This window comes from Aedes albopictus, chromosome 2, assembly GCF_035046485.1.
Source record: "Aedes albopictus strain Foshan chromosome 2, AalbF5, whole genome shotgun sequence".
NCBI classification, from domain to species: Eukaryota; Metazoa; Arthropoda; class Insecta; order Diptera; family Culicidae; genus Aedes; species Aedes albopictus.
In genome coordinates this window covers 282,153,833-282,225,921 of record NC_085137.1, presented here as the reverse complement: position 1 = coordinate 282,225,921, position 72,089 = coordinate 282,153,833, and the positions used below count along the sequence as shown (strand labels likewise).

The 72,089-nt window shown below is 38.6% G+C and overlaps 2 protein-coding genes across 5 annotated transcripts; both read left to right on the top strand.

The window, feature by feature from the left end:
- Positions 1–1,270: 1,270 nt before the first annotated feature.
- LOC134288144 (nuclear factor related to kappa-B-binding protein) lies at positions 1,271–25,703 on the top strand. 3 transcript variants are annotated; one of them, XM_062851937.1, is made up of 10 exons: positions 1,271–1,509; positions 1,583–2,353; positions 4,124–4,294; positions 4,475–7,345; positions 12,826–13,825; positions 14,432–14,660; positions 16,253–16,463; positions 16,525–16,797; positions 25,146–25,314; positions 25,371–25,703. In XM_062851937.1, the coding sequence occupies exons 2-10, from the start codon at positions 1,592–1,594 to the stop codon at positions 25,571–25,573; spliced, it is 5,889 nt and encodes a 1,962-aa protein (XP_062707921.1). In that variant the 5' UTR covers positions 1,271–1,509; positions 1,583–1,591; the 3' UTR covers positions 25,574–25,703. The 3 variants fall into 3 exon arrangements, with proteins under 3 accessions (XP_062707921.1, XP_062707919.1, XP_062707920.1); XM_062851935.1 differs by having other exon boundaries at positions 25,368–25,703; XM_062851936.1 differs by having other exon boundaries at positions 1,566–2,353; positions 25,368–25,703.
- Positions 25,704–38,534: 12,831 nt separating this feature from the next.
- Positions 38,535–71,599, top strand: LOC109415149 (homeobox protein H2.0). 2 transcript variants are annotated; one of them, XM_062851934.1, is made up of 3 exons: positions 38,535–39,008; positions 68,257–68,567; positions 71,368–71,599. In XM_062851934.1, exons 1-3 carry the CDS (start codon positions 38,738–38,740, stop codon positions 71,524–71,526), a joined length of 741 nt encoding a protein of 246 aa, XP_062707918.1. In that variant the 5' UTR covers positions 38,535–38,737; the 3' UTR covers positions 71,527–71,599. The 2 variants fall into 2 exon arrangements, with proteins under 2 accessions (XP_062707918.1, XP_029729047.1); XM_029873187.2 differs by lacking the exon at positions 38,535–39,008 and adding an exon at positions 48,476–49,377.
- The last annotated feature ends 490 nt before the right edge of the window (positions 71,600–72,089 follow it).

Genomic DNA, 72,089 nt, shown 5'->3' with positions numbered 1-72,089 from the left:
ACCCAAATTGATTGACACACGACTGAGATATTTAGTATGATACACTTTGTTAAAAATCTGAAAAAGTTTAGTTGTATAACTCCTAAGTACTCTTCGAAAGATATCTCAGTAACCAAATGTCCAATCGAAATAAAATTTCAGAGCGTTCTACTAGGATATTGTAGCTTTCATTTGCTGCCAAGAGAACTCAAATCGGTTTACAGACGGCTGAGATATTCTTCAATATGCTAAATGTCAAAAATCTCTCAAAAAGCTAACCTATATTACCAATGGATCAATGAAGCCTAGCTTTCTATCGTTCACCGCATGTAAACAGAGGCGCCACTGTATATGGACATTAACATTGTGACAGCAGTGGAGTTATGTTAAACACACAAGGCTACGGTGGCGCTATCTGTACATTCCATAGCGGCTGTTTTAGTTATTTTATTGATCCATTACTTCAAAGTACTCTTCGAACAAGAATCACAATTATTGGTGCCACAATATGTAACTTTATTTTATACTATATAAGGTATAGTTTCAGCACTTTTGTATGCTGCTGAATGCCATTAAACACAATTAAAATGTTCAACAATTTATTTTTGTTGATAGGTTGTGTGCATACTTTTTAAAGTGTGTAGCAGTTTGACGTTTGCGGAATGAGCCATTTTACGAAGTGACAACAATGTTGATGATGATATTGATTTTTACGGGTTATTTGACGCTACCTCCTGTCAAAATTCATTCATAAAATCGGCTCGTAAAATGGACTATAGGTCTTCTTTGTCTTCTTCACTCCGCCAAGGTTGGAAGATTTCTCTGGATAAGCAATGAGCCATTTTACGAGACGTTTCGGATCAGCTGATCGCTCATTTCATGAATGGAAATTTGACAGAAGGTTGCGCCCAAGCCCGTGAGTGTTAATATTGTCGTCGCGGTTGAAACCCGAAGTTTCCCCACACCCGACAATCGAATTATCTCAAAATTCAAACGTTAAACCTAACGTCGGACGTAGTGCGCTGGACAGCGGCCCTGGCCCTCTATCCAGCGCACTGTGCCCGACGTACGGCCGACACACGGTTCAGGAGAAAAATCGATTTTCGCGTGTCACAAATTCCGATTTTCAACTGCACGAACAATATCAATATCAACACTGTTGTCGTTGCGTAAAATAGACTATAAGTACTTTTTATATGTTCGACCATGTAATTTTTCAACAAAATATGCTTGTTTTTCGATCAACGTGTAAGACACCACCTTTGGCTCTTTTATCTTGATGTTTGAAATTTGAAGTTTTCCGAGAAAAAAATAAATAAAAGTTTCTTCGCTTTACGCATTTTTATCAAGTGTGGACTAATTTTGCAAGTTTTTCAATATTTGTGGCAAGTAATAATAGAAATGAAGACTTGTATGACTCGAAATGATTGATATGTTTCATTTTTGAATACGGTGAAGTAATTTCCTGTTGGGATAACCAGTGGATTTGACAAAAATTAGTTAGACTTGGGTGCTTCAGCTGTTCTGCAAGTAAATACCTATTAAGTGATGAAATTATATGATTATTTTTGAATGTTTTAATCAAGGTCACTCTTATTGTAAGGTTTAAACCATGGATCAGAGCACCGTCGACGACGACGAATTTTCGGACTGCTCCGGCGACTCGTCGTCTTCGCAAATGTCAACAAGTTCCGACTCCAGTGCATCGGTCAAAGAATCCGCCCGGAAGCAGTTTGAGTCGACCAAGATAACAACCGAAATCATCAATCTCCCGAAGGAACTGTGCGAGGACAAAAATGTATTTAATGAATTTTTCTCATTGGAAACGTGGCACAGCCTATCGGATCCGATACGGAAGCACTTGGGAATGTTTTTGCCTGCTTTCACGGACAATGTTGAGTTCGAGAAAAGAAGCACTATCGAATCTTTGTTCAGTAATCGTATTACTCGATTCGGATCTTGCCCGTTGGAACGGCTCCAGAGAATGCTAGAAGATGGAAACTGTAGGCCAGAGATATCTACTCTAAACAAAAGCATTGCTAAAGCGGAACGGCGAGAGCAACGCTTCCAGGAATGCGAACGATTGACGGATCTGGCCCGAAAGGTGTCGATATCCCGGGAGAGAACCCTTCGGGCAGTATGCCATGGGGCACGTCTCAAAGGATTGTCCGGCCGGCAGTGCGTTTACCCCTCGAAATCGCCACTGTTCTCATCGGCGAATGCCCTTCGGGCGAAGAAAAGGTACCTGCAGGAAGTTAGCTCCATTGCCGAACAATTGAATCTTCCCGACATACTTTCGGACGACGAAAAGTGTCCTGACGGGACGATGAACTATATACCACGGAAGCAGCGACGACTTTTCGGCACGGTACAGGTACGTTCGTTATTGGTTCTACAGTTCACTTTTCCCTTGTATCGAAATTTCGGATCCCGTGCGATCGAACGATTTTGCACTTGAAGAAAAGAAACCGTATAGGGTCTTGTACCGTATAGGCAGTTGTACCTATTTTGCGCACTTGGTGCTATAACTAAGTCAATTTCAAACCAATTGATTTTAATTTTTTGGATAGAGATAGATACTGTACGTGACTAACTCTATACAAAAATTCAAATCAATCGGTTTGAAATTGACTTAGTTATAGCAGCAAGTATCCAAAATAGGTACACCTGCCCAAATGGTACAAGACCCTATATATACCTTTATTGCATATTATGGTATGTACGATAACATTTTGTTTACTGATTAGTCTTGAAGAGGTTTTGAGAACCGCCATAAAGCCTAATATCTTTTATTTTGGTTTTGTCATGGTTTTTAGAACCTCTTCAAGCCTGTTTGACTAAAAAATGTTACTTGGGTAGAGACGAATCAGCCAAGGGCTGAAAGTCTCTAATAAAGATAAATCAATCAATTATCGTACATAGCATCTTAAGTGCCATACCATCTTAATTTAAACATTTGTTATCCGGAACGTACTATTTAATACAATTCAACAATGGTTTGTTGCGATTGGTACACCTCTCGTAGCCACTCACACTAATGCCGTTTTTCTTTATTATCCCAGTTCCAACCTGGGTTGGAACTGGATCAGATCACAGTTTCAACCCCAACCCGATTTCGGTTTCGCTTGTACTAAAGTTTGTTTGACGTTGTTTGTTTACACATTTTCCGCCAATCCAGTTCCAACCCAGGTTCAAAAAGAAAAACGGCATAAGAGAGCAAAAACGACGACGAGAGTGGATAGGAGATAACAAAGCAGATCAAAGTGAGCGTTCTTATGTGTAACAACGCGGTAAATTCGGAGATCTAATAAATCGTATTTTGTTAAGTAGGTATTAACGTCCGTTTATTGGCTTCTTATATCCGGCCGTCTACGTCCACCACAGGTTTTTCTTTGCTGCCTACTGACACGACCAATCCCTAAATCGATTCTGTTCAATTCTCTTGATATGTAGTTTGATAATCTAAACAAACCAGAAGCACAAAATGATTATTGTGCTCTTGTTTGTGCTTCTTACTCCCGGAGCAAGGTATTGCCCCTATAGATTTAAACCAAACAATCTTTGGAGAAATCATGACATTTTCTGCGCACTAAGAAAAAATCGACGAAGTGAAATCAATATTCCAGTTGGGCCCTAATAGATAATCATTGTCATTGTTTGCATTTCAACTATCACAAAGGCACGGTAAATATGTAAATGCAAAAACATCTATACGTATTTTGCGTGGAAGCAGTGTCGATTCTCTAAGTAGACTTCACAAGATAGAACAATATCCTCGAACTGCTTGCATTGTATAGAAATAGGACAAAATGTGAAAAATTATATTAAAAAACAGCACACATGGTTGCGATTTTAAACAAAGCGAAGCAAGGAAACACCACCGACTTACGTGAAAATTGGCTGCCAACTGAATGCTATCAGTTAATAAGTTTGATAGTACCACTGCACATAAACTGAGTAATTGAAGTATTATCACCGTATTATTGCTTCCATATGTTTTAAAGAAGTCCTTTAGTTGTTTTTGCAAACTAATGTATTTCAATTGGGTCTTTGTGAATGAGTTTGAAATGAGAAAAGAAAAACATTTTGAAAATCATTTGTGGTCACAATTAGCACTCTACTTTTTTTTCTTTTACTGATATAGGGTGGTGCAGCAAGCCCTGGCGCCGACGTTCGAATCGTTAATACGTTGGGTTTCAAAGACGAACAAACGACCACCGGTTATCTGGTTGGCCCGAACGGCAAAGTTTCCATCTCTGACAATCACTATCGGGACCTTCTCGTTCATCATAAGCGTCGTAAAATTACAGAACCGGTAAGTAACTATTATTATTGTTCATAGAAAGTTTCACTGCAGTTCTTAGAGTTTAAAACCCTAGTCAGTTTCATGTAAGATCAGTTTTTAAAAAGCATGTAATAAGTATAATAAATTAACTTTATCAAATTTGTAGTTGTCACTACTTCACGTAACAGCTCTAAAATATTTTCATTTCAGGATCACCCGGAATTGGATTGTCAAGAAATAAAACTAAAGGATGTGGTGTCTAGAACACAGGCTTCGTCTGGTTATCGACGTATAATGCCATTGCCGAAAGTAAACGTAGCCGAAGATATCCCAATGCCGGAAGAAAAGTTGAAGTCCCAGTTAAATGTATCAATTCCATCTGCGTATCCTGAGAGTTGTTCTTCGAGTGATATAAAAACACCAATATTGACACCTTTACCGCAGGATACGGTGAAAAGCGCAGAGCGGATTCCATTGGATGTGGCCAATTCTGACGAATCGCTTTCGTTGAATAATACAGCTGACTCGTCTCGGGCTGCCAGCGAAACCGAAGTTTATATTAAAACTATTCGACTTGATTCAGAGAAAGAAAATGACGAAAATAGTATGGACGCTGGGTTGACAGCAACCCAAGAAACCGAAGACAATAACATTGCAGTTCAGCCCGTAATCGTCGCGGCTGATGATATGGATGGTAATAAAGAAGTTTCTTTTGAATCGTCGAATACTTTCCAACCAATCTCAGACACACCAGTGCAAGAGAAGATTGAATGTGTAGCAGACGATCCAATTGGGCGTTCAACTCCGCATCCAGAGAATATATCAATAACGGAAGAGGAAAACAGCCAGACCACATTGATGAAGTCGTCACTGTCAAAACTGAATGAGGATGCAGTTGATCACGCAGTCGAACAAACCAATGCACTGCTACAGCCAGTACTGCCTAGCGTTGAGAAGACATCCTACGAAAAATCGATGCCAGAACTAATGCAGGGAACACATAAGTGCTTCCTATCTCTTGTGCGTGATATGTTTTGTTCTACACCGGATCATCGTTTGACCATTGACGAACTGAAGCTTAAGCTCAATGTGTGGCTTAAAACGCCTATTGCTGCTTTGAATGATTGGTACCTGCAAGCAGACGACAAATGGGATGATATGCTCCATTCTGCGATTCTTTTTCTTTCCGGTGAATTTTCTGACCAACCGGATGACTTTGTTCCGTACATCGAGCACAAAATCCAGTTGAACATATATCAATGGATTGGGGCTTCAAGGGATTCAGACTATCGATTAGTTGATCTTTGCCAGTATTGGCTTCGGCGCCGCCATGAGATGGGTGTCAGAATTCTTTCCAAGCCGATGAAAACTACGAATACTAAGCAGAAACATGCCTCGCCAAACAGCAGCACTACAGTTGAGGACGACGATGGTTCGTCTGAACGAACTATTTCGCCTCCTCCGCCACGATATCCAACCGATTGGTCCGTCCGGAAGGCAACCGAAGAAGAAGTGCAATCATTCCGTGAGCAAGAGAGACGTCGATATGAGAATCCACACATGGCGTTCACATACAAACAGCATTCTTACAACAGCGTAGTTGGACCGGTGAAAGGCATCTATACGCAAGTGCCTGGAATATCGAAAGCTCGCGGCCACAATATGCTGGTTGCGGAAAGGCCGAATTTTGTTACCATACTGACATTAGTTCGCGATGCCACCGCTAGATTGCCCAACGGTGAAGGCACTCGGGCCGATATCTGCGAATTGCTAAAATCATCTCAGTACATTTCGCCAACCGCAACTGATCAGGTTCTACAGACTATTGTTAGTGGAGCATTGGATCGTATGCATACAGAACACGACCCGTGCGTAAAATATGACACTAAACGGAAGATATGGATTTATCTACACCGAAACAGGACAGAAGAGGAGTTTGAAAGGTTACATCATCAATACCAAGGTGTTGCTAAGCATAAAAAGCCAGTTTATAGGAAGAGTAAGTCCAAAGAATCTCTGGGAACAACGCCGAAGAAAGCCATATCCGAACCACTTATCAAGAGTAACTCGCAATCATCTATGGAAAATGATAGCGTCCAGAGTGAACCTACTCCAGATGTAGGCAACATTTCGACACCTTCAGAGTCTCCCGTTTCATTGTCTACGACTTCGATTCTCATCAAACCAAACGTAACAACAGTCGTAGCAAATGATAAGGCTACTGCAGGCAGTTCTTTATCATCACTAATCTCACCCCAAAAAGTAGGCATCCCGACAAGCACTGTGGAACCAAATCCACCAGTTGTCCCGCAACCTGAACCGACCGAAGATTGTTTCATTAAAATCCAAGCAACGGGCAACATTTCCCCCAAAATAACCGTATGTACAAGTGCGCCTGCGATGTCACAAACCAAAGAAGCTGTTCCGATTCGGGTAACCACGCCATGCAAAATCCAAGCAGTCCATCTCACAAACACTCAGCCGCAAATCATTACCAGACCAGTCAAATCCATACTTTCCACGGATAAACTCGACGCGCCGGTTGCCAAATCCATTCTAACCAAGAAAATTATCACCACGACGGCCGTTCCTAACAACAAACCCCTGATAATAAGCGCCGCCACCGCAGCACCTTCAACGTCTACCACCATTTGCAACATTCCCGGTACAATTCCGGTTCAAGTATCAATGGCAGCCGGAGATGGCGATCGTGGTGGTGTTGCACATAGTTTCATTGTCCCGGTGTCCCTAGCCGCTGGAGTCGGAAGCGGTGGTACGGAAAGTGGCCCTACACCACGTGCCAGATTGATTCCGGCGACCGCCACCACCAGTCAAATGGTCAGCATTACAAAGCCACCGAACCGAGTACAAAATGTTTCGCCCAGCGCAACACCTGCTACTGTCGCAACTGTGAAAGCAGCCACTTCATTGCTCCAGCCCAAGAATCCTATGTCGCTGCTGACGCAGATTCCGCCCAATGCAACTACAAAGACGGTTGTTCAGCAATCCGAGCCGTTTGTCATAACTGCAAATAGACCACAGAAAGTGACATGTGTCAGCGCTAGTGGCAGTAATGTTCTGGTAAGTTTTGAATGTTCATTTTTTTTACAGTTAATGATTTTCGTGGGGTCACAAAAAGATAAGATGGTGGTATTTTTTGAAAGGCTGCTTCCCGGCGTGACGTTGTCTGGGATGATGTCGCATGAAATAGCTATCCTTGGAATCTGTTTTCAGAGAGTCTTACAATAGGGAGCTTTGGTATTTTTGAAAGTTTTGTTCTCTTCGTCATTTTAGCTGAAAAAGTTATGAGACGCACATGAAAAATAGATAAATTTACTAAAAAAACATAATATAAATGAAAAACTTTTTTTTCTTATTAATAATTTCAAATTAAGTCAAATGTTCATTATATGAGTCATGAATGATCAAAATTTCATTGCATTCGGTTCATTGAATCCGGAGATATAACAGATCAAAGTTAATTATCGGATAATTATGACACATTCTACCGTGACGTTACAACGTTTTGACGCATTCGTAGTCAGATTTTCCTCTATAACTCATGAAAACGAGCGTAAACCGCAAAATATTTTTTCATATTCGGATTCCTTGTAAAATTTCTGATATATTTGACCTATTGAACATTTAGTTTTCATTATAAAAACGTGTTCAAAATGCGTATTTGTAGCGTGACGTTACAACGCGCTGGAATCCGACCCTCTCTAACGCGCTACCCACATCTTAAAAAATCTGCTCGGATTTTTATGATATTCTGAATTTTTTTCCCACCATTGAAATTTATTGGTTTGTTCTTCAATTCAATGGAATAAAACATTTAAATTTCGGATTTGTTTTTGAATAATCGACTTTTACATTTCGTGACGTTACAACGCCCGTTCAGTTTCAAACAGGGTTCTGCTCGCGTTGTAACGTCACGAAAATGCACATCATGTTAAAATCAGCATAATCAGCCAAATTTACCCGAATTTGTGAATATTTCATTGCATTATCTTCACTGCTGCAAAGGGAACTTTATTCTATTGAAAATCCGTTTTGTGATAAATGGCTCGGAGGGCCAAGTTATTGCTATCAATAGTATGAATACTCCTTCATGATGGTTAATGACACCGGCACCCATCTTTGGTTTAGTATCACCCATCTTCTTCTAGGTTTGTTCCAAAGACTAACGCGCTTTCGCACCGCCAGATATTTAAAATTTTCAGCATATAACTCATCACGCCGTTGAGATAAGGCACATTCTACCGTGACGTTACAACGTTTCTACGCATTCGTAGTCAGACTTTTCACTATAATTCATAAAAACGACTGTAAACCTCAAAATATTTTATCATATTCAGATTCCTTGTAAAATTTCCGATAGGTTTGACCTATTTAACATTTAGTTTTCATTGGAAAATCTTGTTTAAAATGCGTATTTGTAGCGTGACGTTACAACGAGCTAGAATTCGACCCCCTCTACCGCGCAACCAACATCTTGAAAAATTTGCTCGGATTTTTATTTTAAACTGAAAATTTCTCCCACCATTGAAATTTATTGGTTTGTTCTTCAATGCAGTGAAATAAAACATATACATTTCGGATTCGTTTTTGGATAATCGACTTTTACATTTCGTGAGGTTACAACGCCCGTTCAGTTTCAAACAGGGTTCTGCTCGCGTTGTAACGTCACAAAAATGCGCATCATTTTTGAATCAGAATAATCAGACAAAATTGTCCGAATTTGTGAATATATTATTGCTTTATTTTTACTGCTCCAAGAGCAACTTTATTCTATTAAAAATCCGTTTTGTGATAAATGGCTCGGAGGGCCAAGTTATTGCTATCAGCAGTATGAAAACTCCTTCATGAAGGTTAATGGTACCCATCTTCGGCCTAGTACCACCCATATTCATCTAATATTGTTTCAAAGACTAAACCGTTGATAGTCATTACTTCGCACCGCCAAATATTTAGATTTTGCAGCATAAAACTAATCACGCCGTCGAATTAAACATTTTTTCAATAATTTTTGCAATGTCATTGATTCAATTAAAAACGCTTTAAGATGTGCGAGCAGTTATTGAACCAAAGACATACCTGAGGATCTGCATACCACTTAGGGGCATCAATTTCTGTGAACCAGAGACAAATAGACCTAATTCTGACAAAAAAAAAATCCATCCTATATATGTCAGAGTCATAATTACTTAGAGAGTTAGTGTCTTTGGTTTTACTTATCTTAGGATCGTGATTAATTGGAAAGATGGTTGCTTCATTAAAGTTGTTTGGTAGATCACTAGACTTTCAGTTTAATAGCCGCATGGTATTAAGTTCTGCCACACAGTAGTAGCAGTTGCAAATTTTCAAAGGCATGCCACTTTTAATAATTACCCAAAACACATTCAACAAGCCGTAACTTTTTATAAAATATATCAAAAATTCTCAAATTTTGACTAATAGTTCCTCATCTTGTTATCTGTAATTTCTACAATTTTGGACTTGGTTGGTCAGCTCTACACAAAGATGGAGCGCTTTAAGCAGAATCATATTTTTGACTATGTTCTATTAACTCTTATATCTAAGGAATAATTGAATCAAATCAAATTAAATTTTGAGAGTTAAGAATTATATATTGATCTTTGATTACAATTTGATTTGAATACAATATGTCCAAAGTGAATAAATCTCCAGCTTGTAGAATACTTTTCAAGAAATTCTAACCCCTTGCCTGCTTTTGCAAAATGGAAACTAACGTCTTCTAATGGCAAAATCTCACATCTATTGGTAAATCAACTGCAAGTCCTTTACTTACCAAACAACGTTACCGAAGAAATCGTATTTTTATGTAAAAGGGATCCTGAGATGTATGAAATTTAAAATTTGTAAGTTCTCTAGCGCCGCCTGTTGGTGGAATTTTAAATCAAACTGTCCATCAACTGTAAGTCTTTGACCAACTCAATAACTTTGTAGTTTCGTCAGTGTTTCGCCTGTTGGCCACTCATATTACAGAAATTTTCGGTTTGAGTGGTATTAGATGACGATTGAAAGGTTTTACATTATTGCAGTACAATTACATCGTAGATTTTGGCCAAACACCATCTCCCCCGTTCTTCGAAAATCTACGTAGTTGATTAGCCGGCAATGGTACGCAATTTATAAACGATATCTCGAAAAAGAGCTCATACACAACGAGAACGAAACTGTTTTGAATATAGAACTACGTTTGTCCAATTCAGAAGCCGTCCAAGCCAGAAAGATTTGGTCTTTTCCACAGAACTTTTTTTCGTGACGTTACAACGCAAACTTCAACCAGGTGAAACTCAGGCTTCCGTGAACCGATTTTCTTTTTTTTAGCTCATTTGAAAGATCTTTTCGAGTACAAAGAGCATACAAAATTTCATATTTGTAAAGTTTTCCGTATTTGAATAAAATTTAAAAATGTTGATTTTTCGTGACGTTACAACGCAATAAAAACCCATACTATGATCAGCCATATTTCAAAGTTGTAAAGTCTTCCGATTCAAAATCTTTTTTTGCTAAAAAATCTACATACATTTATCTACAAATGATGGAATACTTTTGAAAAATCAGTGTGTTGGTGTTTAAAATACATTAGTTTGGATGAAAAGTGTGCCTAAAAGACTTAAAATCACGATTTTAATGTTAATCTTAATCGTCGTTCAATTTATATTTATTGTCATACTAATATCATGTCGAATACATTTTTGGATGACAAAAGTAATGTAGAATGTGATAAAAATGTCAAATATGTCATTACTCAACTTTGAAAAGTTGGTATTGATGATACGGGGCCCGTAGAATGTGTCTTATACATTTTTCTAGAACCTTTCTAACTTTGTGTAGAATAGCCCGAGAATTTGGACTACTGATACACAACTACTGATGAACTTGCAGTAAAAATTTGAAAATATTTGATGCCCTTTTCGAAAAGTTACAGCTAATTGAACATTTTTTGGAAAGTAAAAATTTAACCTGTATCCCCTGTAAATTACAGCCCAAATATTTTAATGTTTTGAAAAGCTTAGACTCTCAGCTTTCTAATAGTGAGTTCGGATTTGAAATTGGTGGTTGCGAACACAGCGAAAATTCAGTTTATGTGCCACTCCTCGCGTGCATCAGACGTGTTTCTTTTGTCTTATTCCTTTTCGTTCGCAATACTCGGAAAATGTGCGGTGTGCGAAAAAACACGTTAAAGATTGATTTTAGCGTTCTCTCGGCTCGTCCCGAGATTGGGAAGATACAGACTTTTTTGGTTAATGTGATAAAAGAACGATATGATGACGTTATCAGCATCCAGTTGCACCATGCACGCAACTGTGTGTATGTCGAGATGAAGTCTTACGAGATTGCCTCGCGCTACCAGTCCGAACATAACTGGAAGCAAACAATGCTTTGTGCGGATAAAGAATTCAGAATTGCTTTATACGTGGATTGTGAGGCTGTCCCCGTTAGGGTACATGATCTCCCTCCGTCGGTGAGCCATTCTACCGTCGAAGAAATCATGTTGAAGTTTGGAGAGCTTATCTCCATCAGAGACGAAACGTGGATGCACTATTTCCCGGGCATATCGAATGGCGTGAGGGTGTTGCGAATGAATTTACTACGCCACATTCCGTCCTACGTTACCATTGCTAATGAAATTACAATGATCTCGTACGGGAACCAATCTAAATCCTGCCGGCATTGCCACGAACCTATCCACCCCGGCAAGAAGTGCGTGGAATCAAACAGCGCAGCATTCGTAAATCATCTAAGAACAGCATCTACCGCATTGTCTCCACCATCCGACGGACTATTTACTGAGGCCGATTTCCCACCAATTAATCAAGCACCTACAGTTGAAGAAACATCGACGACAATGCTTCGACGAGTTCATCATCCGACTTTATTGAAGCTACAAACAAGCGGCGGCGGTCAAAGCGAGAGAAGGCTGAAAGGACAAAAGTTTGTAGTGAGCAGTGTTCCCCAAACACGAGTTCAAGGGAACATGGTACTGGCGCCTCATCAACCCAACAAGTTTTTTCTTTGAAAAATAAGAGCAGTAATGACTCGAAATAGTTTTTTTTATTTTTTAATAAGATTGTCTGCTCTGTAAAGCTGGTATCGGCGGGTGAGCCAATAAATAAATGAACTGGAAAAAAAAACAGCGAAAATCGCGATTTAATGATAAAATTCAAAATAGCGGCCAAATCCAAGATGGCTGCCATAAATTTTTCAACTTCAAATGAAAGGTCAATACTTTCCCTTCATAGAAATGTGAAGTTTTGTATATGTTACAACAATAATTTTTGAGATATTATGCGATAAATTAGGCGCAATTTGATGAAAAATCGTCATTTTTGTCACCTTGTCAGCCTCTTGGCAAACGAGGGGTCCATCAATTTAACCCAACCAAAGTCGTTTTCATTCTTTTTTATCAAGAAGAATTTGAAATCCCAGACTTTATGTAAATAGCGGCCTGGTTTCCGAGAGAATTACCCATATATAAAAATAAATAACTTAGATGGTGAATTTGTCAATACTTTTTTTTTGCTTTGCAGCCAAATCCATCGTCATTGTTAATTAAAACAGACAGCGGGATACCAACATCAGGGGTGGAAATTATCAACACAATTACCATGCCGAAAGGACAGCAATCGGTTTTGACTCCAGCACAGCAGAAGCAGATTTTGCAAAATCTACTAGCCCAGCAGAACAAGCAGGTTTTCACTTCTAAATCAGTTATTCTGGGGCAGTCCGTCAGCTCAGTTGCAAGTCCCGCCAATGTAACAACTAGCGCACAGAGTATACAACAAATAAAAGGTGCACGACAATTACAGAAGATTCCTGCTCTTACTCTTTCATCCTCTAGTACCAGGGTCACCCCAACGGTGTTTCAAACAATTGGATCAAGTGTTGGCAATCCTCATGTAATACAGATCAAATCTGCTGGCAATGTTATCAGCAGTACTGGAGGTGCTAAAATACGACCAATTGTTGCTACAGTAAAAGAACAAGCCCAGATCAAGCAGTTGCAGCAACAATCTCTGATAGCAAAATCGATAAACTTGCCCCTGAAACATGATGGTCAGGAAATAAATGTTGTTAAACAATCGCCAAATATGAATGTATTAGCAGATGTGTCCAAGGCTTCTCCTAGCTTGCTACAAACTGGTGTTCCTGGATCGGCGGTCACACAAATCATTAAGTCGTCCACACCGATTGTTCATGCTTCTCCAAATGTTATACGAACGGTTAACGTTAGCCCAGGAACGCCACATGTTATGGCTAAAGTGGTGAAAAACGTTGGGGATAATCAAATATTGTCACTGGACAGCATACTGCCTAGACAACAGCAGATAACAGATGCAGCAATACGGTTGGCGGATCCCAAAACAATGAAAACTCAGTTAATTCACTTATCCAGTACTGGACCCTCTGGCTCGCCCATCGCGCAGTATGCAGTACTTCCTCAAAACAGAAATATAATTTCGGTTGCGCAATCATCGGGGCCTTGTACTACTCCAACAATCATAACAACTACTGCAAATAGAATCGTGGGTATGTATGTTTCTTAGAATTATTATACTGCACGTAGAAAAACAACATGGCATTAGATGATAGGGTAGAAGCTTCAGTTTTGGCCAGCCCGGAGTTTTGGCCATAGTGCGGTATTGAGCCTGTTGCGATCTAAATCGGCGTAAATTTATTTTTTATTAGTAGATCCTAATACAATATGATGATTACTGCCGTGAAAACCACACATTTTGATTAAAAACTGGAAGAAAAAAATAATTTTCCCTCAAAAATCTGCTCCTATATATCTATTTTGGCCAGGGTGCTTCTAATTTGGCCACTCCCATAAGAAATACACGTGATTGGCCAAAATAGAAACCAAACTTAAGAATATGGCCAAAACTGCGGCAGAACTTCTATTTTGGCCAGTGCCACTTTTAATACAAAAATCAAGTATTGGCATGATTTCTGCATTTTTCCTTCAAAATATAGATTGAAACCTTTCTTTTGACGCATTGGTTGTTTTCATAGGATTATTGATTATTTTTATAAAAATGATTTCCCTTAGACTGGCCAAAACCGGTGCCCGCACCCTACACAAATTATGTCACGCAAAAATCAACGTTTTTCAACCAAGGTTTTCTATTTTAGACCCCAAAACAACCCATATGCTTGCTACCAGTCATAGCGCGGTAACAAGTGTTAGCCATACGCCTGTAACATCCGTTGCCCTCCGAAACGGGCCGGAAGCTGGTAACCATTTGATGCAACCTGTTCAAGCCACGCAAGCGCAACTGCAGCAACAAAACGTTCCACAAGTGGTCACGAAAATAACTGGTGCGCCAAAGATGCTGTCAGCAAAAGTCCGGAATGGAACTAGGTAAATGCGTGGTAAAAGCTAATTGTTGTCCTAATCAGATACAGCATCGGAGATCCAAATGGCACCAAAGTAAAATACATGCAAATGTTCAACCGATTTCTCTGTCATTTTTCAACTGATTCAATTTTATGTAACGGTTTACGATATACTTCATTTTTCATGTTTCATGTCACCTTTTGTTTAAAATTCTAACACACAATACTTTTACATGTTTTAACGCCATCGTTTTTTTTTGCAATATTATTCTTTTGTCATTGTGCATTGAAGGTTTAAATTATTGTTTTAATTATTCATAATTGTAAACCAGTCAAAAAATGAAGTGGAAAACATAGAATTGCAAGCACGTTATGAAGTCAGTGTTTCTTTGTAGTATTAACTGTTGTGCGATTACGTTTGTAAATTTTGTGATAAAACGACTTGATATTTACTTCATTTTTTCTAGAACTAACTAGTAGATTTTATAGAGATGGGTCGTCAGAAAACCGTAATATCACTCAATTTAAATCACTTTCGGTTCCTAATTCCGTTGTCTCTATTGGTTTTGCATGGTGTAAACGAAATAAGGAATCGAAAAAAAGTAATTGGAATTAGGTGCTTTCAGGGTATTAATGCCTTTCTACCACGCTCGGTATTAACTCAAAACCAGCAAAATTGAATTGTAACAGAATGCAGTTGTGGGCAATGTGAATCATTACAGAAAAAAAAACGAATTGGTTGAATAATAAGGAAGGCACTACAATCAAAGTTGGCAAGCTTGAATAGTACAACCACTTGGTGCCATTGGATGTCCGATTTTGAACAGCATTCGCTATGTAACGTAATTTGATACCGCTTCATGAGTGTGAGTCTTGTCTTGTATGTTTTATATCTATTTATTTTTGTCAAAGCATGTTTATTATTTTTATAGCAAATCAAGCTGTGACATTTTTTGTACATTTTGTAGACAATAAAGTAAATAGCATTTATCAAAAAAACTGAGGTATTCAATGCAAGATCCATAAAATCACGAATCTAAGAAAACAAAAATTAAACTGCGCTAAAACTTTTATTATTTTTTGAACGTGAGAACTTTCGCATATTTCAGTCATAGTTTCGCGGTTTAATCTCTATCTGGCAACCTATAATACTAATCTTTGCTTTCAATGTTTTGTTTTCCTGATACCCCCATCCGTTATTATATCCTAATCTAACGGGATGGGCACTCAACCAATAAAAATGGAGAAAAATCAAAAACTTATTTTTTTCTGAGACATTCATGGTTATTAAAGTTGAAGATTCAGCACCATTTGTTCTGTAGTATGGATCGGAAAAGTACTGTAGAAAAGGATAGGCCATCAAACGCTCAAGAATTTAAAGGCCAAGAAACGCTCAAGCTCAAAAGTAGAGACAACTTGGTAAGCTTCCATCTTTGAAAGATAGTAGGGCTGTCATTAGAAGAAAGTCATAAAACTTTTACAGATTAGGTACTTTCAAACACAATGAAAAATATCAAGTTTGCTAAAACAATACTCTGTTTTGTTTCCTCAATGATCACTTTTGACTTAGAAAAAGATAGTCATGATAATAATATTTTCCTACATGTCCCATAACAGCTTCATCAATTCGTCGTCTATCAATTTTGCGACTATTGGAGGAAATCCGCTCATAATAGCTAGCAAGCCAGCAATTAGGTCTGAAACTATCCAGCATAATGGAGCGAACACTGTGTTCGCAAACGTACAAACGACTCCTGTTTCATCTGAACCTGCCAATATCGTCTACGGAAGACAGGCCGTCAAGGTGCAAGGCAATATTGTATCTCAGGTATTTTATTTTTCTTAATGGAATCGAAGTTAATCGCTGAACTCATTTTTGTTTTTTTTAGGGACACGTGAACATAGTTAATGCTCAACAAGGGAGCAATACATCCACACAGAAACTTTTGCTGAGCAATCAACTTGTAAAAGTAAGAACTGTACCTCGTCAACCACACCAAATGCAGATATCGTTTGCCCAGCAACCTGGAGTCAGTACCGGATTGGGTACGAATACCGGTATTAGTGTGGTGAAAGCTCCAACCATGGCCACGGAACAACCAGAAAAGCCCACAATTAGTTCCGTTTTACAAAAACCAACCGTGGTGGCGACACCCATGAAGGTAAGTTATTCCTTTAGCGAGCTTGACGAAAAGTATAACTAAGGGGTTTTCACATCGTGCACTGCATCATGTCAAAAATTCAGTCTTGATTCTAAAATGCATTTGATGTAAAATCAATCAAAAACATAAGAATAAGGGAGGTCCACGGCAATTTTTTTAAAAGCTGCTGAAGGGGTCGATACAAGGTTCGATAGATAAATTTACATTATTTGCGCCGCAGAGTCAATCTTGATTTTTGAAAGGTTAAAAAACACAGGTTGGCAAATGTAATCCTGCGATCTTTTGCATTCATGAATATGTGCACCGCGAAGCGATAGCGCCAGCAGGAAGAACGAGATCGCGAAGCGATGGAAGAGCTGTACCGCGCTAGGGACACACGAAAGTTCTACGAGAAGCTGAACCGCTCGCGCAGAGGCTTTGTGCCACAAGCCGACATGTGCCGAGATAACCACGGGGATATTCTCACGAGCGAGCGTGAGGTGGTCGAGAGGTGGCGGCAGCATTACGATGAGCACCTCAATGGCGACGTTGCAAGTACCGAAGGTGGCGTGGTAACAGATCTAGGAGTATGTGCACAGGACTAAAGACTTCCGGCCCCTGACCTCCAAGAGATTGAGGAGCAGGTTGGCCAGTTGAAAAACAACAAAGCCGCTGGAGCAGATCAACTACCAAGCGAGCTTCTAAAATACGGTGGAGAAGCACTGGTGAGAGCACTACACTGGGTCATTACCAAGATTTGGGAGGAGGAAGTACTACCGGAGGAATGGATGGAAGGTATCGTGTGTCCCATCTACAAAAAGGACGACAAGTTGGATTGCGGGAACTACCGCGCGATCACACTACTGAGCACTACCTACAAGATACTCTCTCAAATTTTATGCCGCCGACTATCACCGATTGCAAGGGAGTTCGTGGGGCAATATCAGGCTGGATTTATGGGTGAACGCGCTACAACGGAGCAGATGTTCGCCATCCGCCAGGTGTTGCAGAAATGCCGCGAATACAACGTGCCCACACATCACTTGTTCATCGATTTCAAATCGGCGTATGATACAATCGATCGAGAACAGCTATGGCAGATTATGCACGAATACGGATTCCCGGATAAACTGATACGGTTGATCAAGGCGACAATGGATCGAGTGATGTGCGTAGTTCGAGTATCAGGGACACTCTCGAGTCCCTTCGAATCTCGCAGAGGGTTACGGCAAGGTGATGGTCTTTCGTGCTTGCTGTTCAACATTGCTTTGGAGGGTGTAATAAGAAGAGCGGGGATAAACACGAGTGGGACGATTTTCACGAAGTCCGTTCAGCTGCTTGGTTTCGCCGATGATATTGATATTATTGCTCGTAAATTTGAGACGATGGCGGAAACGTACATCCGACTAAAGAGTGAAGCCAGGCGAATCGGATTAGTCATTAATGTGTCGAAGACAAAGTACATGATGGCAAAGGGCTCCAGGGAGGAATCATCGCGTCCGCCACCCCAATTCATATCGACGGTGATGAAATCTAGGCGGTTGAAGAATTCGTGTACTTGGGCTCACTGGTGACCGACGACAACAACACCAGCAGAGAAATTCAGAGGCGCATTGTGGCAGGAAATCGTGCCTACTTTGGACTCCGCAGAACTCTACGATTGAATAAAGTTCGCCGTAACACGAAGTTAACCATCTACAAAACGCTGATTAGACCGGTCGTCCTCTATGGGCACGAAACATGGACTCTACGTGCAGAGGACCAACTCGCCCTTGGAGTTTTCGAACGGAAGGTGTTGCGTACCATCTACGGCGGAGTGCAGATGGAAGACGGGACTTGGAGAAGGCGAATGAACCACGAGCTGCATCAGCTGCTGGGAGAACCAACCATCGTCCATACCGCGAAAATCGGGAGGCTACGGTGGGCGGGTCACGTCATCAGGATGTCGGACAGCAACCCGACTAAAATGGTTCTCGAGAGTCATCCGACCGGTACAAGAAGACGTGGAGCGCAGCGAGCTAGGTGGGTCGACCAAGTGGAGGATGATCTGCGGACCCTACGCAGAGTGCGGAACTGGAGACAAACAGCCATGGACCGAGTGGAATGGAGGAGGCTACTATGTACAGCAGAGGCCACCCCGGCCTAAGCCTGATCGGTAAGGTAAGTAAGCACCGCGAAGCGATTTATTTCCAAATAGTGGGCGCAGTTTGACCATCATCAGATAGAGGTCAAAGTCGATGTTAGCGCCACGGTAGATCATGTCAGAGAAGTGCCGTCCGCCAATCAGAACGTGGTCGATCTGCGATGGTGATCTCCAGGTGTAACGATAAGGGAGGCGGTGTTGGAAAAGAATGCTACGTACGTATGTCCATATTTTTGGAGGCGACGAAATCAATGAGTCGTAGTCCGCTTATACAAACAATTGTTTCTATGACCCTAATCAATCAACGATAAATAAACAATAATTATTATTCAATAATGTTTTGGGTCGCTGGACAGGAGTTTGACTCTTTCACCTATGGATCGTTTCGGAGGCTTTGTATCGGACTGGGATATTTGGTAGACTTGTAGCTTTTTGTTTGATTTACAACTTTGTCAATGGACATAATATTCCATCCTGCAAGTATCGCTTGGCCATCCTTAAAAATATTACTTACCTATCACTGTACTGCCCCACTCACATATCAGTCTCATTTGATTTTTCATCACTTTTGAGTTAACGTTATGAATAGTCGTCATTTTCAACGTAGTTTTCAACCCCATAATAAAAATTGCGGTTTTTTATGTTAATGTGCGAAAAACAAATCATGAGCATCCCATATTAAAATGTACAAAATCTACCACTTCCGAATCTTTCACACCTTCTACCGCAACCTTCTGAGTCAGTACGCAACAGTGTCTTACTGGACGACATTTTCCGTGCACGGCTGGTGAACTGCTTCTGAAGGATTGCGCTCGCTATTCTATCCAAAGGCCTACACACGCAACGCTTTCAGCAATATTTTGCTGAATTTTGCCGAGCTGTGGGGTCCAGCATTTTTTTTTGCTGAACTTTTAGCTAATTTTGCTGAATTTCAGCAACACGTTACTGGTGATCAGCAGAGTTTACTGAAAGAATCAGCAAATTTTGCTGATTTTCAGCAACATTTTTACTGAAACCTTCAGCTCGGCAAAATTCAGCAAAATTTTGCTGAAACCCTCAAACGATTTTTGGTGTTTGTTTGGTCACGCTATTTTTTTCTCGCTCATCGGCTGTGTTGGCAACGCACAGAGCGCTGCAACACATGCACAAATGACCGAATGTGTTTAAAATGTGTGCGCGCCACACACATTCCATGTGTTCCCGGCCTCATACTCATTTTTGTGCGGCTCGGTGGAAACGGAACAGTCAGGTGCCGGCCAGAGTGGACGCGTCACGCGGCGCGGCGCGGTGCAATGCGGCATTTGACAGGTCGCGCGGCGACGCGCGGCAGAACTCCGTTCATTAGAATACAGGGAAAACAATCATAGCATGCCAGAGTGCGCGCGGAACGATGCGAAGCGGAAAGCGATTAGCCGCGCGACGCACGACAAAACAGTGCATGCACTGTTTTTGATGCGGAAGTAACGCGGTTCGCGCGGAGAATTTTGTATTTTTGTGTGGATTTCGTCCGTTTTTACCAAATCATGGCGCTAATTTTACGAAATTGTTTTTCAAATGCATTCAAATGTGAATGTAATAATATAAACATGAATAATACCACATGTTTATTATCCGGTGGCGTCTCGTAACCTCACTTTTCACCTATTCTGCGAAACAAAATCAGTAATTCCTTCAAATTTATGACTAAAGACTTAACGGAAATAATCGAAATATCTGTCATTCTACATTCATCACAAGCAGAGCTTTCACATTACCCCTACCCATGTTTCATGCACAAAAACGGTTGGCACCCTCTCGTTTATTTTGCTTTCTCGAAGTATTCTACTAGGGCTGTAAGCTTAAAAAATTGTTTCAAAATAAAAATATACTACACGCTAAGAAAATGTTACTCTAAAATGAGTAAGATTCACACAAAACTGAGCTAAACTGGAACAGCTCAAAAAATGAGTAAATTGCATTTCCAGCGATAGCGCTGGCCCAAGTGCAAAAATCCAACTGGTTTAAGCCGTATAATATTCTTCGCATCATCAAGAATATTAAACGGCTTAAACTGATGAGATTTTCGCATTTGGGCCAGCGCTATCGCTGGGAAAAAAATTTACTCAATTTTGAGTTGTCCCACTTTAGCTCGAAAATGAGTGAATTTTCTGACCGTGTATTTTTGAGTTAACAAATTTGTTCCATTGCATTGCTGTTTAAAAACGAAGGGGTGCCATTTTTTACGTATACAACCCTGTGGTAGCTCTGACTACAAGCACACTTGTTCATAAAATTTCAAAATTTGTGCCTCTAGGACGGGTAGATTTGAGGTTAGGGAATCACCATTGTCCCAAATGTATACCTCTTCTGAATCATCTGAAATAAATAGCAGTTGAAGGTAAATTTAGATAAATTGTTCATTTTTAATTTTAGGTTGAGCACAATAATCACATATCTCCTGGAAATTTTTCATTAGATAACTCTAGAAAACTGTTGAAATGCTATGGCTTTTAAACCGATAGAGAGGAGACAGCTCGCTTTGATTGTGTGCTAGGGTAAAAGCACTAGACTTCGCCACTGCTCTAGTCTTCGCACCCTCCATACAAATTCCATTTTTTATGTATGAAGTGGCGAAGATTAGAGCAGAATTTTAGGGGGGCGAAATTTAGTGTTTTTACCCTACTGGTTGTCAAGGCGAACCTGTCACAAACTGTCTCTGCAACCCGAGTTGGAAATTATACATTGATGGTGTGAAGTGATCCAATATCCAAAAAATCTTAACAAAACTTCTCACCGTTTGTTGTAATTTGAAAGATAAAATAATTATGGTGAGTTTAATAAAATAATTAATAAATAAAATAGTTATGGTCAGTATTCATGGAGTTCCTTTTGCGTGGTTCGTTGTTGTGGAAGCCGGAGGCCTGTGCTGCTGAATGCGATTCAGTTTTTGTTGTTGTTTTTCGTCGTAATGTCATTCGCGTGTGCCGGTGGGAAGATGAATTCAGTTCCTTTTGCGTGGTTCGTTCGTGTGGAAGCCGGAGGCTGGTGCTGCTGAATGCGATTCAGTTTTTGTTGTTGTTTTTCGTCGTAATGTCATTCGCGTGTGCCGGCGGGAAGATGAATTCAGTTCCTTTTGCGTGGTTCGTTGTTATGGAAGCCGGAGGCCGGTGCTGCTGAATGCGATTTAGTTTTTGTTGTTTTTCGTCGTAATGTCATTCGCGTGTGCCGGAGGGAAGATGAATTCAGTTCCTTTTGCGTGGATCGTTCGTGTGGAAGCCGGAGGCCGGTGCTGCTGAATGCGATTCAGTTTTTGTTGTTGTTTTTCGTCGTAATGTCATTCGCGTGTGCCGGTGGGAAGATGAATTCAGTTCCTTTTGCGTGGTTCGTTCGTGTGGAAGCCGGAGGCCGGTGCTGCTGAATGCGATTCAGTTTTTGTTGTTGTTTTTCGTCGTTATGTCTTTCGCGTGTGCCGGCGGGAAGATGAATTCAGTTCCCTTTGCGTGGTTCGGTCGTGTGGAATCCGGAGGCCCGTGTTGCTGAATGCGATTCAGTTTTTGTTTTTGTCTTAATGTCATTCGCGTATGCCGGAGAGGTTTTGTGACGTCTTTTGTAGTAAACATTGAGCGACCACCCGTACGGGTGGTCGATTGTTTGCTTCCCGCGCGAAGCGAACAATAGCGAATCAGTTTGTATGTCTTGTCGCGTGGTTTATATTATATATTTAACAATCACCCAACGTGGATGATTGATGGTTTGCTTATGGCGTGAAGCAAACAATAGCGCGTCAGATTGCATATTTTATCCCGTCATTTGCAGTATAAATTTATTATGAGACCACCTGACGTGGGTAGTCGATTGTTTGCTTTCCGCGTAAAGCGAATAATAGCGCGACAGCCTGCATGGCATGATTCAAATACAAAAGGTCATATTACTTATCAAAGTGAATCCAGACCCAACGATACCTTCCTTACTAACAACCAGCCCTTCCTTCAACCTTTGGTGGAGACGTGCGGTAAACGCCAACTTTCACATAACAAAGGTTGATACTAATATTCCTGCCCTCTTCCAACCTGACTGCAAGGACGTGGCCGGCGCCGTTATTGTACCGTTAAATAGAGTCTCTGAAGCGTGCACAGTGAGAATTTTGACCACTTCTAGTCAATTATTCAGTTGATACATTGTGCAACTTTCATTGGTTCGGGTCAATCACGGAGTAGCAACCATAGATATGTGCAGTCAGTCTAAGCTAAGCTAAGCTAAGCTAAAATAGTTATGGTCAGTATTCATGTGTAAAGGTGGCGGAAATTATGAAAACTTTTCAGCTTGCTTTAGGCCGATGACATAGTAAGGCGGCGCGTGAAGCGATGCGCAACGCGTTTGTCGATCAGCTTTCATACACGCGTCGAGCAACGCGAAGCATGACACAGTGACGCGCCTTGTGACGTGTATCCGAAGCAAAATTACCGATGCCCAGCACTATAATCACAACCATCAGCATAATGAGAACTCTCAAACCACGACCAAACTCACACCTGACTCAACCCCGTCATGACGAATACACTCAAAAAGCACACACCACACACCAGGCGCACAGAATCATGAGACGGTCCTAGCAACCATCAGTTCCCCGTACAGCAACTTGTGCATGCACGCGCGTGAAAGTACTCGACGGAATGGTTTGACGCAGCTGCCGACGCTGTGATTCGCGTTCACTCTGACTGGTCAACGCGTCTCACCATGCATTTTGCACTGGCGCTTACAAAAACTGTTCGAACGCAAACGCGTCGCACTGCGCTTCGCATCACGCAACTCTCTACTATGTCACCGCCGTTACGAACAGACGCGTTGCACCGCGTTCACTGTGGCTATCAAGTCGCGTTGGAAGCCGCATCAAATACGCACCGCACCGCGTCGCGTGACGCGTCCACTCTGGCCGCAGCCAAACGTCTCCTGAGCCGCGGCCAAACAGTTTGGCACATGTAAACATGAGGTGGATTTTCGGGATTTTTTCCATCGAAGAGCTGGAAAGCAGATGGAAATGGAAATGTTTTTGACGCATTTTCAACTGCTTCAGCTATTCGATGGAAATAATCTCTGAAAATCATGAAAATTGAATCTTTTTCTAAATTTCATAAACAAAAACTAATATGGAAGCGGATTCCATATTCCGGGCGTTCCACAGAATGTGTGTTTTCCACACATGACAAGACACAAAATGTGCGGCATGTAAAGAGGGTCGATTTGAGAGCGACCAACACAGCCGCTGTGTCGGTGTGAGTTAGCGTGGTCGTCCGCGCAAACGCATCGTGCTCCTCCATATAGACGCGAGACAATTGTGCGCACACACTGATCGAAACCTCCCGCCCAAAATCGACTGAGAGGCGATACGATCACGCCCCTTAACGACATTCGGTCGGAAACCGTATGGTCCATCGACCGAATGATGTCATCCTGAAACCGGATGACAGTGATATGAAAATAGACTGCCGACCATATGGTCGAGCAACCTTGTTTTTTAGCGATTGATAACATTAATGTCACCGCTATCCTTCCCAAAACATGATGTGCTTAGTAGTCAGGGTACCCTCGCGGGCACCCTTTTCCAAAAAGATGGCATGTCCAACACATGCGACACGAAATTGTCAACGACCCGGGTGTCACGATCAAGGAACTTGTTACGCTATCGATGAATAAATTCGGTGCATCTGTGTGGCCTTCGTTCTGCAACTAATATTCATTTACATAGCGCGCGTCGACTCATACGCGAAAAAGATTATCGTCATCCGCTTTTTAGGATGATTGCCGTATGACTGGTTCGTCATTCGAAAACACGATTTTGGTAATTTGGACTGGATGGTCGGACAAATCAGTCGATTTCGGGATGGGGTTTTCGTTCAGTGCAGTGATAGGAGTACGCAACAGTCCCTCGGCGTACCGCTAGGAACCTTAAAAAAAGAAAATACACTTTTCACGTTACGGGATGAATGATCCATAAAAGGTTAAAATCTCTGGTAATAAACAAACAACAACAACTTTTCACGTTGACAATATTTTTTGGACTATTGTTGTATAGTCTATTTTACGAACCGATTTTATGAATAAAAATTTTACAGGAGGTAGTGTCACTACCACGTGAATATCAATAGCATAATCAACATTGTTATCGTTTCGTAAAATTGCTCATTATTTCAAACCCTAACTATTATACCGTTCTAAAATAGGGATTTTTTAACTAAAATTCTTTCAGGCAACACAAAAGGTCGGAATTCGGTTGAACCAACCAACTCAACGAGTAGTACTTGCAACACAAGGAGGCCAATTAGTAACACAGCAAATAATCGTCCCACAAGGATTCCAAGGGGGTGCTTTCAATATAAAACGATTGAAAGTAATACCAGTTAATAATCAACAAAAAGGTAAAAACATGAAATAATATTATTGTGTATTTATTATTCATGAGTATTTTTAGCAGGATCAATACTTAGGCCACAAGTTATTGCAACGCAAAATAAACCTGCGGTTTCTACAATAAGCACCGCAACGACATTAGGTGTTAGTGATAATGCTATTGATGGTAACAGCAAGTTATATCATGTTTACAATGCTGGTGTAAGTAGTAGCAGTAACCCCAGTGATCCCAATGTAGAGATAAATTTAGACCCAAACCCAAAATAATCTAGTTTGTAAGTATACATAAACCCATCATGATTGTCAAAGTGTATATTGTATATTATTTATTGATATTTGTATAGATTTGCTTGTCAAAGTTTTATATTGTTCGAATAAAGTCATTTGAAACTACAAATGCTATCAAAGGTATTTTATATATCACTGCCGAGGGATGACAAGTGCGCAAGACAAAGTACATGATGGCAAAGGGCCCTAGGGAGGAATTACCGCGCCCGCTACCCCGAATTTCTATTGACGGTGATGAAATCGAGGCGATTGAAGAATTCGTGTACTTGGGCTTACTGGTGACCGCCGTCAACGACACCAGCAGAGAAATTCAGGTGGGTCGATCAAGTATTTGAATTACACATGAATGGTTCTACAAATAGCTAATATCTGATAAAATGGTAACGAATAGTTTAGACCAAACAACGGAACGTTTTCAATTATGCGGGTGAGGCCTTGCCCGTAATCCTGAATAAGGAGAGCGAGCCCACTTCCTCAAAACGCTCGAGAAACGACCTAGACAAATCCGCCACAGAGGACCCCAAACAAAAAAGGGTGTAGCACCATATGGATCCGAAAGAGCGCGCCCAACAGTCCTCAAACCGCGCGCCTCAGAAAAACGTATCTGGACAACGAAACCCACCCACGAGGAAAACGGCTGGTATCAGCTACAGTGATATGGCCAAAAGCGTGAAGGTCGGGATAATACCCAAATAGGGTGGGGCGGGGCAAGATGGGTCGCGGGGCAAGATGGGTCAGTGCCATTTTCGGTCGCATTACTCATGTTTTGATTATGTTAATAATTTTGTTAGATGACCAGCATGAATATACAAAAGTTTGGGGCATTGATAGAAAAATTATTCACTCTCATTGGAAATACAAAATAAAATGGTTTTTTGCCATTTTTCTTATGCGATACATTCCATATATTCTCCATATAAACGGCCGCGGGGCAAGATGGGTCACCTTCAATTTTGAACGTATTTTTGGAGCATTCAAAAGTTATTTATTTTTTATTACAAGACTATCTCATAAATGACTTCAATCAAGCGGAATAAACGCTCAAAATTATAACATAAAATTATGATATTTTTTTAGTAAAAACATTGATTTTCAAGTCGCCTCAGGACCACTCAAATCGTAAAGTTTTTTATATTCCAAATAAATTTATAAAATGTTTACTAGTTGCTCTTGTTTACTCAGTATGGATATGGAGCATATTTGAATGCGGAACAAATCTTATATTTTGACGTTTTTCGTTGAGAAAATGTTAATTACTTAATTACAGTCAACTTTCGGTCGTTGGGCTACGTTTAGGTGGGCTACGTTTTAACTGGGCGCCCGTTAGGTGGGCTATAGCCCTGTTGCGGGAGGTGTTTCTTGGGACTAAACCGACTCTTACAGCAAACACGACATGTTCTGTCTCAGTTAGCTAAAAAGCTAAACATAAAATTTATTAGTATAAATAAATACATTTACCTTATAATACACTAACAATTTCGGTGACCTATCACGGGAACACCTCCAGGCTATACTGAAAATCCCTATTCAGTTTTATTATTTTGCTCGTCAAGTGTATGGAACTGAACCCCAGTGGTTCTCAAGTATAACTGAGGTAGCCTTAAAATTTAAGGTACGCAACTTTGCGTAACACTCCCCCCACGTAACACTTTACACCTGTTGAAGTTTTACAGTAATTAGGCTTAAATTTTAAGTACGTGTACTAAGGAATACCAAATAATATTGAAATATTCTACCACTATAAATCACCTAACAACAAGACTATCTTTTCTGTTTCATAGCAGTTTCTGTTCGTGTTGGACATCACAACTTCTCTTTACACTGAGCTAGTGCGGGCTGCATTGTATTGAAAAAAAAAGAATGCCGAACGGGTGCCTATTCCAACCGTTGCGTTTTACCAGCGCCGAAAAAATAATGCAGCTTTAAAAACTAGACGTGCTCACAACACTCACATTGGATTGATGTGGATACTGGGCAATCGGAAGATTGCGATATATGTTGACTTGCAGTAGTCAACTCACGGTTTCCCTGCTCACTTATCCACTTTACCGTTGAGGATGCTATGCACAGAAACCACATCACGCATTGTTGTAACGATGGCTCCTGTTCGCGATGTCTGGTAGTCTTTCGTTCCGCAGTCATTCCAGGCAACTGCTCGCTTTGGCGGCTTACTGTGGATCCATATTGACGAGCGACGCATTGATCAATAGACTTCTATGCATCTCGCGGTGAAGTCTATTTTGAGATCTAGTCACAATGCCGGATCCCATAGCGCCATCGGAAAGGCGTTGATCGTTTACGTTCGCAACGAAATTCTTTTTAGTGTTGCGGGAGGTGTTTCTTGGGACTAAACCGACTCTTACAGCAAACACGACATGTTCTGTCTCAGTTAGCTAAAAAGCTAAACATAAAATTTATTAGTATAAATAAATACATTTACCTTATAATACACTAACAATTTCGGTGACCTATCACGGGAACACCTCCAGGCTATACTGAAAATCCCTATTCAGTTTTATTATTTTGCTCGTCAAGTGTATGGAACTGAACCCCAGTGGTTCTCAAGTATAACTGAGGTAGCCTTAAAATTTAAGGCACGCAACTTTGCGTAACAAGCCCAGTTAAAACGAAGTCAAACGTCACTTTTTGACGTGAAGCATGGGTTGTCAAGGTTGGTAGCCCTGAATCTCTATTGTTAGAGATTATTTGACAGCTCAAAACTCAGCCCACCTAGTGAAAGTCTTTCACTAACTGGGCTACGAGTTTAGTGCAACGAACGAAAGTTGACTGTACTTGCCCCGCACTTTTTTCACGGCACAAAATCGATCACTTTTTAAAACTGCTTGTTTAACATTATATTTTGTATTTAATGAACTTTTTATCGACTTTTAGCATAGCTAACTAGTGTATTAAAGAGTAGCGGACGAATGCAAACCAATCCGATTTGTATTTACGAAGTTATGGAGATCCATCCTTATGCGACCCATCTTGCCCCTCCCCACCCTACTTTCCCACCGTCCAACTCACTACATCCCAGCTAGACCTTCTACAAGAAGCACTCCTGCTCAGAGTAGTTCAACAGCGAAACGAGCCAATAAAACCCAAATTCAACAACCTTATCTACAAGTCCGGTTACATGGTTTTAATCTGTAAGGATCAAGAGACTGCTGAGTGGTTAAAGAGAATATCCCCATCCATGAAACCCTGGGAAGGTGCAGATCTGATGACAATAGACGAAGTGGCGATTCCACGTCCAGAGATGATCCGAGCATTCTTCCCACAAAGCTCCAGCTATGAAACGATCCATTCTGAAAGACATTCATGTCACAGTAGAGAGTGCGTCGATGGAAAAGTTGAAGAAGTCCAAATACACCCTCAACTACCGATTCGGTGAAATCCAACTAAGGAAGATTACAGATCAACCGACTGCTGATACCGCCAATCCGACTGAAAGGCCGACCCAAGAGCAATCTGAGGAGGCCTCGTGTTCGGGCAAGGTTCGGCTAACTGGAAGGCCGACCCAAGAGAAATTTGAGGAAGCCTCCGGTTCGGGCGAGGTTAGTAAATCTCACCTTAAAAGCACCATAAAGGCTAGTTTGTCCGCCTCTAAAGGAAAGCTCGAAGCTTACATGCGACCCCCTGCTCTAGTTTGTAACCTGGTAGCTCAGGGATTGGGGTGGTAAGGGATCTTCAGGGTCGTAAAGCGTGACTTAATTCGTTCTGTTTCTGTCAGTGTTCTCTTGAGATGGTAACAGGAGTCGTATGAAGGTGCCTATTGAGGAAACTCAGGGATGCTAGAAAAGTTGAATAGTAAGAATGATGCCGGATGGGGGGGTCACAAACACAAAAGGGCTTTCACTGGACCACTAAAACGACGAGGCTTGGTGGCTTCTTCGAGCCCGGGACAACGACACAATCACAAAAGATGGTGGAAAGACTATTCAAGAAGATTCAATTCTAATATTTGGAATACCCTGTGGCTTCTATAACTACTATATACAATGGTTTATTGGTGACGTCACATACTTTACATAGAGAGGTACTTGCGCATTGTGGTGTTTGATGGTATTGCGCATTTCCCACCCCACTGGACCCCTTTCGCAGTTAGTATAACTGCGGGATCGTGAATAAAACTGCGATTTTGCATCGAATCGTGTCGGTGTCTTCTGCGCACTTATGCATTACAAAGTGCTGAATAAGTGCGCAGAAGACACCGAAACGATTCGATGCAGAATCGCAGTTTTATTCACGATCCCGCACTTATACTAACTGCGAAAGGGGTCCAGTTGGGTGGGAACTGCGCAATAATTGGCCATTGCATCGATGCAGATCGTTCACGAAACACTGGCCTAGGTGTTCGCCGGTAGGTTGCGTGTGTTGGTTGTAGAACGTAGGTGATGTCGGGACCTGGCACTAATAACGAGCGGTATAGGCCACCGCTGACAAAGATGGCGGCGTATAGCTTCATCCGAAGCCGGGAAGTATCGGTTTTGCCCGCCGATAGAGAAGATGGCGGCCCATAGCATTTCACCTAATTTTCATCCGCAGACGATTGGGACAAACTAGGGACGGGTATCACTTTCGCTGTTTCGATCCTGGGCGCATATTACCGGATTTCTCAGCAAGGACGATTCGCTGATAAATAAAAGAAAAAGGCCCGCTCTTTGGGCCTTTTTCTTGTCGTTTTCTTTTATGTGGTGAAGGTTTTGTTTTTTCGTTTGTTTGATTGCATGATAATACAATAGAGTAATAATTTTCGATATTTTGATCACTAACAATTTTGTTACTCTAACGAACTATTATTTCGTACAAAACTTCAAATAACGGAAAACTTGACACACGCGCGCACTACGAATCGGTTCAGGATCACAGACGAAAGAGAATCTTCTGCTTGGACCCCCGTCTTTTTATATCAAACGGCCACATATCTCAATCATTAGATATTATTCATTTTTACGACGCACCCTATCTAGCATTACACCTGCGCTCCATCTGTTGGCTGGTGAACAAAAGGCTTAGTAATGTTTTGCCCTCTTATTGCTCAAACTGCTCGACATCTCACAGATCTCATCTGACAGTGACATTAAAGTGGAGCACCCATACACTTACACGTCTACCATGAGTGCCACAGACCCGAAGTTTAATAGGAAATATTTATCAGGGGCGTATTGAGGGGAAATCTAGGAAGGAAAATTGGGAAAATCTATAATTCAGTAACAAATTTTGAAAACGACGTATAATCAATACTACACCATTGATTATACGTCGTTTTCAAAATTTGTTACTGAATTGGCTTCTTTAGTGGTGTTGAGATAATTCCATATTCACAATCTACATGCCAAACTGAGCCGAAATCCAAATTTTCATGAACTTTGGTACCCGGGAACCTATTTAAAAATCGATTTAAAGTTTGTATGGGAGCGATTTGTCGAATCACCCCTCGTCGCATTTCGTACTGGGCGGAGCTGTCAAGCAGTTGCCCAGCTGTCAAAAGGTGATTTCAAAAAATCTTTTTGTAATTGAATTTAGGTATCAAAATAAAGTTTTAAAAATCTGAAAAAAATCATACTGGCTTATAAAAAGGTGCTCTTTCGAATAAAATCAAAAAATCAACATATTATTCTTAATTTAAAAACCCAATTGTGGTGGAGCCACAAAACTACTTTGGAACCAACGGTTACAAGTTATACCAAACCAAAGGTATCTAAACAAGGCAAAGGGGGTGCAAAAAGCGACAGTTTGACCACAGAGGCGAAACTGGCGGGCCAGGTCGCTACAGGGAAGAGAAACAACCCAAGCTGTAACATCAAACGACATCCTGATGATCCGCAACATCCAAAGCCGGACAGTCGTCGTCCGGAAAAAAGCGGGAACCCCGGAAATGGCGACTAAAGTTCTGCAAGTGAACCTCCACCATGCTGAGAGCGCCACGGGTGTGCTCTGTCGGAGGTTCACCAAAGAGAATTTAACCGTGGCCCTCATTCAAGAGCCATGGGTCAATAAATCCAGAATACAAGGTATTCCACAACACTCATGTAAGTTGGTATATGATGACAGCCAGCTTTCTCCTAGAGCGGCTATTTTATTACATAACAACTGTAAATATTTTCCAATTTCAGAATTCAAAAAAGGGACATCGTAGCGGTCAGGATGGAGGTACCTTCCGCTAGAGGGAGTAGAGAGATCTTGGTGGTCTCGGCATACTTCCCAGGTGACGTGGACGAAATCCCTCCTCCAGAAATAGCTGCGCTCGGAACCTACAGCCACCGACACAACATCCCCTTCGTCATAGGGTGCAACGCAAATGCACATCACACCGTATGGGGAAGTACCAATATAAACACCGGAGGTGAGTACCTGTTACAGTTTCTCTCTTCCAAGAACATTGACATTTGTAATGTTGGTGACAATCCCACGTTTGAAAACTCCATTCGTCAGGATAAAATAAAAAATTGCATGTTTCTGAAGAAATATTGTCGGCGTCGGTGGTGTAGTGGTAAGCGTGGTTGCCTCTCACCCCAGTCGGTCGGGGTTCAATTCCCGTCGACGCCGATGGGATTTTCTGAGACATAAAATCCGTGATCACGCCTTCCCTCGGATAGGAAGTAAAGCCGTAGGTCCCGGCCCATGTGTTGATGGGTTCGATATGTAGGGTCCTCAGGTGTGTGTGGCTGTCTCCCTGGGGCGTCGGAATTTAAGGCTTAGCTCCTAGACCCAGCCGACGTAAAATACAACTGGCGCCGAACGGTGCTAGTTGGCCAGAAAGAAGAAGAAGAAGAAGAAATATCAATGTCAGACCATAAACACATCATCTTCGAATGGGAAGGAGGTCTAACGATAGAAAAAACGTTTAAAGATCCTAAGAAAACGCCAATTTGGGTCTGATTTTAAAACCCTTGGTCTCATTCAAAAGATAATAAGTTCAAGTAACTTTGAACATGAATTAGGTGAAACTTTTACAAAAAATATTTGTATGTAAACATATCCCAAAGCTGCCAAATTTCTTAGGTAAATTAACTCTTGCCGTCATCGACCAAAAGTTTGGGGTCACTTTCGTAAAACATGGAAAAGTAATTTGATGATATCTTCGTCATCTATAGTTCAATTTTAATTCTTTTTAGCTCATTTCAAAGATAATTAACCAATACGTTTGATGTCTTTAATTTAACGTATTCAATGATTTTTATTTATACAAATGTCATGTAAAGTTTTTTTTTTTTTTATTTATTTATCTACAGTCTTCGATTTTTATGTCGCACAGACTAAAACTTAATTACTAATTCTTGATTTAAAAACATTTCTACTTAGGCTAAAGTCATACAGATAGTAAACAACATTAAACAATTGACAACAAACATTCAGTGGATTATTCTGACCGTACTGCGTCCGTCATGTAAAGTTAACACATTGTTACGTTTGTAAATTGTTGTGAACATTTTGTCAGTTAATTTTCTGTTTTATACTGTGATTTGTTCATTTGCCCCTAAAAAAAAATAAAAAAAAATGTAACGAAAAGTTCATCACGCAGAAAAATATATTGTAAACTCAAAAAAATTACGCATAGTTTCAACAAATTTTATTGTAGACTCAGGGCTTACCAGTAATTTTTGTTGATTCAACAAATTCACAATGTCATCACAACAAGTCAATTTGTTGTTTCTAAAAATGCTCGAAAACAACTAGCTGTCAAAACCAAAGCATAACTTCTTTGAAACAAAAATACGATTTATCAAATCTACAAAAACAATGTCTTGAAGTAACAAAAGAAGCCACATTGAAACTAATATTCATAATTGTTGTTTCAACAAATATACATTTTTGAATTGACAAATCCTATTATTAGATAATGAAAACAATTTCATTGATTTGGTTTTATTTACATGTATTTTATAAAATACAAGCATGAAAAATTTATGTTGAAGCAGGCATTTTATTTAAGCTAGTGTAATTTAATATAAAGTACAAGAAATACTTTATATTAAATTACACTAGCTTAAATAAAATGCCTGCTTCTACATAAATTTTCATTCCGTTTTTAGATAGTGTGGTGCGGTTCCTTTTAACGAATGTCTGCGTGCCAACTTCGCTGAGTATCCGATCTGGAAAAAACAAAAACAAGTTCTGAAGTAAATAAAAGAAGCAATCATATATAATTCAATACCGTAGTTGAACACTTACCTTTATCAACAGTAGTATAATAAAAAAAAAACACGAAAGAAAAGCCAATATTACGATTACTGTTCGTCGCACTTTCCCCCAACAATTTCGCGCAAAGAATGGTCCACTGTTTATTTTACAAATACAAAATGGTGGCCTTAATACATCCCGATTGTTGATTCTACAAAATTATTTGACCGAAACAATAAAAGATGTTTGTTGACAACAAAATCTAGCGCAGATATTTCACTCAATTCAAAAAAATTGTTGTTTTGATGATATAGAAAAATAGAAACAAATAAAGTGATGAGTTGATTTAATGCTTACAAGAATGGTAAATTCAAAGCGACGCGTTTTTAGGTTTAACATGTCGATATTTTTCTGCGTGATAGGAACCTTATAAATGCGCAAGGCCGCACGTTGGGATGGGCGCCAATGTAACGAAAACATTGGAACCTTATAAATGTACATTTCGTTTTCCGTATCGGGCCCCACGTTTGGGAACTAGACACGAAAAATAAAATGGAACATTACAAATGCAGAAAACACAAACATGCAACACATAACATAAATTGTGCCCAGTTATCCAAATAGATGACGTAGTCCAATCCCAGGATGACGAGGTTTCATTTTTGTTCTTGGTCCATCAGTCAATCCTGTAATCGTATTTTTTCTGGCAGTTTGCCTTTTAGTTCGCAGCATTTGCTGCTTTCATAGCTTGATTTTGGTCTAGGAATTTCTAATCCTAAGGGGGGCATGCTGATTTGGGCAACAACACAAGACCGTCTACAATTTGATGTCCGTGTCAGGGGACGGCTTGCGTGTTTTGTATTGGATCGCTCCTGAAATGTTTGGAGCACTACGAATGTACATTAAAATTCAAGGACAGATGTACAAACCTTAGTATAACATACAAAATAAACTGACAAAATGTTCACAACAATTTACAAACGTAATACACTCCATGCAACAGTCGAAGAATTTTCCATGAATTGGAGAATGCAATTCATGGAAAATTCTTAAATCTACTTTACAACGTATCAAGTATATTATAAACGTAACAACATTTCATTACTTAAAAAAAATATGTAAAAAAGTTCACATACAAACATTTTTGTAAAAGTTTCATTGAAATCATGTTCAGAGTTTGTTTAACATATTATCTTTTGAATGAGATCTAGGATTTTTATCTTATTTTCGTCTTCCTAAGCACCGAGCAATAATGATCGAGTTTTTTCATCCACCACTGAAAAACAGACGTAACACTCTCTAACCTGTCCAATCGTACACCGATTTAACGGTCTATTCAAAAAATTGATAGTTGGCCAAGTGCCCACCCGTGGCGCTCGCATCGTTTATGTTTGACGTTTGCTCACTACCGCCACCTAGTTGATGGTTGGCCAAATGGCCAAACTACACTCAGAAATAAAATTATACACGGAATTACTATTATTTATGCATTTTGTATCCGCATCTCTTTTACTCTTTTTCTGTTTTCATGCTATCTGCTGCTTCGTCTGGGTTGAAGCGAAGTGATTTATCAACCCAGGAGAAGCAGCAGATAGCATGAAAACAGAAAGAGAGATGCGGATACAAAATGCATAAATAATAGTAATTCCGTGTATACTTTTATTTCTGAGTGTATGTCCTTATAGCATTGGGCGAACATGTTTCCGTGACTATGATTTGAATCCAAAAATGTTCGAAACGTTACGTCTGTTTGTGCTTGTACCTTGCCTAATGCCTCATTGCCAATTTGTCATCATTTGCTAATTTATTTATATATATGGCTTCCATATCACGTAAAATATATATTGAAATACTATAATTTCCTTAAAATAATAAGATTGAATAATTTTCCCTTGAATTCTGTTTCTGTCTTGCCCATGTCCATGTGAATTCCGGGCACACTTTCTACGTGACACTATGGTCTAAAATCACGATTTGACCGTAGGTGTTTATTAGAAAAGTCGATTGAATTCTACGCAAACCAAATCAATTTATGTTGTCAAAGTATGATTGAACAAAAAGCTTTTAAAATAAGGTGGGTGTAGCTTTAGAATAATGACCAACACATTTCAATTAATATTTTTGTCCACCAGAACAAAATAAGCCAACACCACAGTGCACCGCAAAATTCATTCTCTGTGATTGTAAACGAGGGCCCATATAGCCGAGGCGGTAAACGCACGGGTATTCAGCATGACCATGCTGAGGGTGACGGGTTCGATTCCCGGTCGGTCCAGGATCTTTTCGTAAAGGAAATTTCCTTGACTTCCTTGGGCATAGAGTATCTTCGTGCCTGCCACACGATATACGCATGCAAAATGGTCATTGGCAGAGGAAGCTCTCAGTTAATAACTGTGGAAGTGCTCATAGAACACTAAGCTGAGAAGCAGGCTTTGTCCCAATGAGGACGTTACGCCAAGAAGAGAGAGAGAGAGTGATTGTAAAATACGATGTTTCTTGTGCAGAAAATCCAAACACACTTTTGCTTACAACCTCCCTAGACGATAAAAGCTTGTCAGAGGCGTAACCAGAAATTTACTATGCGATGGTTTTTGACGACCAATGATACCTTTTTTATTATTTGACCATCACACATCGGGCATATACATTCGGCTGGGCACAGTTGCTCGGAGGTCTTGGCAGACGACTTTGTCGTCTGGCGCAAAAGCCTGGATCATAAGGACTCCTAGCAGGATCCTCCTTACAAATAAATATCTCAGCCATCTCGTTTGTCAACCGATTTTGGGTTCTTTTAGCACCAAATGAAAGGTACAATATCCATATAAAAGGCCCTGAAATTTTATTTCGATTCGACATTTGATTACTGAGATATCTTTCAAAAAGTAAAATCCTTTTTTCATTATTATATGCACTTGTTATCTTGCATGAGCTTTTGACCAGTCTATGGGAAATTATTTTTCAATAAATAATGCTGATCTCATATAAAGTGTATACAAGGAGGTTATTGTTTTCAACAAAACAAACTCTCTCTCTCTCTCTCTCTCTCTCTCTCTCTCTCTCTCTCTCTTACATATTTTTTTGTTAAAAATATTGATTTTCAAGTCTAATTATACAATCGCAAACTTTTTTTAATTTAAAAAACCTTATTAAAATGTTTACTAGTAGTTCTTGTTTATTCAGTATGTACATGCTATGGAGTCTATGAATGAATGAATGAATATTGAAAAAACGTAGGGGAGACTGAGGAGACTTGATCCCTGGGGAGACTTGTTCCCCCCATATTTGCTCGGAATCAAAAAAAAAATTTCTTCTAGCATATTTTTTCCAAAACTACTCCTGGACAAACGACTATGTTTTCGCTACAAGCGATTTTGATTGTACATTGCATTATTTTTTAACGGCTGATGGTTTGTTTTCAGTCCTTCAGAAATCTTTTCGGCGATAACGAAAAATCTCAATAACTTTGTGAAAATTGAACCAAATCGTGTCAAAATTTTACAGCACATAGTTTAAATAAAATACTTTCAAACTTATTTATCCAAATAAGGCTGTTGTTAACATATTTTAATTAATTCAGCTCTGTATACACAACAGTGACATGGGGAGACTTGATCCCTCGAGGAGTACACACACGTTATACATGTGAAAAATAAAATTCTATTCGGAAGCCCCTATTTACTTGGAATTCTAGTCTATTCAACGATAAAATGTGTCAAATAATTATAACTTTAGTACAAACCAAGAAAAGGGGGATCAAGTCTCCCCATTTTGAAAATACGGCATATTCTTAAAAATTTAAGGAAATCTTACAATTTCAAACACTCCATATTCATCGAAAATACAAGAAAACTCCAAAAGAAAATGAATAGGAAGATTCTGGAATTATTTTCCTTTTAAATAAACCATGTGCTCAAAGGGGGATCAAGTGTCACCCATTTTTGAAAAATACATCATAAGACATGCCTCCATAAAAACACATTTTTGAAAACTTTAACAATAATTTAAAGGCATTCTGTTGTGTATTACCTTGCGATAGATGTTTACCTGTCATTTTGTATGGAAATCGGATCTAGTTTTGTGTTTTTTCTTAATGTTTCAGGTGAATTAAGAAAAAGGGATCAAGTCTCCCCAGTCTCCCCTATATATATTGCAGACTACATCGCAAATTCGACTATCACACTTTTTTTGGTACGCCTAAAAAGTGTGATAAAAGTGCACATTTGCCTCGGATCGTCTCGACGTCTTCGGTGCACTTATTCCTCCATTTACAAGGAATAAGTGCACCGAAGACCTCAACTCGATCCGACGTGTCCCTGCGCTGCAATCACACTTTGAAGGTGTGTGCACACTATTGTGTCAGTCCAATTTGGGGTGCAGTCAGCAATATTGTATGAATTACCTAAAAGGTGACCCATTTTGCCCGCACTTTTTTAAGCGCAATAACGGTCACATTTTAGAACTACTTGTTCAAAATATTTTATTTATTTGTTTTATTAGTTTTTTATCAACTTCCAGCATAGCTAACCAATATATTGAAAAGTAGAAGACAAATACAAATTAATACGATTCGTATTTACAAAGTTATGATGTTCCATCCTTAGGTGACCCATCTTGACGCGCCCACCCTATACTTTTTTCAAACAAATCTATCGTATACTTTCATCAGCATTATTATACATTATCTTATCTGGTGTAGGACCTCCACACTAAAATCCTCATTTACAATGCCTCTTTAGGATTTCGTTTTCGTCCCGAGCTGTTCTTTAATTTCTCTCATTCTGAAAGATATACCGCTTATAGCGTGTGTATTTCGTATCGGCAAGTAACCCTTGAGCGGTTTGTTTATTGTTTACTACTTAGCTTCGCCTAACTCAACGTGGTTTATTTTTGAATAAAACCAGACGGTTGGAATCCCACATTAGTCCGCCGTTGTCCGTCGAGCTCGCACGTTATGTTTGAGAAACCGAAACATATTAAATCAACTCCAAATGATCAAGTGTAAAAAAGTGATATATTATGTGTACGAATCATACCAATTTCAGTGTTGAACGTTTACTGTCGAATATATCCAGTCATTCGCAGCAGTTAAAATTTTTGAGTGAATGTAGTGATTGTAGTTTAAAAGAATTAAATGGTTCTAGTGAAGCAGATTTTAAATACCATGGAAACAGTATGCCTCTTAATCAGACCACACAGATTGAGCCAACTAATGCAGTGCAGTGTGAGAACTCAGACGCCGTGCAAGTCAAACGACCATTGCCGATGAGACCAAAACCGATTACTATTGGTAAGTCTTTGTCAGTGATATACAACTATCTGTTGTTCATTTATCATCTATGTTTTAACCCTTTCCTTCCCACGACTGTGAACGACTATTTCTATGCCAAGAAAGCGTTTCCGAAAAAAGTGCTTGAACAAAAGTTATTGCAAATTGGTCAAATTTTTCGAAATCAAAGAAAAAAAATTTAGTTGTAAATCAATAGTATTTTGAATTTCGGCTTCCTTGCACCCTTTTTCGCCATAGTGTACCAGTTATGGCTAACCCCATAAGGAATGCATGCAAATAGTGCGAAAAGGAATGTATCCATAACTGGTACAGGGTTCCTATCATTGGCACACGCTGTAATCAATACTAAAAGTATTTTTGGCTCCGTTTCTATATTTTTTCTGTAAAGTATGGAAACTAAGCTGTCTTTTAACTTATTGATGACATTCGTTGGTCTTCTCGTTATGTTTGTATAAATAGCTTTCCTTAGGTAGTGCCATAATTGGTACACCCACCCTATACAGTATACTGATATAAATCCTGAAAAAAAATATAAATACTACCTGCCCCGGCAAACTTTGTCTAGCCAAAATGTGGTGGTTTGACAACTGTTGTGGTCATTGCTATACCGCACTTTATATTGTTTATGAATTCTAGACAAGATGCAAGTATGTTTGCACGTTTTGGTCAAAAATCGCTAGGTTGCGATGCAATCTAGCGTCCAAGTGTAAAAAAGTTCGATTGAATTTGCATCTTGTCACTTTAATTTGCAGAAGAGAGAGTCGATGAAGAGAACTCTCTCATGTTAGTTTTGCGTGGTTTCGCCCTTATTTAAACTCAATCAAGAATTGGTTTAATTTCGATTTTGTTGATTTACTTCCCAGCTCATAAAAATCAGTAATTTATCGATTTTCTATACCTTTTTTAGTTGATTTTCGTAACTTTTATACTTTTAAACACATCAACCATGAATACAAATCGAACCGTGCAAACCGTGCTGATCGGTTCATCCGCTCGTGAGTTTTGTTGCCTCAAAGGGACTTCATACTCATTTTTACATATCCAGGGGGTGGCCAAAATGTTTGGGATAGGCAACTTATTTTTCTCTTACAAAAAAGTTCAACTTGCTGTAACTTTTCATAGAGTGCATTGGAAATTCTCAAGTTTGACTGTTTGTACAGTGTTGGACAAAACAATAAGACCACCGGTCCTATTTCATGGCCAAGTTCGACGATAGGGTACTCGGTTTCTAGTAAACCGATTTGACTGAAATTTTGACAGCCGACTTGGAATTACGGAAATTTTGATTTGTAACAAATTAATTGAGCTTTGTTCTCTACTTCCAAAGTTACAGATATACGGCGCGACAAAATTCTAACACCAGATTTTCATGATGGTTATTTGTGGTCAATTCAATAAAAATGTCCCCAAATTTAAATGGCATCCCTTATTTTAGTACTTGTTTATCAATCATCAAGTATTAGATACTCTCATATATCTTTTGAGCATGGCAATCTCAAAGTAGTCCTATTATTTTGTCGTTTCGTATATCTGCAATTTTTGATGTAGTGAACAGAACTGAATCAAATTAAATACAAATCGGAATTTAAGTAACTCCATGGCGACTGCCAAAATTTCAGCCAAATCGATTCACAAGACACCGAGCATCACATCGTCAAACTTTGCCATTTCGTATGAAAAATGGCTGGTGGTCTTATTGTTTTGTCCGACACTGTATATCCTATTATAGGGTATGTGTGCCATCAGTAATCTCACGCTCCCATATTCATCTTATTCGAAAACAAGCGATTACGGCACTGATTGATTCCGTTCTTTTTGTTTTCATACGTGCTCACAGCAAACAAAAAATACAAAAATATGAAACAAAACAAACAACGCCTCAATCCTTTGTTTTTCGTAGGATGAAAATGGGAGCCACATGCTTAATAAGGGAACCAATACCCTATGTGCATCATTGGTACAAATTTTGGCTCGATTAATTAATCTTTCGCGAAGCTAGAACCGTTCTCGTAAAACACTTTTTCAGACAACCAATTTGTGAGCTATCATATCTCGGAAACCAGTGAATCGAGTTGAATGCAGTTTTGACTGTTTATCAACAATATATTGGCGCATCACAAGTTATTAAAACCTAGGTATTTTAGAACGTTGAAGAAAGTTAACATGGTTTGAAACTTTTTGAATTTTTCTCGAAAAAAATGTAAATTTTTTACATCAATGTCATTAAATTTTTGTTTTCATATCCAAAGATTTTCTACTTCTGTTTTCAAGATATCTCTCTCTAATAAGATACAGGGGGTGGCCAAAATTTTTGGGATGAGCATAAAAAGGCGCGCATCCACACCGGTTAAAAGGTTAAACATGGCTAAAACTTGCATTTTTATGTAGCAATCCTACCGTGTACAGCATTGTTGTCCCATGTTATATAAGAATCCCTATTAACATAGGGCAACTATTTTGCACACGGCAGAATCTATGTGTTTATTAGGATTGAAGATTTTTTTTATTGATACAAAGTTTTACTTCAAATAACTTTTTTTGTTTCATTTGTAAACTTATGAAGAACGTCGAGAAATTAATGAAGAAAAAGGTACATTTTATTTGCGCATAATTTCATTTTTATATATTTTATTTTTTATAGTGCATTTCATATTATATATGGTCACAAAAAACTTTTGCCGTACATTTATCAAGCATCCACCCCTCCTGTCAAAATTTTTCGTTTTGTTCTAAAGTAGTTCCAAGTGCAACATGTTTATAAGCATCAATATCAATGTTTCGGTTAACTTGGTTTTTAAACGGTTGTAACTCAGATTCGTTGAAACAATAAGATTATACCTCAGTTTCAGGCCTGGTCGTGAGTCACTATTTAGTGACTTGGTCACTATTTTCGTGTAAGTCACTATAAAGTCACTATTTTCAAGGCTATTCAACTAAAGTCAGTTTTTCTGGTAAAAAGTCACTATTTTCAACTATTTTCAATGTTCTGAAATCTAGTCAAGGAGTAAAACAAGAATTGATATTTAAAATAGTGAAAACCAAATTTTGTGTTACTGGAGACAATAAAATGTTGTCTTTTTAGCATATGATTCATGTGACTATAATTAAAACAGGGTATTTTTAGAACTTTTGCAGAATTTCGTTAAGATTTTCAGTGAGCATATTGAAATCCTTGTGTTTTTGTAATATATGCAATCATTTCTGTATGAATTTCTTGCAACATCATCCGTATGATATTCTGGTGCAGTTCCTAGAAGGAAATTCGAGGGCCTGTCAAAATTCTTTAAGTAATGTCTAATAAATGCAATCTTGAAAAAATGTGGTATAATCCTTTAGAATGTCTAGAATATTTTTTTTATAGTACTTCTCAAATATTTTCTGAAAAAAATACTTAAAAAAAGAATACTTTACATTCCGAAAGTCATTCAGTGCGCTTTTGTAGAAGTCCTGAATGATTCATAACATAATTTCTTGAGAAACCTCCAAAATGATATCAGGGGTACCGTAAAATACTGTTTGACTGTCTTTTTAGGGAAAAATAACAACGATGGCTTTTTTTACTTATTCATTTATTTGGAAGGCTATCCATGGCTCCTCTCAGAGAATTTTTTTTTAAATTAACTATAATTTCTTTTTTATTTATTTGAGTACGAGGAACTTTACCCCGATTACCCGAAAGTCAAGTCAAGTAACTCTACAGTTTTTGCTAGGATAAACCTAATAATCAGTCGAGAACACGGCTGTGCTGTTGCAGATGCAATCGAACCAATATATTTTCTCTTGCATCCGTCCAGATTTGAGAAAAGGAAACATAAGCTTTTAATGTTAATGTTTTAATTCCATGCTGACAGATTTATATTTATGAAGCTTATTAAAAACGAAAGCTAGTAACACCAGTTCTCTAAAGAAGAACTAAACCTAAACATTCCAGATAATCTAGTCAACAGAAAACCCGGCAACTTCTCCCTTAATGCCACGAAGAATACGCCAGAAAATAAATGAGACATCACACCCGTAAATATTTTGGGAATCTCATCAAAGACTCCCTAAAATGAGATATTTTAAAGAAAATGGAATTATTCTACAAGTTAATCTATTATTGCTTTGTATATTCAGAATGATAGAATGATAGTTGATTTTCCCCCTACAGCTCTTCAGAAATTTTCGAAGAGGGTACGCCCAGAAAGAAATACTTCAGGAATCCGATCCAATACATTACTACTTTCAGTTATGGGTTTCATAAATTTTTTTGAGAGGAATATGTTAAAAAAGCATACCTGAGAAATTCTTACTCAAATTTACTCACACATTTTCTATGTATATGTTTTCTACATGAGTTTCACTCAAAACCAACCAAATAAAAATTATAAGAAATTCCACATTCAAAGCATCGCCAATTCGAAGGACACGTAAACTGCCGTGATTCTGCAAAGTGACGTAAGCGCCAAAGAGTAAATTTTTCAGGACGAAGCTTTTCTTGAAATTGGATGTCTGTTGGATATGTGCACCCATTTTAAAAATCTAATCTGTACAAAACATGCGTAGTTCATGGCAAAATATGACCAACGTTGCATTTTTAGTGAAAATATCGTTCTGCTTGAGTTATGTTACCAACGTCACTTTGTTGTGGAATCAGCCATTTTTTTCACTGATTCCACAACGAAGTGACGTATGTCCATCCGATGCATCTGAGTAAGCGGGAATTTGACACTGGATAGTTTTTCGCTATCAGTCAAACATTGACTTCCGTTTTTGGTATTTCTTACAACATAATCGACTGATCAAAAGGATCTGCACTGCGATTTCTGTAATTTGGGCAGTCGGCGGTCAATACGGATGGATCTTGGGAAGAAGCAGTGGGGATGTTATTATTACAACGCGCTGCGCGGACGGTTTGAGCCTCAGGAGGGCTGCGGCTTGGGCCTCAGCCGGGCTCCGGGGTTTTATTCCTTTGTAACGATATTGCTTTTTACTGGTCGCCCTTCTGAGCCACGGTACGATGCAGTGGACAGCACGCCATAATAACGCCATTGATATATCTATTACATCAACAATAGAATCGTCTCAATATCAGTTTCAATGGAAATTCCCTATTTTGTGGGTGTGCCGAAATATCCAGAAACCATTAATTAAGCGCTTTGGATCATGGAATGGACATGGAATACCATTCTCTTGTCATTAATTTCTTTCGAAAAAAAGTTGAAGTTGCAACCAAATGTTTATTTCTGTGTATATTCTAAATGGTCACTTCTGCGGATGTTCCGGAGAACACTCTAGTGGCCAGATTGCATCTAAAAGAATCTTGGTAAAGATCGAGCTACGAAACATCGTAATGCCACTAAAGCAGGATCGTTTTCTCGTCACCACAACATTTGAGTTCGTAAGGATTGCACATACGTCATATTGTTGTGGAAATGGCGCTTACGTCACTTTGTTTTTTTTACTTTATAAGGTCATTTGAGGTTATTTATTTAAATTTATTATATTATTAGAAAGAGTTTTCTAGTCTTTATCGATTAAGCAAATAAAATGAAAATCAAAATTTTGGCGCTTACGTCACTTTGCAGAATTACGGCAGTAAATATTATTGATATTGTTAATATGAAAATTGCATTATTGTTATTTTCATTCTAGACAGAATTTTCTCCAGATATTTTAAATCCCTCCAAGATGTTCTCCTGAAATCTGTCTACAATGACGAAGAAAATACCAGCAATTATGTTCATAGAAACTCGTTTAATAAACCTCTGAATGTTCATTCTAAAATTCCTCAGATGAAATCGCCAAGTATTTCTTTATCAACAAGGGTTTTGCCAAAAAAAAAACACTCAAGAACATCCGTTTCCTCTGAAAACTTCGTCTAGATTTTTTTTAGAAATTCCATCAATGTATCCCAACGGGTTTCTAAAATTGGTAAATTGAATATACATGCAATTTTAAACAATGTTTGGAATAAGCGTGAGTCTTTTTTTGAAAATGGTTATTTTGCGGTACTACAGGTCTTTCTGAATCAAGCCCGTTCAAAAAATTTTATTCACTATTTTTTTGTGCGAAAAGTCACTATTTAGTCACTTTTTTGCTTTCCGTAAGTCACTATTTGGTCACTATTTTCGAGAAATTGGTCACTAAATTAACTATTTTGACCATCAGGTTTTGCTACCAGCCCTGCAGTTTCAAATTTGTTTCGCAGGTTCCGACCAACGATGACGTTTGTTTTGATTTTGCTAGTTGTTATAAACATGTGAAACCTCGGTTTGATATTAACAACTGGATTTTAATAGGTTTTAATTTTGTTTCACATGTTTTTATTTTTTGAAGTTGATTGAAAACATCCGAAATCACAATACAACTATATAATGACTCATTGTTTCATTAAAACTCAATTGCAACATGTTTGCAACGATGATCATTTCTATTTTTGTTGCAGGTGCTACTTGAAATTGCTCAATAATAGCTCGTTAATATATGTTTTACAATAGCAAACCAATAGCAGACAAGATTTGTCGACCTTTTTCTTTGACAAAAAATGTCAACATCCAGCTGCAACGAACCTACAACCTTTGGATTCACAGGCGGAAATGCTTCCACTCAACTGTGGCTCACTGTTGTGAATATTATGGGAGTAAGAGCATGAGGTTCATCGTTTCCACAGCTCAGAAAGGATCGTCGTATTTGTATACTACGCATGAGAATGATCGGGACGATCAATAGTCAGGAATGGTCGAGTTGTAATATGTACTGCTGTGATCCCCAGCAATTGGGGTTTTAAATTTTGAAAAATTGACGATTTTTTAATGTTATACAAAAGAGCACCTTTTTCTGAGCCACTATGGTTTTTTCAGATTTTTAGAACTTTATTTTGGCACTTTAAATCAATTTCATAGAGATTTTTTTTATATCACCTTTTGACAGCTGGGAAACTGCTTGACAGCTCCGCCCAATGCAAAATGCGACGAGGGGTGATTCGACAAATTGCTCCCATACTAACTTCAAATTGATTTTTAAATAGGTTCCCGGGCACCAAAATTCATGAAAATTGGGATTTCGGCTCAGTTTGACTTGGAGATTCAGAATATGGAATTATCTCAACACCACTAAAGAAGCCAATTGGCCACACTGCTAGAACGCAAATCACAGACGTCAAACTACCGTTGCGTTGTTCAGATTTCTGTTCCTGTTTCGACTATTGTATGTATGCGAGAGAGAGTGTCTGAGTGAGTGATCGGGTAGCTTCAGGCAATAGAGGTAATAAACTATAGAGGAAGAATGTCGCTGGCGTCGCTGCCGAAACATCTCTTGCTGGCGGAGATAGGCCGGGCTATAAGTGTCAAAGCGAAAAAGTATGCAGTTTGACAGATAGATACCCGACATGTTTGCGAGCGAGAACAAAGGGAACAGCAGCGACATTCGTCCTCTATAGTTTATTAACTCTATTCTTCAGGCAGTCCTTGGCGAACCACCGCGCCGCGGCAACAAGTTGTGCGAGAACTTCCGAAGAATAAATTAAAAATTGTATAGGGTAATTTTCCAATTGTTGCACGGCTAAAAATTTGCCAATTATTGCACACCTCATAAGAATAACATGTAGTGTGCAACAATAGGCGAGTTTTTAACCTTGCTACAATTGGAAAATTACCCTAGTGGTGTTTTATTATTCGGTCTACAGTAGAAACAAAGCTTTTTTATGAAAATGATAGAAAATTTTCTCAGAAATCGAAAAAAATATTAACTGGAAAAAGTCTTCCACAAATTTTTCCACCGTTGAGAAAATTCGTAAAGAAAAGCCGGTAAAACTATGCCCGAACTCGTGGAAATTTTTCAAAAAACAATTTTTTTGAGAAAGTAATTTCATAAGCTTTAATAGCTGATATTTTTGGAATGCACTTTTTTTTCGTTTTTGAGTTATGGCCAATTTTGTGGAAATGTTCGAATGTTTCCAAATGTGAAAAATCATACAAGGACGAAGCATCGTAGAAACAAAGTTTTTTCGCTTTGGAATACATTCTCAAACGTTCATGCTTGGCATTAATACTAGATAAAATTTGAGGTTCGAAATCACTGTATTGACTCAATATGGGATCCCAGAGTTGGATTTCATAAACGAAACTTTTATGAAAGTGCTTTTTTTTTCATTTTATTGAACGATTTATTAAAAGTACAAGTTGGTTAAAATGCGAAGAAGACGACTACACGTTGCTTTAGAAACAAAAAGAATAATGATTATGTTTGTTATGATCAAGTTATTAGGGAAAGAGAGAGTCGACGAAGAGAAATTGATCAAGTCAGTTAGGCCCTTATGAAAAATCATTGTCGACTTTCCTTAAGCCATTGCCTAACTTTAGACGTTATTAGGGATTTGGATGAGTTTTATTCTAAAATAACTCAAAAAATGCATAACTTGTAAAAATTTTGACAGCTTATTCGTAATTAGGAACTCCGAATTTAGTAAGTAAGGGTATTTTCAATACAAACGAACATTGATCACTTACATAACATAACAACAAAATGACATATTTGATTGAAAAGTCTAAATGTTAAATGTTTTCACCTTTAACAATTCTTTTTGAAGTAGCTTAATAGATACTCAGAGGACCAGTACTTGTTTTAAAAATATAAAACATGAAACGATTGAAACGTTTACGTATGCAACGGAATTATTTAAGAAAAAAAATAAATTGATCAATGTTACCCCGGATTACGGTACATGCAAACTTCATACACCGATAAACGCCTAAAAGTATGCAATGTCCTTGTAATTGCATACTTTTAGGCTTTTATAGGTGCATGGAGTTTTCTGTCTCAATTGGGTTGTTTAGTGAATGAAATATTGCTACTTTCTATAGCCTAATCGAAAGAGCTAATTTTTCTGAGTATAACGTGATTTTATTGGATTCCAATACCTTTGTTTTGATGGTTAAATTAACAAAACAGTTTTAATTTTCGTGGATAGAATGACAGTTCAATCGATAAAGTAACAGTTCGACCCGAACAAAAAAATTTCCCCATACAAACTTTAAATGAATTTTAAAAATAGTTCCCGGACTCCAAAAATTATGAAATTTTGGATTTCGACTATTTTTTGGGCAGAGAATCCGATTATGAAATAATCCTGATACCCCTAAAGAACCCAATTTGCAAAATTGATTCCAATTCGTAAAAATACGCTTCGTTAAGAGATTAAATGGCAGATTTAGAATCTACTATGATAGATCTACCGAAAATAAGTGGCCATTCGTTGAAAACATAGTCGAAACATTTTTGTGATTGTTTGGAAGCGTTGTCAAATAACGAAAATATCGATTTTTTTTAATTTTTAGCCCAAAAAGTTTTATATAAGCTTGGTTGTAATGAAAATCCCTCTGAAATTGGCTTTCATATGTATGTACATAGTTAAAAGATAAATTTTATGGGCTTCGTGGCCGAGCAGTTAGCGGCGTCAGTCGTTTTGGTGTCTCGTAACCCTCGGAGTGTGGGTTCGATTGCCGCTCCTGTCGGGGAAAACTTTTCGACAAAAGAATGATTCTCCTCTAGGCCATTGGGTTTTATATGTGTTGTTCGTTGTCGAATGTTAGTAATGTTCAGTCTGTAGAGGGCAAGGTCAAAGACGGTGGAATTGTTTTTTTTAAATTTACGATGCCTGTATAGTGCGAAGTTACCCCGTTTTATGGTAAACCAAATAGTTTTCAGTTAATTTTTAGGCCAGTTAAATCCATTGCAGAGTTACAGCCGTAATTCTGTGTCCCGATTATTGCGCATTCAGGCTTTGCAACTTTACAACTTTACAACAATTGAAAATTTAACCCTATAACAGCATTTTGAACCATATGCTCGTGCATACCACATGTAGAGTCAAGCTAAGCGTAATTGAAACTATGCTGCAACAGTTTGGGTATCCTATAGGTTTGGTTTATTGCACCATTTTTCTTTTCCCATTTCCGAGCAATTTGTCTTATGAATGAATGATACATTTCCAAACATTTTGATAAATAAATTGTTGTTCAATTGACGCGTAAATAAACTCCAGTCGCATAAGTACGTGGTGCTCTACCTATGAACTCCGGGAAATGTTTTCCACACTTGGTGCTCTCACTGCGATCGTTCATCACCATATGGATGATATCAAGTATCAAGCGCTTGTACTATTTATTTATTTATCTGCTTCTTTTGAACGCAGTCTCGCGTGATCGCGTTCACGACCGTGTAGAAATAGATGCTGCGCGAAAAGTTCTCCAGTTTACCTTTAGTGCAATTCTTCTCTATTAGTTCACTCATATGATATAAGTTTTGTGTAAATTTGTTTTTTTAGTGGGGATCGTTTTACATCGTTTTTATCTATTTCGGTGTTTTGTAATAAAAGTTATGCAAAAAGGTAAAAATACACACACACGCGGTTAGTAATACGACTGTGCAGATCATTTCAAAAGTATGAATAATACATATTTTTTCACGCATCTTGGAATTGAACCTAGAAGACCTAGTGCAATTCCGTAAAATGTGCAAGTTCTCGTGGATTTGCGATCAATGTGCTAGGGCGATGGTAAAGCTTCAAAGTGATCGCTCCCAAATCACACTGGGCCACGAGCGGGGTCTAGCAAGTAAAATCCTCTAGCGTTTTGGGAGTACATTTTTTTGAGTGGGTATCTTCGGAGGTAATTATTTTACCTGTACTTTTATGTGGTGATGAAAGTTAGTTGGTAATTTTGCCGAATAGGTGGCGCTGCGATACTAACTTTTTTGTTTTTCGTCCTAGAGGTTTCTCATCTTCTGCAAAGTTGTAGAGCGTGCAAAAATAAGAAAAGTCGCCGAAGCTGTGTGACTTCAAATAACATAGTTATACTAAAAATAGTAAAATTTACGTGAAAATCACGTTTTTGTTACTATTTTGAATGTTATTTGCAATATCATCATAATGTAGATCAAAGTCTGCGTCTGACGGTAACAACTTTACATTTCTGGAGCTCGATTTGAATAGGTCGTATGTGCTTTCGTCGATATAAAATTCGATCAGTTAGATTCACTTCTTATAGCGGAAACTGTTGAAATTTATCAAAATTAATACATAAAATCGATTCCTTACAAAACAGGCTTTCGGTTTCATCATTAAAAGCCACCGAAATATCATCCATATTGCTACTATTACTAAAATAAACTTATCGAATTTTATATCGAAGAAAGCACATACGACCTATTCAAATCGAGCTCCAGATTTTTTCGAGACATTCAAAATGGGTTTTTGGTCAAAATAGTATAAACTAATATGATTTTTACTAGGGGCTTTCCATCAATTAGGGGGATTAGGGGCATAATGGACACCCTAAGCAAATGAGTATGTTAGGCCTGTTTAACAGACAAAAACTTAACATATTATCAGTTGGCTTACAACTTTAACTTGTTTCCTACGTATTTCAATCATTTACAGCAGGTAGAATGTCATTATTGCGAAGAAATAATGAATTGTAAACCGTGTGTTTTTTGGGGCTGGCAGGAAAGGTACGGGGCGAAATGGACACCCATCGGGGCATAATGGACACCCCTGCATATTTTATGCTGTAGGGGTATTAGGGGCATAATGGACACCCTAAGCAAATGAGTATGTTAGGCCAGTATAACAGACAAAAACTGAACATATTATCAGTTGGCTTACAACTTTAACTTGTTTCCTACGTATTTCAATCATTTACAGCTGGTAAAATGTCATTGTTGTGAAGAAATAATGAATTGAAAACCGTGTGTTTTTTGGGGCTGGTAGGAAAGGTACGGGGCGACATGGACACCCATCGGGGCATAATGGACACCCCTGCATATTTTATGCTGTATCTTTGAGAATATCGACCAGTTAGTTAATTTGCCAACGGAGATCAATACCACAGATATAATACTCCATCTTAGACGAGTTTACATAACTTCAAAGTTAATTAAATAAGTTTTAGGCTAAAATAATCGGATTGAATTTTTTCAAACTCTCTAAAACGCCTAACAGTATGCAACGAGCGTACATCCATTTATAATTGCCAGTGTTCATTTCGCCCCGAATAGACTACAACATTAAAATTGCTATTTTCAGTGTGTTCTGATCGAAAATATAATACTTCATCCATTGCTGAATCTACGTATACATGTAGATAAGCTAACAATTCACTTGTTTATATGGTGGACACACTCAATCACTCGTAATACCTTATTTGCTGCTGCTTCGAAATTATAAGAAATCCACCATATGAAAAACTTACTTCAATTTCAATGATATTTTGGTTATTTTGAAGGAATATAAATGGTACTTTTGATAAATAGAACAATGACTTGTTCCTTTACACTTATGCATTGAAACTTTTACATAAAAGTCAACGATTTCGGCAAAAACAGGGGTGTCCATTTCGCCCCGGGTGTCCATTATGCCCCTAATCCCCCTATCTTTGATAATATCGACCAGTTAAGTAATTTGCCTACGGAGATCAACACCACAGATATAATACTCCATCTTAGACGAGTTTACATAACATCAAAGTAAATTAAATAAATTTTAGGCTAAAATAATCGGATTGATTTTTTCCACACCCTCTAAAACGCCTAACAGTATGCAACGCGCATACATCCATTCATAATTGCCAGTGTTCATTTCGCCCCGAATCGACTACAAAATTAAAATTGCTATTTTGAGTAAGTTCTGATAAAAAATATAATACTTCAACCATTGCTAAATCTGCGTGTACATGTAGATATGCTAACATTTTATTTGTTTTATGGTGGACACACTCAAACACGCGTAGTACCTTATTTGCTGTTGCTTCAAAATTATAAGATATCCGCCATATGAAAAACATACTTCAATTGCAGCGATATTTTGGTTATTTTTAAGGAATATAAATTATACTTTTGAAAAATAGAACAATGACTTGTTCCTTTACACTTATGCATTAAAAGTTTTACATAAAAGTCAACGGTTTTGATAAAAACAGGGGTGTCCATTTCGCCCCGGGTGTCCATTATGCCCCTAATCCCCCTACGTAAGGGTTTATGGTGGTAGGGGGGGTTTGAGAAGTCTTACGTGCCACATAAAAATATTTTGGTTCCCATACAAAAAATCTTACTAGGGGGGTGGGGGTGTCGAACAATCAGGAAATTCCCTTACGTAATAAATGGAAAGCCCCCTGGCAGTTATTTTCCAAAAGTTGCAAATTTCGGCAAAATTTGATGCTTGCTTCAAAATATACCACTCATGATCTATTAAATCTGAAAGTTTGCCGGAGGTATAATTTAGTGTTTTTGATATATCTTGTTTTTAAATATTGAACTGAAAATCACAATTGACCACACGGATTGGTACATATAACAAAGCTTTGCACTTGCGTGAGTCTCTCACACAGGGCCAAAAACCATTACAATTTCTTTCTTTCAATATACCAATAAATATATGAGCACTGTTGGTTCAATAAATTAATGCGTAAAACAATTGAACAGAAAACGTCAATTTTAAGTAATCAGGGCGTTGGGTAAACAAAAAACTCTTAATGAATTACCTACATCGGCTGTTTTCCTACTCTCCGCATCGACCAATGTGGCGCTAGCTTCTATGCGCGAAAAATCGTTAAAAGTAAATCGCAAAAATATTGTATGGCGAATAGCATCTAAAGGCAAATTTATCGAAGTGGAATACATTATTCGAAAAAAATATTTGGTAGTGGTTGTGCACAATGGTGACCACTATTAAGCCTACCAAATATTTTTTCGGGAAAAGCTTTGTATTTCAAGTAATTCAAGTTTAGATGCATTTCGCCATACAAAATTAAATTGATTTACTTCTGCTGATCAACTGTGGCTGCGCGCAAAGCGGGTAGTCCATTGAAAAGTGATCCGTGAGGATCTACTGGCAGGACAACTTCGGAATAAAGAATTTCTTCTCTTTCAAAATAATTTAAGTATAAAAACATCTATATTTAAAAACAAGATATCTCAAAAACACCAAATTATGCCTCCAGCAAACTTTCAGATTTAATAGATATTGAGTGGTATATTTTGAAGCAAACATCAAATTTTGCCGAAATTTGCAACTCTTTGAAAAAACTGCTAGTAAAAATCATAGTAGTTTTTACTATTTTTCCCAAAAACCCATTTTAAATGTCCCAAAAAATTGTAAAGTTGGAATTATCAGACGCAGGCTACTTTGACCAACACGTGTGAAGTGTTAAAATTGATAAATTTGCAAATAACATTCAAAATAGTAATGAAAACGTGATTTTCACGTAAATTTTACTATTTTTAGTGTAACTTTGTTATTTGAAATCACACAGCTTTGGTGTCTTCGGCGTCTTGTCTTATTTTTGCACGCTCTACAACTCTACAACTTGCAGAAGACGGGAAAACTCTAGGACGTAAAACAAAAAAGTTAGTATCGCAGCGCCACCTATGTGGCAATATTAGCAACTAACTTTCTTCACCACATAAAAGTACAGGTAAAATAAATACAAGTTTCCGAAGAAAACAACCTCAAAAAAATACAAATCGATAAACATTTAAACTACTCGATGAGCAGGCTGCTACTTCAATGAATTAAATGCTTTGGCTGTTTTCCTACTCTCCGCATTGACCAATGTGGCGCTAGCTTCTATGCGCGAAAAATCGCTAAAAGTAAATCGCAAAAATATTGTATGGCGAATAGCATCTAATGGCGTATTTCTCGAAGTGGAACACATTATTCGAAAAAATATTTAGTAGCGGTTGTGCACAATGATGACCGGTTTGGTGCCTACCAAATATTTTTTCGGTAAAAGCTTTCCATTTCGAGAAATTCGAGTTTAGATGCTTTTCGCCATACAAAATAAAATGAATTTACTCCTGCTGATCAACTGTGGGCGCGCGCCAAGCCGGTAGTCCATTACTGGCAACCTCACTCGCATCAACGATGAATTCGCCAAACTAAAGGAAGAAATCAAGTTCATTCAGCAATCTCTATCGAATGCCTCTATATCTCTTATCGAAGCACAAACATGCCGAAAACATGCGCTTCCTACACTGAACCCAAACATCATCCTGTATGCGACTGAAATCTAATACGCTCGCACCCTTTAACAAAAAGCATACACAAATCGGATGATGCCTCATATGGTCTGGTTCACCGTCAACTGAAATCGAGTGTATGCGAATCAGTCGATTACAGTACGAGACGCGAATAGGGGTTCAACTGAAAATCGCATAGCATTCGAATGCAACTATTTCGTATTTGGAATGCTGTTCAGTTTGCATATTATATGATGGGGATTCACTTTAAGAACATGAAATTCTGCATGATATGTCTGGAGCAACATTTGAAAAGGGCATACAAGCATTGGTAAACAATGACTTCACACGTCGCTCCTGAGCCCCCATCAGCTTATTCACAAAAACTAAGACCGTTATCAGATAGAGCAAACATCGATCTTTCGGATAACGGTGTTCATTTGCGTGGGCGGGCTGCTGTTATGCCCTAGGGAGCGTTTTCGGAAAAAGACACAAGACCTCTTGGGCCCTTTTCAAATGTTGCTCCAGATGTGATCTTTCAAAAAATGGCTACAAAAAAAATCTTTGCTTTGTTGTATCATTTTATTGAAGCGGCATCTGATTTCATTTAACTAACATAATAAAACATGTTCACTAGTGTGGGACACGCTTGTATGAAAAAATAAATCCTCGCTCCAGTCGACTTTTTAGATCCAATTTAGGCCCCATATGAACTGTACAAAATTTCAGCGCAATCGGTGAAACTATAATTTAGCGCAAGCGGTTCAAAGTTTGCATAGGATTTACTATGGGAAAAGTTACACTTTCAAACAAAAAATGCCAGAGGTTGGCCCTTGTCCCCTTAATTCAAATCGATCAATGCTTCTTGTAGAAACATCATTTATGAAACTTTCCTTCGAAGACCGCAAAACGATTGAATGCTTGTGGAAAAAGTTATTGATTTATTACCGATTAGTTATCCAACGAAGGGCTTTTTGTTTTGTTTTATCAGCAGCACTGCTGCTGCCGTTGTTGCATGGGGTGGCGGGAGGCATCACCACCCCCAGAAACAGCAGCAGCCAAGGCAACAGCTACAGTGCTGCTAATAAAACTAAACAAAAAGCCGTTCGTTGGATCACTAATCGGTAATAAATCAATAACTTTTTCCACAAGCATTCAATCGTTTTTCGGTCTTCGAAGGAATGTTTCATAAATGATTTTTCTACAAGAAGCATTGATCTATTTGAATTAAGGGGACAAGGGGCGACCTCTGCGATTTTTTATCTGAAAGTGTAACTTTTCCCATAGTAAATCCTATGAAAACTTTGAACCGCTTGCGCTAAATTATAGTTTCACCGATTGCGCTGAAATTTTGTACAGTTCATATGGGGCCCAAATGGGATCTAAAAAGTCGACTGGAGCGAGAATTTGATGTTTGTCCCATACTAATGTTCACTGGTGAAATAATATCACTTCGAACGGCACTCATTATTCTGATGGATTCACCACGCTGTTATTTACACAAAGGCTCCTAAAGTCCTATCGGGATTCTTATTTTAAACCACAATATATGGTTCAATAGTACATATTAACTCAATTTTTGACGTTTTTATTAACCGTAGTTGAGAATATATAATTTTTATTTTTTTAGCCTTGTGTCTCGTCCCTAGCTCATAACACATACTTTGAGTGATTTTTTTTCACCGTGTATGTCAGATAGGAACATTTTTGAAATCCCAGTGCGAAAAATGTCGAGCTCAGGCACACAAAGTTGACCTCAAATGTCAAAGAAGAACTATTTCAGGCCAAACATTTCAATAGGTCCTATCTGCATTTGAGAGGCTCTTTTTGTTCACTTTCTCTTTCAATTATTGCAATGTAATGGTACACTTTTCAACTATTTTTGCAGTACAAATCGAAAGACGATTGTTTTGACCATCGTTCAATGCGAGGAGACAATCATAATACAAATAAACAGCTGAGATATTAACGAAAGAGAGGGGAACCCAAGAGAGCCTCTCTTCTGCAGATAGGACCTTTAGACATGTTTGGCCTGATTTACCATTTTACTTATTTCGAATTTTCTCATTATTCCTTTGTTTTTCAAGTTCGAGTAAAATACAATTCCGATTAGAATACCATGCTTGATCGTATTATTCAATATAAGGGAGCGTCCATAAATTACGTCACGCTTTTAGGGGGGAGGGGGGGTTAAGCAAAGTGTTACGACCCATACAAAAATTTCAATGGTCCCATACAAAAAGTGTGACTAGGGGGGAGGGGGGGTTGAAAATTGACGATTTTCGCGTGACGTAATTTATGGACGTTCCCTAAGCGAGATTTCGTCTTTAATTTTAGGACCCTATTGTTGGGAACATTAAATTCAATCCATCGTATGCGCTGGGTTTCCAGACTGTCTTAATGCGTGTTACTGCGAACTTAGCGCTTTCACCCCTGAGCCAAGCCCAGAGCCGCCATCGTAGAAACTGAAAATAATTTATTTCAAACTTTAAAGTTTCTCCAGTTGAAATAATATTACTATTTATTACCTACCTTGATAACCACTCTGAGAGTCTATACAATAATTGTAATTCTCCTATTTATTGAAATTATAGAATACACGAAACACGATGCAACCGAGAAACGAGTTAATTTGCATCAAAAGAATGATGGCCGCCGTTCGTCCTATCGAAAATTGTCTCCAAACCAAACTCCAAGCTGTTCTGTGCTGGTGGTTCATCTGACGAATGAGCCCTCCGTCGGCATGCAGTTTGGACTGCAGACGGAATCCGGATGACATGCGTTGTGGGGTGCGCGCATCGTAAATGTAATCCTTTCTGTGGATGATGCTCGTTCGATTTTTTTCTATCCTGTTTCTGAATGATGGGGTGTACAATAAACAGTTTGATTGTCTAACCATTTACAATCGACAATCATCTGCTCATGTGATGATTTGTCATACGACGACAGCAATCATTCGAAATTGGGAAGACGGAATTTCAGATGAGTGGAAATGATGTTTCATTCGTTCTAAGGATGATGTTTTCGTTCAGTGTATTGTCCCCGTCTCCGTGGAAACATCGCTATTGTCACCCCATTTGGATGGATCAACGACTGTTGGCTACCGCAGCAGTACAGTGGAGGAGAGACCTTCAAGCGATCGCTTTTAGTTGTTTTTTTTTACCAACTTGTTCCTGCATGGAAGGATCCGTTATCAATGCCGTACATATCATGCATGGCCCGTTTACATACATATGTGATAATAATACGTGCACGCTAAGAAAATGTTACTCTAAAATGAGTAAGATTCACACAAAACTGAGCTAAACTGGAACAGCTCAAAAAATGAGTAAATTGCATTTCCAGCGATAGCGCTGGCCCAAGTGCAAAAATCCAACTGGTTTAAACCGTATAATATTCTTCGCATCATCAAGAATATTATACGGCTTAAACTGATGAGATTTTCGCATTTGGGCCAGCGCTATCGCTGGAAAAAAAAATTACTCAATTTTGAGTTGTCCCACTTTAGCTCGAAAATGAGTGAATTTTCTGACCGTGTGGCAATATTCTGTCGGACAATTTATTCCACGCTAGTATCGTTTACATTGCCGCTAAAAATTTAGCTGCTAAATCTGGGACAACAAATTGTCCGACTGTGTTGGTACCAAACTATCGTAATGTAAACACTTCCCTATCTGCCAATAAAATGGACTACCCGCTTGGCGCACACCCACAGTTGATCAGCAGGAGTAAATCCATTTTATTTTGTATGGTGAAAAGCATCTAAACCTCAATTACTTGAAATAGAAAGCTTTTACTGAAAAAATATTTGGTAGGCTTAATAGTAGTCATCATTGTGCACAACCACTACCAAATATTTTTTCGAATGATGTATTCCACTTCGATAAATTTACCTTTGGATGCTATTCGCCATACAATATTTTTGCGATTTACTTTTAATGAGTTTTCGCGCATAGAAGCTAGCGCCACATTGGTCGATGCGGAGAGTAGGAAAACAGCCGATGTAGTTAATTCATTAGCTGACAATGGACTACCCGCTTTGCTCGCAACCACAGTTGATCAGCAGGAGTAAATCAATTTAATTTTGTATGGCGAAATGCATCTAAACTTGAATTACTTGAAATACAAAGCTTTTCCCGAAAAAATATTTGGTAGGCTTAATAGTGCACAACCACTACGAAATATTTTTCCGAATAATGTGTTCCACTTTGAAGAATTTGCCTTTAGATGGTATTCGCCATACAATATTTTTGCGATTTACTTTTAGCGATTTTTCGCGCATAGAAGCTAGCGCCACATTGGTCGATGCGGAGAGTAGGAAAACAGCCGATGTAGTTATTTCATTCGTCTAGCAGACCGTTTACATGATGCTAATTGTGTCGGATAATCTAATATCCTCATTATTGTCCAGTAGTTTTAGCACCGAATTCAGAAGCTTCTGATTTTGTCATGCTAAATTTATTGTCTGCTAAAAAGTGTTTACATTGCGCTAAATTGACGCCAATACTGCTCGAAAATGAACTGTCGCTTAGAATGGTCACCATTATGCACAACCACTACCAAATATTTTTTCGAATAATGTATTCCACTTCGATAAATTTGCCTTTAGATGCTATTCGCCATACAATATTTTTGCGATTTACTTTTAGCGATTTTTCGCGCATAGAAGCTAGCGCCACATTGGTCGATGCGGTGAGTAGGAAAACATCCGATGTAGTTAATTCATTAGCAAATATGTAAACGGGTCATCAAGGTCGGAATAAATGTACGGTTTGAAAACACCGCTCTACCCTCGTCTACCTGGTCAACCGGATAACGTTTCGGGTATTCCACGATAGTGTTTGGGAACCACTGTAAGACCGGTGCTGCTGTATAAAATCAATCGTTTAAATGTATGGTTTGAATGTATGGCTGTCAGATATATTGTCTTGTACTGATTCGTAAAAATAGTGAGTTTGTTATGTTTTTATGTAAAATTACACTCAGAAATAAATAAAATCTTTAATGAATATTTCCTATGCAGAATTGCGGATCGAATAGGTTCATGCATTAACTGACTAAACATAAATAAGTTTAGCAAAACTATATGCCATTTAGTATCCAGAATGCATATATTTTATTATTAAAAAAAAAGTTGTTCCACGTGATTTTTTTTCTGAATTTTATGCATTTTATACATATATAGTATACATACTTTTCAGTAGAATTTAGCTTCTTTCAAGGAGTTCATTTGAATATTAAAAATCGACGAGTCAGCAGCTCAGCAGCCAGGCGTCACAAGCATAATGATAAATTTATTGTTATTATAAATGATATGATTTTGACAAAGTTTAAACATTTATCAATCCCAGAGCGGCTTTGCTGAAGATCCTTCCCTTATCACAACAAGCTGGGCAATGGGTAGCCAGGTCCAGTGGGCATGTTACTTTTTGGGCAAATACTTTTTGGGCAAATATTGTCCCGAAAAAGATGGTCAACAGCTTTCCGAAATATAATCTGATAGCATATTTTTTAAAAGCATTGAAAAAAGCGTTTTGCCATCGAAAATAAGCAATTGAAAAATCACTGTGATTTCACCTATTTCCCCCCAGAGAAAGCACATTTTCGGTGCACCCATACAGCTCAAGCATTGCATCACACGCAATAAGTGAATACGTCAAAAGAAAGCTTATTTATCTTAGAAACGACTAACCGAATAATATTCCGCATTATTTGTCATAAAATTATCAAATTTAAGTAATTCTTACTTGGAGAATGTTATCTTGAGTTGAACCATTTGTAATCTAAATTTGAACTAGTAAACGGGGGCGAGTTTCCAGTGTTGGCCTGTAGACTGCGCTAGTGGATGCTTTGTTTACTCTTGAGGGATGAACAATTCCAAATTTAGTTTCCAAATTCCTAAAGAATTTCGAACATTCTGAGTTGATATTCCACTGCCTAATGATAAATGGGTATGAGAATTAGCAGATTCATGTCATTTTTAATTGTTTAGCATGGAATTGGCTGTTTTGTGAGTTGCTCGAGCTGCTGCCACCAGTAGTTCAAATTAACATTAAAATTGGTTCAAATTATGATTACAATGGTTCAAACTAAGGCGAAACTGGAAGCATTTCCTCATTTTTTTGGTTTTTGATTTTTTATAAAATAACGAAGCAATATTTTCAAAACCGGTTTTCGTGCACATATAGAGTATGGATCAAGGTATCTTCTGATTTTTTTTTTGTGGTGAAAAAAGTTTTCCATTTTTGCAGAAACCATTTTTTTGTGAAATTTTATTCAAAAATGGTTTCTGCGAAAACGAAAAACATTTTCGCTGGTTTTGTTTACGAAGAGATTTGTGCGCTCGAAATCGTGAGTAGGTGCCAAACTCGGCCATTGTGGCGGCCATTTTGGGATTCTAACAAGTCTGTCCTTAAAATTTGCACTGCTTCAGAAAGCCGCAATTAGGTTCAAATTTTGATTACCTACCCTAATTAGGAGAAAGATATGATATGAGTAAATATGAGGAAGATATATTGAAATTTACGCGTTCAAATGAAGGGATCAAAACAATGTGTTTTGTTACTGTGAAACTTTGCTGCATCCAATTCATTATGTAGAACTTTTAGAAGGAGCAACAACATTTTATTCAAATATTGCTAAACAAATATGCAAACGTGAAAATATAAAACAAAAATGAAAAATAAAGTTTTTATAATTGCTGCTTTCTTATAAGTTTTCACCTGCACAGCAGTCTGAAAACTTGACATTCGCTCACTTAAATTAATTTACGCATTTTCATTATAAAATATATGCATTGAGAGCCTATTTCTTGGAAATCTGAATGCATAAATTAGATTTAGTTATCAAATGAATGAAAAATAGTTATTTAATGAATATCCTGATTTCTGAGTATACTCTATACCCAGGGAGTCGAGATAAGTCTCCCTACTGGAGCGGGAATCGAGCCCGCCGTCTCCGGATTGGCGATCCATAGCGTTACCCACAGGGCTAACTGAAGCCCCCCCCCCCCCTTTCAGGATTGTATAACGCCAATATTGGAGAAGAAACTAACTTATTACGTAGCTCTGTGAATGCATGTTTAGGGAACGTCCATAAATTACGTCACGCAAAAATGGTCATTTTCTAACACCCCCCCCCCTCCTATGTCACACTTTTTGAATGGGATCTCTGAAATTTTTGTACGGGTCGTCACAGTTTCCTGAGCCCTACCCCTTCCCCTTAAAAGCGTGACGTAATTAATGGACGCTCCCTTACAACGTTTGTCAAACTCGAACTTAGCATTTGGCTTAGCCAATGCTCGCAATGGCTGGGAGATGGTATTATGTTTCCAGTTCAAAACCGAATTAGCGACATTTTTTCTTTGACTTCCGCTGCTTTTGCCTTGCGTTAAACACAATGTCGGAAGTGGGGCGCTGTATAGAGCACCAGGTGTACAATACAGCGCCCCACTTCCGACATTATGTTTAACGCAAGGCAAAAGCAGCGGAAGTCAAAGAAAAAATGTCGCTAATTCGGTTTTGAACTGGAAACATAATACAGAATAAAGGAATACAATGACGGAAGTAAGCCAAGCCAATGCATTCACTCACCTCCTTAGTGTTCGTAGGGAAAGGAATGCTTCCAATAGCCTCAAAGTGCGAGTTTTTTGGCTTATTGCCTTCATCGCTTACCGAGAACCCTAGCAGATCTACTTGTATGTAACAAAACGAACATTTCTTGAATTTGATTTCAGCTAGACATCGCAACACAAGCTTCAACAGCACCAAATGTTCTTTTATGGTGTCTGTCCTTCAGAAATAGAGCAAGAACCATATTTATAAAGCGCTGGAAGACAGCGGGCTCATTTCGCAATCCGAACGACATTTTAACGTACTCAAACTGCCCAAACAAAAGACGTGTAGGGAATAGATTCAGGAACTACAATATCCTGATGAAACCCATTCCTCAAGTCAAGCACTGTAAAATACCGTACACCTTTCGTTGATCGTGACGAGTGCCTCAAGATCTCACCCAATGAGAAACCATGAAATGATGAACCTGCCTCAGATGCATTTCCGTCAAATGACGCTCGAATTCGATTCGACCAGCTCTTCCTCAGACTCAGTACCGTCGTCCATGGAAACGCCCACGCGTGTATTTCCTATGGAGCTTGTGAGTCGTGACCCATAGTTTGAGAAAGGTGATTACCGTGGGTACACGGTCATGGATCACTTAGTGGTATTTTTTACCTTTAAAATTCAATTAAAAATAAAAGAAAACCAAAACTACGACTTTGAAAGCACCGTTGGCTACCCACGTAACCACGAAGCCGTATATAAGTGCATCAATTTTGCCATATATTGATAATTAAAATTATGAATATAATGCTGCATTACTTTAAACACCCCATTGAAGCAATATTAAAGTCGAAAAGGGCCCCACTAAAATCAAATTAGTGCCACATATTGCAGCACGCTGACAGCCATTGCTAAAGTAATATAAATGCATGTGCTGTACATTTGCATTTGACATGCTTGATACGTGCAACACGAAAAACCAAAACAAAAATCTATTTTTAGCACCGTTTCGTTATCGACGGTACTGATGCCCTCACACATTAATGTTTTAACCATTATTTTTTTGTAGTCGGATCGGGAGTCGAACCAGAAGTGTTGAAGACCGCTAGATGAGTTCCATACGCGCTGGCACCTTGGACCGTTTCTGCTGCAGTGATAACAACAGATTATTATTAACTAAAAGGAAAATGTTCTTCTATCTCAATCATTGTAGTAGAGGGTAAAACGACTATGTCATATGTAATAGAATACAGTAAACTATCACATTCCGATAAATTACTGAAAATTACAATGCATTTTAGAAGATATTTTTTTTTGGTTTTTATTTTTGTGTATTTTAACTAGTTGCAAATTCTACACTCATTTTTAGAAGATATTTAATCAACATAAGAAAATAAAAACCTCGACTAAAACACCCTTCGCACATTGCTCATATGCTAATTGTGATTTCTATCGTTTTTGGCATGTGATTGCAGCCTACAGAAAAGAGAAAAGTTCATCTCTAAATAGCTTTTGCTGTCGTCGATCGGTGGCTCAAACGGGGATTAAGTTGGTCGGGAGTCGAACCAGAAATGTTGAAGACCGCTAGAGTTGACCGTAAAGTTGTTCAATCTTCTTGATTTCATTTGTTTACCATTACAGTCAAGCTTTTATTATTGTATTGTTAGAGCATACTTTGCTAGTTTGTTTATTCAGTTTTTGCAGTGGTGAATTATTGGATTATCTTATATCACCTTTTAATAAACCCGAATGTAAAGAAAAATGCAATGCATCATCACATTGATAATGCCAATCTAAAGGATTATTGCATGACAAGTGTGGAATTACTTCATTTCGCATTGCAGAGATTGATATTCAGTCTAATTCGTGCAATGTTATAATGCTTGTGGTTACTTGGGATATGTTTTGATTCGAACTTTTCATTACCGATCCATTTGAAGTATAATCGCAAGTCATTTCCGCGTAAAAAGGAATATTTCACTGTTTACAAAACGCCTTATTATGGATCAGTTCCACAGAGTCCCACATATTATGGATCAATTTTTGCCATATTATGGATCAGTGCAAAATTACTCAAAATTCCAACTCCAATAATAAATTTGCGTTTGTAAGGCTAAACTACGCAGTGTATTGATTATTTTACTGATGGAGTATCCGATTTTACAACAGGAATAAGAGAAAACATTAAAAAGTCCCGAATCCATTTACTTCGACAGAGGTGCGCCACTAGGTTTCAGTGATGCTCTCCATTTTAAGTGTTATTATTACAACTCTGTGTTTCAAGACACTTGGTTTTCAAGGTTACATGTTTTTAAATGCTACTTTTGATACTTTAAAGTAAGAATGTTGTATCAAGAGCGTTGAGTGGAGCAAAAATCTATATTTGTTTAAAGTGATCCATAATAGCGTCAAAAAAGTCACATTATTTTAGTATTTGAATCCCAGAATAAAACAAAACTTCTTTTAATAAATACATACATATATTATCCAACGTGTACGAGCGATTTTTATATCAAAATTGATGGATTTCGACACTTTTAGAGCTTACCGCTGCAGGAGTAGCTTCTTATGGAATTCGGCTATTTACTGGCAGATGTGAGAGGGCAACACTATCGTTGCATTAAAATACATTTTATTTTTAGATTGAACTCTTGTAAATTAATTTTTATCTCAGAAAACAAATAGGATCATGCTACAAAAATGAATTTCGTTCCGAAATATATGTTTTGAGCAAGATATTCGACTTTAAACATCAAAGTGATCCGTAATTGTGTGTGATCCATAACTGTGTAGGGACGGTATATGTAGTTCATACGGCGTCTTCTCGACGGCAGACAAAGGCATACGAATCTGCAAATAGTTTTCAGTGCTAGTTCTGGACAGCACGTTACACGTCCCTGTATCTTCGTTATGCTGAGCAGTATCCAGCGACTTTCCAACATTCCAATTCCTTGAGCGGTTTTATTATATGTTCCTACATTTTCTTTATGCAGAACAATTTTCGTCGCTTGCCGAACACGTCATTTCCTTGGACGGGTTTCATTACACGTCCCTGCAATTTCTTTATGCAGAACATTTTTCGGTGGTTATCCAACAACGCCATTTCCTTGGACGATTTTCATTACGCATCCCTGCATTTTATTTGTGCAGAACAATTTAAGGTGGTTACCCAAAAACGCCATTACCTTGGACGGGTTTCATTACCAGGGATGGGATCATTCATTTGCAAAGATTTACATTCACTTGATACTATCTCAGTTCAGAAGCATTCTATCAAAAAACTATGTATAGATGAATTGAACCTTGTAGTTTTATCTGAAAATTCGCCGAATAGCATTAGGGTCGCACACGCATACCAAATTCGTGAACGAGCTGTGCAGGCAACTCTCCACGCGGTGAATGTAAATTACATTCACGCTGTGGAGAGTTGCGTTTGCTGCCTTCTGTTATTATTGACGCTACGCTAGTACATTGTTCTACAAAGTTTCAGGTAAAACAAAAATGAAAAAGTGCTTCTTACATTAATTTTTGTTACGATGATTCTGAAGCGAGTTATTCGCAAGTGAATGTAAATGATTGCAAATGAATGATCCCATCCTTGTTCATTACACGTCCCTGCATTTTCCTAATGCAGAAAAATTTTTGGCGGTTCGATGCATCAATAATTCGCCCAACCATAAACACCTCGAGTCGCCGCGAGTATTTTACTGCTACAATAACCGAAGACCTTCTCTACCATCACACACATCACATTGCTTATTTTTCAATTTTCGTTTCACCGAGCGACAAGACAACACTGACATTCACGATCCGAGGAACAACTAAAGCGTGATCATCGTGGCTGTACATCCGAACTGTATACAGTGGACAATTTTATTCCCGACCATAACGGCAATCTAACCCGCCGTCTCCGGTTTGGCGATCCATAGCCTTAAGGAGAAACTTCAAAGAATACAAACATGGCTGCCACAATGGCCGACTTGGTCCCCTACTCACGTTATCAAGAGCACCAATCTTGAAAATTCGTAAACAAATGCTCTCGATTTGTTAAAGCTGCCTCTTTTTGCAAGTGAACAAAGCCAGGAAAAACAAGTGCGGCTTGGCTCAATGCTTTGTTCGTCAGATTTGTGCCTCTAAAGTTTGTTTGAAAAATTGCAATGGGATTTCTTGATGTTTCACCTTAGGGCGAAACTGGAAGCATTTCCTCACTTTTTGGTTTTTGATTTTTTTATTAAATAACGAAGCAATATTTTCAAAATCGGTTTTCGTGCACATGTAGAGTATGGATCAAGGTATCTTCTAATTTTTTTTTGTAATGGAATATGTTTTTGGTTTTTGCAGAAACCATTTTGGAACAAAATTTCACAAAAAAATGGTTTCTACGAAAACGGAAAACATTTTCCACCTCAAAAAAATTCAGAAGATACCTTGATCTATACTACCGACTTTGAAAATATTGCTTCGTTATTTAATAAAAAATCAAAAACCGAAAAAATGAGAAAATGCTACCAGTTTCGCCTTAATTACAGGCTAACTGGAGACCTATTGTAGAACTGGAAGGTATTGTGGGGTGTGAACAAAGATTGATGACATTCCCCTAAGATTGGTGTCCTTCTCCTAGGGTGACGAGGTGGGCAGTGTGATGTTACTTCATTGAGAAGTTGAGCTTTGGCAGAGCATATCATTGTGCTTGCCTCACAATATAAAAATTCATGCAATAGCAGGCAAAGAAAGCCCTTAAATTACCATAAAGAAGAAGAATACCTTCCAGTATCATGCTTGCCATATTCGTTTTAAGGCCAAGTTTTCGACAGAAACAGTCACTGATGAAATTGACCTGGGATGCACTGTCCAAGACGACTTGGCCCATTGTGATCGAAGTCATCGGAGGCAACAAGAGAACGTTGGAGACATCAGAAGCGGTAGGTTTTTGTATGATTGAAATCGTGAACTGTTGCGGTTGTTCTACACTTGTGTGGGCCTTGGTGAATGCTGATGATGAGGAAAGGTTTGGCAAAGTGTGATGAGGTATAAATTGCATTTGCGGCACATACCTACCTGTCTTTTTAGATAATTTTTACAAAGTTTAAAAGACATAGACACCGTCTTTTGCCAGTAGCTGTACAGACTGAACGAAACTCAACACTAGACAATTTACACGACGAGCACCAGTGGATACGATGAAGTAACATTTCTTGCGAAAAGTTTCATCACTCGGAGCGGGAACCATACCCTCATCCCATGGTATGGTACGGCTATACGCTTGGTGACGCTAACCGCACGGCTACGAGGCTCAACGAATTTTCAAACGATCAACGTGAGCAAGACGTCAAACTTTAAGTATTGATACAATATAGGTGTGGTTTTGAACATAGTTCACTAAGTTGACAAATGTGTGGCAACATAGGGCGTTGAACTCCGAGGAGGAAACTTTAGAGGTTGCTTGAACGACCAAATAGGCTAAGGTTTGGCCGGCTGTGGCAATTGAAGTGCAAAACATTGCGATTCAATGAAGTTAAGACAATACTGCAGAGTGATGTCATCGTCGTGTATTTCTGCAATTTTCTGGCACCACAGCTGTCTTGTTTCGATATCCACCATGCGTATCTCGATCCTCTCTATGTATGGCTTTGAGAGTACGAATCACACCATCTGAAACATCATCCAACATACGAAGGCCCCTCGCCGAAGATAATGTCAACGTGTTTTGTGCCAGAATGCGCTGTAGTGATTATTGGAAATTTCGCCAGGCTTAGTTGTACCGGACTGGGACTTGAGCTTATCCAATGTTGCTTGATAATTCGCATCCTATATTTTGAGATGTGCATTACGGATACAAACATTGTTTTTGTCTGTATTAACGAGATTTTTAACCCTAGGCTAGTTCATCTCACGACCCAGTTTACTTCCCTTCCGAAGGAAGAACCCACATTTTGTGGGTATGTCGGGAGTGGGATTCGATCCCAGGTCCTCGGCGTGATAGTTAAGTGTTCTAACCACCACACCAGGTCCGCTCCACAATATATATAAACAATTGCAGTCATCACTTCCTTCCCCTTCCCCAGATTGACCTGCAACCTGACGTGGCAGGCGCCATTGTCACCTAGAAATAGAAGATCACCTACGCTCACACACTGGAGATACCTGCTTAGTCCCCGGCAGATATCTCATTGGTTCTTTGTGTGAGTGTAGCTGGTCTGGCAATACTGCTGTAGCATCTACGGGCGGTCAATCAAGTTCAAGCTCTTATGTGTGAAAATGTCAAACCGGAATAACTTTATTCGTTAAGAAAAAATATTACCTTTTATAACGTCGTATCAAGTATCAGTACATTGTTCATGAATGCTTAAATTTTCATTAAATTCGATTTACTGGGTTTGGAGATATGATAGTTCAAAAACTAGTTGTTCAAAATATAGTGTTTTACGAAAACGATTCTAACTTCGCGAAAGATTAATCAATCGAACTAAAACTTGCATCAAACCAATGCATTGGTGACCTTTTAATAGGTTGGCAAATAGACAAAGTTGAACTATTTTGAATGGGAAATAGCTTGTTGAACTATTTTTTATGAGAAAAAAGTTGCCTATTCCAAACATATTCATTTCAAGTTCTTTTCAAAATAATAATCATTTGCTTATTGTGTTCACAGTCTCCTTGAGTCACATATAAATATATATACTTCCGTTTTGCAGGAATGAAAATCGACACGCCATTTGAGGTAACATCATACGAGAATGATTTTCATGGAGCTCCTCAGCATCCTGCTTCAGCAGTAGACGAAAGTTACAGTATGTTCCACGAATGCGTAGTGAATGGTGTACACCAGCACGCAAAAGCGTTTAAACTAGGAGAAACCGACAGAAAAGGCAAGCGTTCCTGGTCTCGCGCGGTTTTTAGCAATCTACAGAAAAAAGGACTTGAAAGAACGTTTCAGAAACAAAAGTACATAACCAACCCAGACAGAAAACGCTTAGCTGCCAATCTAGGATTGCATGATTCTCAGGTATATGTGAAATATGTGTATTTTTTATCGATTGCTCATTTGTTTGAGAAAACACAGATAAAAACAAAAAAAAATACAAGAACAGTATTTTTTTTTTTGTTATTTTCCTTAAACAACAGAAAAATTAACAGAATACACTACAGATTACTCCAATTGGTCGATTCATTTACATAATACGCATGATCCCATATATATGCTAACCATTTTTATCCGAAGGTATACCGTAAAACGTAAAGTTGAAAATTTCGCCTCGACATAAGGAGTATATCGGAAATTAACTGTAAATGTTCACACCAGCCTTGAAGCTAATCAATTCGAAATAAACATAACTTTATTTTTGGAGATACTATATATATTTTTTTTAAAAATGAATGCCAACTCTGATTATCTAAATATAAACATTTAACTTTGATTTTTTTATCACAACGATTACACATATGTTTTTAAAATTTTGAACGCTTCAAAAATTTTGAAATTGCTAAAACTGTTGGAAAATAATCATTATTTTTTCTTTTTTTTGCGCAAATATATTCTTTCCCAGAATGCTCATGATATAAATAGAAACAATATTTTTTTTTCAAGAAAAATTTCCTCCGCATTCTAGCACAATTCCTCAAAATTAAAAAGAGACTATTTTTTTTTTTTTGAGAAACCCTTTTTATGCGTCTCCAAAGAGTTCTTAACGATTACGCAAATAAAAAATACAGTAAGTTGAAAATTTGCATTCTTTCAATTGGTCATGTATTTAAATTGAGTCAAAAGGGTAGTTTTACCCGAGAACGGACCTCTGAAGATATTTAAACTTACCATAAAGATCAGGCAAAGGCCGGGGTGGCCTCTGCTGTACATAGTAGCCGACGTCTCCATTCCACTCGGTCCCTGGCTGTTTGTCTCCAGTTCCGCACTCTGCGTAGGGTCCGCAGATCGTCCTCCACTTGGTCGACCCACCTAGCTCGCTGCGCACCACGTCTTCTTGTACCGGTCGGATGGCTCTCGAAAACCATTTTAGCCGGGTTTCTATCCGACATCCTGATGGCGTGACCCGTCCACCGTAGCATCTCGATAATCGCGGTGTGGACGCGGTTGGTTCTCTCAGCAGCTGATGCAGCTCGTGGTTCATTCGCTTTCTCCAAGTCCTGTCTTCCAACTGCTCTCCGCCGTAGATGGTTCGCAACACCTTCCGTTCGAAACCTCAAAGGGCGCGTTGGTCCTCTGCACGTAGAGTCCATGTTTCGTGTCCATAGAGAACTACCGGTCTAATCAACGTTTTGTAGATAGTTAACTTCGTGTCCACCAGTGCTTCTCCACCGTGTTTCAGTAACTCGCTTGGCAGTTGATCTGCTCCAGCGGCTTTGTTGTTTTTCAACCGGATAACCTCCTCTTCAATCTCTTGGAGGTTAGGGTCTGGAAATCTTTCATCCTGCGCACGTACTCCTAGATCAGTTACCGTGCCACCTTCTGTGCTTGCAACGTCGTCATTGAGGTGCTCATCGTAATGCTGCCGCCACCTCTCGACCACCTCACGCTCGCTCGTGAGAATAGTGCTATTGCCGAGGTACTACCTATGGCGGATCGGTTGGCTCTCCAGCCATCTTCAAGCGTAGCTGCGCCAAGCTGCCAGTGTTGTCACATTTAAATCTGTATTCTGCTTTTCAAAAATCTGTATCATCATTTTTTGCCAAAAATCTGTATGAAATCTGTAATATTTCGCGGAAAATTTATACAAAATTCTGTAAGTTTCTGAAAAATCTGTATAATCTGATTGTATCGAGTCGTATTTTCTCCTATGTTATTGGTCTACCATCTTCTAGCTGGGCGTGATGTAGCATTTCTTACTCAGCCGCTGGATGCCAGAACAGCCGCACCTCCTTGGTGAACAGACGCTCGAATCGTACCTCCTCAATCTAGCTGAAGTCAGAAGGACAACAGTGCCCAGGCTGCACTACCAGCTAAGCACACAACTTCTAGCTGGCGGTCTTTGTCATCGCTTGACCCGTGGAAGCATGGGGTAGGAACTTGTGAGGACCAGAGCTATGTTGGACGCTCTCCTTATCGATTCACCGTTTTGCAGCCCGTTATCAAGTTATGTCTAATCAAATCTAATCTAATTTAACACAAACGCAGCCAGTACGAGAAAGCATCCTGAAAAATAATTAGGTTAGATTACGCCCAATTATTTTTCTTGTCAATATTGAGACTTGTAGCACATCAGAGATATGATACAAGCATCAAAGCGGCCAGGCCTACTGCGTTGTGTTTGCCGCGAAGATAATTTTTTGAATTGTGGGAGTATTGATTTATTTGTTATGTTATGTTAACTGCAAATAATAATTACTTTTTTCCAGGTTTTCCCCCGTATATTTTTTTTTTGCTACTAATTATTGAAACGTTCTTTTTTTAATAGCATTTTGTACAGATTGGTATTTTGTGTGGTGTACTCATTGAACCATATTTTCAATAATACTAATCATTTTCCAAATTTCTTCGGGCTGTTCTAAACTTAACTAATTTGATAGAAGAACCGGAATAAAAAGACCAACCATGCTTCAAGATAGGGCATTTTGAACATATACAGTTAATTTGCGATACACTCCTTATTCACAAAAGGCATAATGGCACATGCACAAATACGGTGTATATAAAGCATGAATTACTCTGTATGTACAATTACAGTTGAACCCTAATATAATTGCATTACATAAGGACGATTTAATCAATTTTATGTCACCCTCTCCCCTTCAAACATACCAGAATATTAAATGACTTATAATAAATATACAATCTGCAATTTTTTTTCTAGGTTAAAGTGTGGTTTCAAAATCGACGAATGAAGTGGCGGAAAACTATCAAACCAAGCAGCAAGCAGTCGTCCTTAGAAGTTCATAATGAAACGAGATCACAAAGTTGCGAAGAGTCCTCTAACGAGGTAGACACTGATGACGAAGTCATAATCGACTAGTGCACAAATAATAATTCCACATTGCAGTTTGTATTTTAGTTTTTGTGTTATTATAAGAACATTGACAGCACGATTGGGAATCCTTTTTTATTCGGTGTAGATAATTCACAGAACTCCAAGGTCGATTTGGTGAACAAGTGATTTATTTATTTATTTCAAATCAACAATTTTTTACCTGTTACGGGGAATGAAGTGGGTTTTTTAACCATGGGGATACAGGTATTCTTCGATAAAACGTACAAAAAAAATTCTCCTTGTACGTTATATCGAAGTGTACGTTATATCGAAGCAGAGAAACATTTATTATTTTTTATGCTAGTGTTGATGTTCGACGTAAAATTAACCCCAATTAATGATTTCAGTGAAATTCACAAAACCAATAATGAAAAACATGAGTTTTCATAAAAAACTCATTTCGTTTTTTGTGCTTCGATATACCGTACATTTTGCTTCGATACAACGTATACACTAAATTTTTCCCCAAATTGCGCTAATTTAGGGTGAAAAGGCTAATACTGCAACAAAACATTGATTTGAGTGATTTCGTAGTTTGTCTGAAAGTT

Bases quoted from the DNA above. Each gene is read 5' to 3' on its own strand.
- LOC134288144 (XM_062851935.1), top strand. From the start codon at position 1,592: ATGGATCAGAGCACCGTCGACGACGACGAATTTTCGGACTGCTCCGGC. The intron at 14,661-16,252 runs GTAAATGCGTGG...GTCCCATAACAG, and splicing joins AAAGTCCGGAATGGAACTAG to CTTCATCAATTCGTCGTCTA. The intron at 25,315-25,367 runs GTAAAAACATGA...GAGTATTTTTAG, and splicing joins AGTTAATAATCAACAAAAAG to CAGGATCAATACTTAGGCCA.
- LOC109415149 (XM_062851934.1), top strand. From the start codon at position 38,738: ATGTGTACGAATCATACCAATTTCAGTGTTGAACGTTTACTGTCGAAT. The intron at 39,009-68,256 runs GTAAGTCTTTGT...TCCGTTTTGCAG, and splicing joins ACCAAAACCGATTACTATTG to GAATGAAAATCGACACGCCA. The intron at 68,568-71,367 runs GTATATGTGAAA...TTTTTTTTCTAG, and splicing joins TAGGATTGCATGATTCTCAG to GTTAAAGTGTGGTTTCAAAA.